This window comes from Grus americana, unplaced genomic scaffold (assembly GCF_028858705.1).
Source record: "Grus americana isolate bGruAme1 unplaced genomic scaffold, bGruAme1.mat scaffold_82, whole genome shotgun sequence".
In the NCBI taxonomy this organism is placed as follows: domain Eukaryota; kingdom Metazoa; phylum Chordata; class Aves; order Gruiformes; family Gruidae; genus Grus; species Grus americana.
The window spans coordinates 510,885-580,904 of record NW_026562023.1 but is presented as its reverse complement, the minus strand read 5'-3'; the positions used below and the strand labels follow the sequence as shown (position 1 = coordinate 580,904).

The 70,020-nt window shown below is 52.5% G+C and overlaps 4 protein-coding genes across 4 annotated transcripts; 3 read left to right on the top strand and 1 right to left on the bottom strand.

The window, feature by feature from the left end:
- The first annotated feature begins 13,381 nt into the window (after positions 1-13,381).
- Positions 13,382-21,696, top strand: LOC129201163 (olfactory receptor 5T3-like). The gene is made up of 2 exons (XM_054812316.1): positions 13,382-14,295; positions 20,679-21,696. The coding sequence occupies exons 1-2, from the start codon at positions 13,382-13,384 to the stop codon at positions 21,694-21,696; spliced, it is 1,932 nt and encodes a 643-aa protein (XP_054668291.1).
- A 10,692-nt stretch (positions 21,697-32,388) lies between these two features.
- LOC129201162 (olfactory receptor 14J1-like) lies at positions 32,389-33,105 on the top strand (the record flags this gene model as incomplete). The annotated part of the gene is made up of 2 exons (XM_054812314.1): positions 32,389-32,850; positions 33,070-33,105. Coding segments are annotated over 2 exons (498 nt in total), but the record flags the coding sequence as incomplete, so codon positions are not given.
- A 13,260-nt stretch (positions 33,106-46,365) lies between these two features.
- On the bottom strand, positions 46,366-47,361 carry LOC129201186 (olfactory receptor 14A16-like). The gene has a single exon (XM_054812336.1). The coding sequence runs from the start codon at positions 47,329-47,331 to the stop codon at positions 46,366-46,368; it is 966 nt and encodes a 321-aa protein (XP_054668311.1). The 5' UTR covers positions 47,332-47,361.
- A 12,377-nt stretch (positions 47,362-59,738) lies between these two features.
- On the top strand, positions 59,739-60,674 carry LOC129201185 (olfactory receptor 14J1-like). Its single transcript, XM_054812335.1, has one exon. It carries the CDS (start codon positions 59,739-59,741, stop codon positions 60,672-60,674), a length of 936 nt encoding a protein of 311 aa, XP_054668310.1.
- The last annotated feature ends 9,346 nt before the right edge of the window (positions 60,675-70,020 follow it).

Genomic DNA, 70,020 nt, shown 5'->3' with positions numbered 1-70,020 from the left:
TAGGGAAAGCAAAAGCTGCGCACAGAAGCAAAGCAAAACAAGGAATTAATTCAGTATATCTCATCGGCAGGCAGGTGTTCAGCTGTCTCCAGGAAAGCAGGGTTCCACCATGTGTAACAGATGCTTGGGAAGACAAACACCATAAATCCGAACGTCTCCCACATCTTTCTTCTTCCCCCAGCTTTCTGTTGCTAAGTATGATGTCATATGGTATGGAAGGTCATAGAATCAGAGAATGGTTTGGCTTGGAAGGGACCTTAAAGATCATCTATTTCTAACCCCCCCTACCATGGGCAGGGACACCCTCCACTAGACCAGGTAGCTCAAAGCCCCATCCAAACTGGCAAGAAACACTTTGGTCAGATGGGGTCAGCTATTGCAGCCATGTCTCCTCCAAACTTCTTTCCCCCCGCAGCCTCCTGCCTGGTGGGGTGGTGTGAGAAGCAGAAAAGGCCTTGACTCTGTGTAAGCACTGCTCAGCGATAACTAGAACATCCCTGTGTTATCAACATTGTTTTCAGCACACATCTAAAATATAGGCCCATACTAGTGACTATGAAGAAAATTAACTCTATCCCAGCCAACCCCAGCACATTCTCCAACCCTTATTCCATACTATTTATGTCAAACTCAGGTCCCACACATCCTCATTGACTACCCACCCCCTTCCCATCCTCTGATGTAATACGCAGTTGTCATTCCCTTTATCTATGGACCACCCCTGTAAAATGTCCACAAAATGTACATTGAGCTCATTTAATCCATGACTTTGGGCTCCATCTGTTGTGGTGGTCACTCAGGACAGGAGAGGTGTTGTGTTGTGTGGAGTTACTGGGCACCAAAGCCAGCTCAGTTCGGATCACTGCTGTGCTTGCACTGCTTCTTGCAAGGCTTGTCCTCCATTGGCTCAGGTGGTTCCTGCTACAGTAATTCCTCTAACAGGCAACTCAATTCACGGAGTAACACAATGTAAAGGCATTTTCATTACAACCTCCAGCCCTGTCCCTTTGGGCCAGACCATCGGGTTTAGCATTGCAATGAACTCCTCCCCTTGCCCCTGATCCGGCTTGGACTTATCCACAGGCTGCAGTCCCTTAGGGGTGTACCTGCTCCAAGTGGAGCCTCATCTATGAGCCGCAGTCTTTTCAGGGGTACACCTGCTGCAGTATAGACTTATCCACAGCCACCGATGCTTCGAGGTGCACCTGCTCTTGTGTGGACTTATCCATGGACACATACGCTTTAGGGTGTCCTGCTCCTACATGGACACATTCCCAGGTCACAGTCCCTTCGACTCGAGTTCACGCAGGAGGTCCAGCCTGTCCAGGACAGCAGCACAGAAACAGCAGCGATGCCCTGGCCATCTGCCAGCCCAGGCACATCGCCGTTGCTGTTATCAAAATGTTCCCAGGCACAGCACAGTAAGACGAGCAGCAGTACAGCAGTGCAGCGCGCAGCAAAAGCAAAAAGCAGCCACTAACGAGCACTAGACTCTACTCTACAGCCAGGCAAGCAAGCCCCATGGCAAGCACAGGAGCCTGCCAATCGCTAGCTAAACAGCAATAACAGCTATAAATTCAATCCAGCACATTCCCTTTAGCCTGTCGTCAACTCCAACCCTTTGAGCCCCACATTAGGCGCCAGGAAGGACTGTCGTGCCAGTGACACCAGGCAGCAACCAAGCCCCACACAGCTGTTCGCTCACTCGCCCCAGCTGGATAGGAGAGAGACTTTGTGTAAAAGTGAAAAAACTCGAGTGCTGAGATAGACAGTTTAATAGGTCTTAAAAAATAGGTCTTTTGCTTTAAAAGCAAAAGTCGCACACGCAAGCAAAGCAAAACAAGGAATTAATTCACCACTTCCCATGGGCAGGCAGGTGTTCGACTGTCTCCAGGAAAGCAGGGCTCTGTCACACGTAACGGTTCCTTGGGAAGACAAATGCCATCAGTCTGAAAGTCCCCCCTTTCCTTTCTTCTTCCCTCAGCTTTATATGCTGAGCACGATGTCATATGGTATGGAATATCCCTTTGGTCAGGTGGGGTCACCTTTCCAAGCTATGTCCCCTCCCAGCTTCTTGTGCACCCCCAGCCTCCTTGCTGGTGGGGTGGTGTGAGAAGCAGAAGAGGCCTTGACTCCATGTAAGCCCTGCTCAGCAATAACAAAACCATCTCTGTATCATCAACACTGTCTTCAGCACAAATCCAAAACACAGCCCCATCCAAGCTACTCTGAAGAAAATGAACTCTATCCCAGACAAAACCAGCACAGGCATGTTCTTGAGAGTGACTTTGGAAGAAGACCAAAGCCTTCATGCACTGCCCTGAGGAGATGCCCTTTCATGATGGAACCACTCCTACGGAGGCCAGCTCTGTCACAGAAGTGCCCGTTGCCTGTCCCTGCCTGCGGTCCCAGGACGACCATGCATCAGGACTGTGACCAAGCTGCAGAGCAATCAGGTCTTCCACCAAAGCCAAGGGATCAGAAAAAGAGTGTGGAAGTGAAAAGAGAACAGCTCTGGGAGATCAAGTGCTTCCTGGCAGTGCTGCCATGCCAGGACTCTCTTCCCTGCCACCTCTGCACACAGGAACTGTCCCTGCAGCTACACAAAGGAAGTATCTCAGAAAAAAGAAGTTGCTGCAGTGCCCTTTATTTTGTTTAAACACACAGAGATCACAGCTCCTCATTTACACAGCTACTTGGTCAGAAAAGAAAAGCAGACAGTGAATTAGAAAGGGGATGACAACATCATTACAAGGCTGGGCCTCTAATGAGTTAATTAATAGCTGTTATGCAGCAGAAGATGGGCAGTTTATTGATTCCAAATACCATCAAGTCCTCAGTTTCCACACTGCATCCTTGAGCTCCTGGTTCTTCATGCTGTAGATGAGGGGGTTTATGGCTGGAGGCACCACCGAGTACAGAAATGATATGACGAGATCCAGGGTTGCGAAGGAGACAGACAGGGGCTTCAGGTAGGCAACCATGTCAGTGCTGATAAACAGGGAGACCACGGCCAGGTGAGGGAGGCACGTGGAAAAGGCTTTGTGCCGTCCCTGCTCAGAGGGGATCCTCAGCACGGCCCTGAAGATCTGCACATAGGACACCACAATGAAAACAAAACACCCAAAAGCTAAACAGGCACTAACCACAATTAGCCCAACTTCCCTGAGGTAGGCATCTGAGCAGGAGAGCTTGAGGATCTGGGGGATTTCACAGAAGAACTGGTCTACAGCATTGCCATGGCAGAGGGGTAGGGAAAATGTATTGGCCGTGTGCAGCAGAGCAGTGAGAAACCCACTGCCCCAGGCAGCTGCTGCCATGTGGGCACAAGCTCTGCTGCCCAGGAGGGTCCCGTAGTGCAGGGGTTTGCAGATGGCAATGTAGCGGTCATAGGCCATGACAGTGAGAAGACAATACTCCCCTACAATAAAGAAGAGAAAGAAAAAGAGCTGGGCAGCACATCCAGGGTAGGAGATGGCCCTGGTGTCCCAGAGGGAATTGGCCATGGCTTTGGGGAGAGTGGTGGAGATGGATCCCAGGTCGAGGAGGGAGAGGTTGAGGAGGAAGAAGTACATGGGGCTGTGGAGGTGGTGGTCACAGGCTATGGCGGTGATGATGAGGCCGTTTCCCAGGAGGGCAGCCAGGTAGATGCCCAGGAAGAGCCAGAAGTGCAAGAGCTGCAGCTCCCGTGTGTTGCGAATGCCAGGAGGAGGAACCCGGTGATGGAGCTGTTGTTGAACATTTGTTCACTCTGGGCTTGGGGGGCTGTTGAAAGAAGACATGACATTGACAAGTTAGGGCAGAGTTCTTTGAGCCTGTCCTATGCTGTTTCTCAAAAAATCCCCTCAAAATTACTTTTCATTTTTGGGAGGGAACTTTGTTCAAATCCTTTTTGTTAGCTCATGTTTGTGCTGCTGAGTGAGGGCACCTTCCCTGAAGGGGCAGAAATCCTCATCTTTCACCTTGCTCTCAGCCTGGACACTGGTGAGCCCTGAGGGACAAAAGGGCTCCTTATGCCCTAATGCAGAGTCAGGAGAGCTGGTCTGTCTATGAGTGATCTGCTGCTCACCACGCAGGTGCCCTGTGGTTATTATGCTTTTATTCATCAGAGGTGATCTCACGCACTATATACTTGAAGAAGAAACTGGATGTATTTGAGCTCGGAAGAATTCAGTTTCAAAGTCCATTCCTCAAAACTCTTCTCTCTTTCTCTAAGCAGCTGAGCAGAGAGTGATGCCGAGGGGTGGCCTGGCTCTCTGCTCCCTGGAGTTGTCTCTGCCGGGAGCCGTTTCTCTGTCTCCAAGTCTCCTCCCTGTCAGTGCTCACAGACCCCATCCCACCTGCTCTGTGCTCAGCTCTGCCCTGAAGACACCTCCTGGCAGCAGGGCTCTGCCCAGGTCACCTCCCTGTTAGCAGCTCCGCAGGAGTAGGTCAGAGAAGCACTGATGCTGCAAGCAAAGGTGATGGTGGTGCTGTCTGCTGGTAGAGGAGTGGGTGAAGGCACTTAGGAGGCTTCTGGCAGCTGTGTTGATCCCTCAGTGTAAGGGTTCAGGAGTCTCAGTGACTTCTTCAAACTTGACAGCTCCTCTCCCCTCTCCCATAGAAGAAAGCTGAGAAGGTAGTCCCTGCCTTGACCTTCCTCTTGAAATGCTGCTTCTCCCAATGTCCAGAGTGTGATTTTGAACAGCCCTGACCCACACAGCACCGTCTCACCACCAAAAGGACCCTACCCTGCCCTGTCTTTCCACCCACAGCTTCTCCCCACAGCACCATGGGGATCTCCCCAGGCAGGCTGAGTGCTGACCTTGGCAAGGACTCTGCTCTGAAGGACAGCCCTGGGCACCCCTGGCTGCACACCCACCTGCACACCTCTGCCGCTCTCCCTCTCATGCCCTGACCCTCTGATGGTGCAGCAGGAAAACCCTGCTCTGGAGCACAGCCTCCTCCTCCTCTATCGAAGAGAGAGATCCCATAGGCTGTGGGTTATTTCAGCTTTAGGAGATCCCTCCATGAACTGCAGCTGCATTTCTCTGCACCCAGAGCCTTTCCTTGTCAAGGGCTGTGTTGATTTCTCCTCTTCTGAGCTCTCAGCATCCTCCCAGCCCCATCTGCCTTTAACCCCTCTCTCACTACACTTGACTGCCGTCACTGTCTGCAGGCAGTGCCCTCAATCCTGCTGCGCTTTGCAGAGGAGCTGCTCCTGAGCAGAGCTGTCTCTCTGCAGCACTGCCTGCTCACCATGAGCTCTCTCCGTCCCAGGAGCCCAGCCCAGCTCAGCAGCAGAGCATCAGCCCAAGGTGGCATGTTCTCTGCCCTCCCAGGCTCCCTGGAGGTGCCCCTGGGGCTCCCAGAGCTTACAGCTCTTGAAAGGCAGCAGGACCTCTCCTGGGGTAGACTCAGGCTGAAGTAATCACTATCTGGACTCTGAACACTGGAAAGACTGATTTTAGAAGTGGCATTTGTCCTGCCATGGATTTGACCTCTACGGCAGGTGTAAATGTTCCCCTCCCTTTACCCTTCTCCCTGTCCCATTGCCAGGCAGGACAGCGCAGCAGTGAAAGGCAGGGATCATTCCCCCCTTCCACGGAGGGCAGGGATTCAGCTGAGTACATCAGGCTTCTCCTCTCTGCTGAGTAGCCTGGAGAGCGGAGTGGGGTTGAGCTCTCCCTCATGCACCCCACAGACTCACAGGAGGTAGGATTCCTCTTGCTTCAGCTCCGTGGGCACAAAATAGGTGCCTGCAGGCCAGCTCCTTCCCTGAGCTCCCACGGGGATCCATGGCGATGAAGGGTGGCAGGCAGCTGGTCACACACAAACAGCTGGTGGCATTTGAGGTGCCAGGGGTACTCCAAGACTCGTGGATGTGTTTGTGGGCTCTGATGGAGCACACCTGGGACACCCACACCTGCCTGAGCATCAGCAGTGGGGTCTTGGGGACGGGTCCCTTGGTCACCTCAGAGTACACCAGATGTTTGGGGCATCTGAAAGCCTGTGTCATGGTTTAACCCACGCAGCTAAAGTAACCACACAGCTGGTTGCTCACTCTCCCCTAGTGGGATGGGGGAGAGAATCAAAAAGAGACAAAAAAAGGTAAAATATGGGCATTGAGAAAAAGACAGTTTTATAGGACAGAAAAGGAAGGAAAAAAAAATACAATAACAAACAAACCAAGTGATGCACAGCACAATTGCTCACCAACCGAAGCCGATATTCAGTTAGTCCTCAAGCCGAACTCCCTCCTGGCCCACTCCTCAGTTATACACGGAGCATGATGTCATAGGGTATGGAATATCGTTTGGGTCAGCTGTCCTGGCTCTGTCCCTTCCCAGCTTGTTGGGCACCCCTGCCTTCTCGTTGGCAGGCCAGCATGAGAAGCTGAAAAGTCCTTGACTGCCTGGCAACAACTAAAACCATCCGTGTGTTACCAACATTGTTCTCATCCTAAATCCCAAACACAGCACTATCCCAGCTGCTAGGAAGAAAATTAACTCTGTCTCAGCCAAAACCAGGACAGTCCGTGGGACTCACATTTCCGTGGTGGCTGCTGCACTTTCAGCTGACCAAATGGAGGAGTGCACCAGAAGGAGGGTCAGATCTTTCTCTAGGCGCTCTCCAGTGCACTCACTAGAGCTCAGCTCACTGCCAAACTCAGGCCCAAGCCCATCCCTGCGTTGCAGGCACCTACATGATTTCAAGGAAATAATTGCAGTGGGGGATGGGCAGACACAGCATGGCCTCCCAAAGGGGTCAGGTGTGCCAGAACCTCAATGCCAGCATCACAGCAAGATGGCAAGGTCCACCTTGTCTATGCGCCCAGGTGTGCCGCATGACTGGGAGGCACAACACACCAGGGTCTCCACTCATGTCGCTATGCTCTCAGCCCCTAATGGTCCTCCTCTCCATTGTCCTCTACCCACCTCCCTGATGATATGAAGAAAAGCCATGCCACTGATGTCCACGGTCTGGCTGGATTGCAAGCTGACCTCACCCAGGGCCTTTCTCAGTGGTACCTTGTGTTCCTGGAGATTGGCACAAGGTGCTGCAGAGTCATCTCAGTCAGCAAATTCACAGATTCACAGATTCACAGATTGGTTGGGGTTGGAAGGGACCTCTGGAGATCAGCTAGTCCAACCCAACGGCTAAAGCAGGATCACTTAGAGCAGGTTGCACAGGATTGCGTCCAGGTGGGTTTTGAATCTCTCCAGAGAAGGAGACTCCACAACCTCTCTGGGCAGCCTCTTCCAGTGCTCGGTCACTCTCAAAGTGAAGATGTTTTTCCTCATATTCAGGTGGAACTTGCTGTGTTCCAGTTTGTGCCCGTTGCCCCTTGACCTGGCACTGGGCACCATTGAAAAGAGACTGGCCCATCCTCTTGACATCCACCCTTTAGATATTTAGAAGTACTGATCAGATCCCCGGCAGCTCCCGGCAGCACCAGGCCGCACGCTGCTGCAGCGCCCCGGGGCAGCTCAGTCTGGGCAGTACAGGAGCAATTCCACCTCAAATGCACGACACGTTTTGCATTTGGGGTATCACCTGTATTCTATCTGTTTCAACATTGTGAAACTGTCTCAGTGAAAGGCCTTTGGGGGCTCCGACTAGCAAACGTTGACTCTGACATGTGGCTATATAGTTAATCCTTTAGACATAAACCGTTGGTCAAGTCTGGGCCTAAGACTGGACCCAGCTGAATAAGGGAAACTAATTAGTGTAGAACAATTTTAAAACAGAATATATAGTTTGGCAACACTTGAGTCAGGCCCCACAAACTCAGGCTTCGCCTGTCTCATGCTCCAGTACGAAAGAAAACAATTAGTAAAATAGTTGGAATGTAGAAACAGGATAAGAGAAGCCATAAATTAGGGAACAGTTCTTGGGTATGAACTAGAAAAAGACACAAAGTTTGAGGCATCCTGATAAAGGGGGTCCAATATGCCAACAAGCCTGGGACCATCTGGGCAGGACGGATAACAAGTTGCTGAGCTTGCAAAACAGAGAGAAAGAAGAGGTCACCCAACTGTGTACACTGAAGAAGAGGAGAAAAAGGGGACTATTGTCTCCTCACCATCATGGCCTACGACCGCTACGTTGCCATCTGCAAACTCCTGCACTACGGGACCCTCCTGGGCAGCAGAGCTTGTGCCCACATGGCAGCAGCTGCCTGGGGCAGTGGGTTTCTCACTGCTCTGCTGCACACGGCCAATACATTTTCCCTACCCCTCTGCCATGGCAATGCTGTGGACCAGTTCTTCTGTGAAATCCCCCAGATCCTCAAGCTCTCCTGCTCAGATGCCTACCTCAGGGAAGTTGGCCTTCTTGTGCTTAGTGCCTGTTTAGGATTTGGGTGTTTTTTGTTTTCATTGTGGTGTCCTATGTGCAGATCTTCAGGGCTGTGCTGAGGATCCCCTCTGAGCAGGGACGGCACAAAGTCTTTTCCACGTGCCTCCCTCACCTGGCCGTGGTCTCCTTGTTTATCAGCACTGTCATGTTTAACCTACCTGAAGACCCCCTCCATCTCCTCTCCATCCCTGGATCTGGTAATGGCAGTTCTGTACTCGGTGGTACCTCCATCCATGAACCCCCTCATCTACAGCATGAGGAACCAGGAGCTCAAGGATGCAGTGTGGCAACTAATGACTGGATGATTTTCAGAAGCAATAAACTCTTCATCATCCTCTGCATATCTCATAGAATCATAGAATCATAGAATGGTTAGGGTTCGAAGGGACCTTAAAGATCATCTAGTTCCAACCCCCCTGCCATGGGCAGGGACACCCTCCACTAGGCCACGTTGCCCAAAACCTCATCCAACCTGGCCTTAAACACTTCCAGGGATGGGGCATCCACAGCCTCTCTGGGCAACCTGTTCCAGTGCCTCACCACTCTAACAGGAAAGAATTTCCTTCTAACATCTAATTGTCCTGGTTCTGGCAAGGACAGAGTTAATTTCACAAGGAGCCAGGACAGGTGACCCAAGCTGGCCGGGGGCTATTCCATACCATGTGACATCATGCTCATCATAAAAGGGGGGCTAGTCGGGCAGGGGAGGGGTGGCGCGGTTTTCGGCGTGGTTCCGGGAGGGGCTGAGTGTCTGGTCGGTCGGTGGGTCGGTCGTCGGATCGGTAAATTGTTCACCCATTGTTAATATCTGTTATCAGTACTGTTGTTGATTGTTTCCCTCTCCCTTGCTGTCCCAGTAAACTGCCCTTTTCCCAACCCTCGAGGCTTTGCCGTTGTTTTTCCGTTCTCCTCCCCAGCCCGCCGGGGGAGGGGTGATTGAGCGGCGCGTGGCACTCAGCTGCCGGCTGGGGCCGAACCACGTCACCATATCTTCTTGGAGATCAGGAAGAAAATGGAGCCAGGTCCTTCACAGCTGTGTATGATGGGAGGATGAGGGACAATTGGCATCAGCTGAAACAAGAGAGGAAAAACTGTCTCCCCATCAAGACAGTCAAGCACTGGAGCACATTTCCCAGAGAGTTTCTCTCATCTGCATTCTTGCAGCTTTTCAAGCCCCACATGAAGAAAAGCCTGAGCAACCTGGTCTGACCCAATAGCTGACCCTGCTGTGATCAAGAGGTTGGCCTCCAGACCTCCTGAAGTCCTCTCCAGCATGAATGATTCTGCATTTCCATTCGCAACAGATCTTCCCTTCATGATGGAGGCAAAGCACTCAGGTTCCTGGTGACCACTCAAGTCAGACAGATAGAAGTTTGGTCAGATGGTCTGTGGCTTTCTTGTCCCACTCCAGGCATTGTTGCTCAGACACAGGACTGCTTGGCAGCTACCCCCAAACAGCCCTGATCCTTTCCTTTCCTTCACCTTTTCTTTCCTTTCCCCCTCTTTTCCCTCTCACAATTTCTTCCCCTTGACCATGCTTGTACCTTCCCATGCAAACAGCACATCTCTGTTGACCCTTTCCTCCCTGGCCCTACTTTGGCTTCCTTTGTACCTTCATTTGGTGTTTCTGAGCTTGTCACCATGGGAGTTCCTACCTTGGTCAGCAATTCCATGAAACTAGTACCTCCATCCGTTGTCTGTAGTGTCCTGCAATTTCTCATGCTGTTATGTTGGCAGAGGCACCACAAATCCAGTGGGCCATCTGTACGCACACACGAACAGCTGTCCAAACAGAGCTTCACTCCAGAGGGACCTTGAGCAACTCTGGGATTTGGCAAGAGAAACCTCATGAAGTTTTGCAAGGAGAAGTTGCATGTTCTTTTTGGGGGGGCACGATAACCCCAAACATGAGGGCAGGCTGGGACCTAAACAGCCCAGGAGTGACCCTGAGGAGAAAGGCCTGGATGTTCCAGGAAAAAGGCCTGGATGTTCCAGGATATGGTTGGCTTTCTGGGCCGCAAGTGCTCATTGCCAGCTCATGTCGAGCTCATCACTCAACAGCCCCAAGTCCTTCTCCTCAGGACTGCTTTCAGTCCATTCTCCACCCAGCCTGGAGTTGTGCTTGGGATTGCAGCACCTTGCACTTGGCCTTGTTGAACTTCATGTGGTTTGCATGGGCCCACCACTCAAGCCTGTCAAGATGGAGGAAAAGAGGACACAGAGGATCTCAGACCTGTCTACACCTGCTCTGACTAAATTCAGCAGTGGCCACCGAGTATCTTTGTTTCTTCTTTAACTGTTCCTGCAGTAGTAAACACTCACTATGGTGCCCTTGAATTGCCTTGCAGGTTTAGATTGCGTTTTGATCTGGACCACTGCTGAGCTTGGAGGATGCTGTCCTTGAACACCAGCAGTATCGAGCTCTTCCACCATGCTTTAGCAGTGTATCCCATCAGTGTCACGGCTTGTTCTTCAACCGTTCCTGCTCCAGATCATCCTTTCTGTGCCCCTGCCTGAGGACCTTACTGCACATTTGGGCTGAAACACCCCATCTGTGGCACCAGGCAAGCTCTGACTTGCCATTAGGAAACCTGGTACCAAGTGTCCAAGACCTCATGTGTGCAAAGGCTTTGCTTCAGAGCAGAGACATGGTATTTACAAAAGAGAGCTGGACGTCTTTCTAGCCCTAGGACTACACACCCAGAATGAAACGCCTGAATTCACTCAACTGAAGACATCCCTCCAGCTTGGAGAACTTGGATCCTTTGCTGTAACCTTCCTCGTGTCCTGTCTAGTGATGAGACAAGAAAATGGGATTGTCATGCCCAAATCTTTTTGAATAGGAGAAATGCTACTGCTGGAACTAAGTGTGTCTGCAGAGGTGAGGGAGGGAACATCAGTGATTGCTTCAGCCTGTTTCTCAGCAGGTTCCCCCAGAGCCCCAGGGACACCTGGAGGGAGCCCAGAGGGGGCAGAGAAAGTGCTGCCTTGGGCTGGTCCTCTGCTGCTGAGCTGGGCTGGGCTCCTGGGATGGAGGGAGCTCATGGCAAGCGGGCAGCGCTGCAGAGAGACAGCTCTGCCCAGGAGCAGCTCCTCTGCAAAGCGCAGCAGGGCTGAGGGCACTGCCTGCAGGCAGCGAGGGCAGAGGGGGAAACGGCAGAGATATTACAGGCACTGTGGAGTGGGCTAATGCTGAGAGTTCGCTGTTGGAGAAATCTACACAGGCCTTGACACGGTAAGTGTCTGGCTCCAGGTCGATACACAAATGTCCTGGAGGGGCTTCCTAGAGCTCACACATCTTGCTGCAGCTAAGATCTGGCAGGATGGCAATCAGGGTTTCTTTACTGTGGAGAAGGACATGCTCCAGAGCAGGGCTTCTGCGTAGCACCATCAGAGGGACAGCACACGAAGTTTCCCTTCTCCTGGGGCTGGCTGCAAGGGTGTGCAGCCAGGTGTACAGCCAGGGGTGCCCAGGGCTGTCCTTCAGAGTGGGGTCCCTGCACCCCAGGGGCTGTGTGCTGGAGCAGGGACTCTGCTGCCTGCCAGGGTCAGCACTCAGCCTGCCTGGGGAGCTCCCCACAGCACCTGGGGATAAGCTCTGGGTGGAAGGGGTGATGCCTGGCAGGGCAGAGGCCTTCTGGAGTCAAGAGGGTGTTGCATGGGTCAGAGGTGCTCACAGGTTCAGATCCCCCGCCAGGGCATTTGCAGAGGGTCCTTTTGAAGCAGGACATCAAGGCAACATGTACCTGAAAGTGCAGGAACCTGTGCTTTCAGTTTTGCGCTCTTCATTGGCTGGGGGGCAGTGGGAGATGGGAATTTATTTCTCTGCTCTGGTGAAGGCACGGAGACCCTAGTTCTAATTCAGACTTCTCTGAACTGCTGCTGAGCCCCCGCACACACAGAGATGTCCCTGCTTCCAGGAGGGGTCTGCAGGGCAGAGCTGAGCACACAGTGGGTGCGATGGGGTCTGTGAGCACTGACAGGGAGGAGATGTGGGGACAGAGAAACAAATCCCGGCAGGAACAGCTCCAGGCTGCAGAGATATGGGCAGGGAGTGAGAAGAAGCTGCTGCCAGAAATGCCAGGGGAGGGGGGGGAATTCAGGCACCTCTGTGCCATTTGCTACAGCGCCGACGCCTTCCCCAGAGCAAGCCCCTGATCTCTTCTGCCACACAGCAGAGCCTTCACCTTGAAGGCCATGTGCTCCACGGCATGAGTTACCTCCTCGGCAGATGGACCCCTGATGAGGGGAATCTCCCAAGTGCTCATCCGTTTGTCCCCGTACTGCCTCCATCAACAGGGGCATTGGGGAATTTCTCCAGTTCCCCCCTCCTCTTCATGCTGCCTTTCTTCCCACCTAAGGTGGGAGCTCCGGGCAATGCTGCTTGCAGGGCTCAGTGAGCCAACTCACTGTTCCGGACAGGTGATCTTGAGGACATTTGGTTATTTCCCTGGGGCACCCTGCTGTGCTGCAGGCTGTCTTCCAGAAGGGCACAGCCTTCCCGTTCCGTCTGTGTGTTACGTAGCAGCCCCTCAGTACTAAGGCCATGGAAATGCTGCTGGCAGGGTGTATGCAAGCACCTGTGATGAGCCCCCTGCGTCCCTGGCTGGGAGGGGAGGGCTGAGCTGAGACAATGTGAGGAGTTTGGAGATGGGCACTTGGGAACTGCATTCACCCCATTGTCCATTTTCTTCTCAGGGGGGTCTGGGTGCAATCGCCCTCCAGCTCAAGGAGGTGACAGCCTAGGGTAACTGAGACCGGGTCTGACGGACAGACTGTCCCTCGGCACAAAGGGACAGTCCCTTTGCCACACAGGACCCACAAGGTTTCTCTCAGCGACAAGCAGAAGTGCCACTTGGGGGATCCTCAGCCAGCTCCCACCCGAATTCACTAAATGGACCAGCAAAAGGTCTTTCTGAAAGGAAAGAGGCGGTTTGGGGGGTTTCCATGAGAACTGGAAGAAATACTTCTCTGAGATGTCTACCCTAACTTGTCACTACTTCTTCCTCCTTTGACAGGTCCCAATGCCCAGAGACAGCAAATGTCCAATGACAGCTCCATCACTGAGTTCCTCCTCCTGGCATTCGCAGACACACGGGAGCTGCAGCTCTTGCACTTCGGGCTCTTCCTGGGCATCTACCTGGCTGCCCTCCTGGGAAACGGCCTCATCATCACTGCCATAGCCTGTGACCACCACCTCCACACCCCCATGTACTTCTTCCTCCTCAACCTCTCCCTTCTAGACCTGGGCTTCATCTCCACCACTCTCCCCAAAGCCATGGCCAGCTCACTCTGGGACAACAGATCCATTTCCTACGCAGGATGTGCTGCCCAGCTCTTTTTCTTTCTCTTCTTTATTGTAGGGGAGTATTGTCTTCTCACCATCATGGCCTACGACCGCTACGTTGCCATCTGCAAACCCCTGCACTACGGGACCCTCCTGGGCAGCAGAGCTTGTGCCCACATGGCAGCAGCTGCCTGGGGCAGTGGGTTTCTCTATGCTCTGCTGCACATGGCCAATACATTTTCCCTACCCCTCTGCCATGGCAACGCTGTGGACCAGTTCTTCTGTGAAATCCCCCAGATCCTCAAGCTCTCCTGCTCAGACGCCTACCTCAGGGAAGTTGGGCTAATTGTGGTCAGTGCCTGTTTAGCCTTTGGGTGTTTTGTTTTCATTGTGGTGTCCTATGTGCAGATCTTCAGGGCCGTGCTGAGGATCCCCTCTGAGCAGGGACGGCACAAAGCCTTTTCCACGTGCCTCCCTCACCTGGCCGTGGTCTCTCTGTTTTTGAGCACTGCCACATTTGCCTACCTGAAGCCCCCCTCCATCTCCTCCCCATCCCTGGATCTGGTAATGGCAGTTCTTTACTCAGTGGTGCCTCCAGCCATGAATCCTCTCATCTACAGCATGAGGAACCAGGAGCTCAAGGATGCAGTGTGGAAATTGATGACTGGATGATTTTCAGAAGCAATAAACTGCTCATCATCATCTCCATATCACTCATAATATAACTCATTGCAGCCTCAACCTGTCTTCTGAAGTTTCTGTTGCTGTTGTTTTGGGGGGGATTTCGGTTTTTTTCTTTTGTTTTACTGATGATAATGTGGTCCACAAAGCAATGTCATTATTCATCCCTCTTCTGCATCAGGATCTACCTTTCCTGTGTGATCCAGAGAGTGTGTTAATGAGAAGCAAGACTGTCTGTACATTTAAAGAAATCAAAGGACCCTGCAGTGACTGGTTTGTTTGAGATCCTTCCTGAGAGACCTTTCTGGAGCTGCAGGGCAGTGCCTGTGTGCACAGGTGGAGGGGAAAAGAGTCCCAGCACAGGAGCACTGCCAAGCAGCACCAGCGCTTGGTCTTTCCTGAGCTGCTCTCTTTTCACTTCCACACTCTCTTTCTGAGCTCTTCTTTTGGTGCAAGGCCTGAGAGCACTGGCAGCTTGGTCAGAGTCCTGCTGCGTGGCAGTCCTGTGATCATAGGCAGGGACAGGCAATGGGCACTACTTTGACAGAGTTTGCCCCCATAACAGTGTTTCCGTCAGACAAGGGGACCTCCTGAGGCAGTGCCTGAAGGCGTAGGTCTTCCTTCAAAGTGGCTGTCCAGAACAAGCTCAAGAAAGTGCCCTGGTGAGGAAAACACCAGTGAACAGACCAAGTGTTTGAATGTGCAGGGTGGGGGAACGCACGCAGCAGTGTCCTCGCACAGCCAGTCCTCCTGGGATAGCCTTGAAGGACCAGCAGAGCAGGGTCTGGCCTGTGCCCGTGGTCACTGGACACCCCAAGGAAAGTGCCCCAGGGCAATCATCACAGGCCAGCCCCTTGCAACCACCATTCCCAACACTGGCTTCTCACTCCAGCTCAGAGAGGTGGTTTGTCCTTCCTGTTCAGAAGGAGGACACTGCATGACTAGGTCAGAAGTCCACGTCTGCATTTTACAGACGAGATAGAAGCATGCACATCATGTGCATGTGGGGAGATGAACCTGAGTGAGCATGAATGCTGTCAGCTCTCCCTTAGAGGTGCCATGAAGGCTCGAGGGACAGACAGTGTCTTGAGGTCACTTCACTGGGAGAGTAACTTCCCCTGGGAAACCACCTGAATGCAGCACTGGGATGGGCTTCCTTGGACCTAAGTCCCGGTGTCCATTCCTCATGCCGTGGGGCATCTCAGATGAGTGCAGGGCAGGGCGACACACTGCAGGGCTGAGGTGCCTCCCAGCCTCCTCCGGGAGTGGCAACAAGAGGCCAGAGAGACACTGTGACTGCTGCGATGCACTGCCTCTGTGTCTGCAAGGGAAGGACTCGTGGCTCTGAACACCCCTGTGTATATGAGGAGTCAATGAGGCCAGCTCAGGTGCGGACATCTCACAGGGCCTCGATGTTTCTATTTGTGACTCCAGGAACAACCCCCAACTTCCCCTTGAGATTCCTCTCAGCCGCCTTGGACAGGCTCATTGCAAATACTCCTGTCTGCTCGCGTCACCCTTTCTGGATTGTGCCCTCAAACGTGTCAGAGCAATCAGAGAGGTTTTGGGATCCTCAGAAAAGGCAGACATCAAACATTTCTTCAAGAAGGGCAAGGAGGAGGATTGGGAGAATTACAGGCTGGTCAACCTCACCTTAGTCCCTGAGAAGGTGATGGGCCAAATACACCTGCAGGGATTCACAGGCACTTGAAGGAGAAGGAAGGGACTGCCGAACCCACATGGGTAGGGGCAAGAAGGGCATGTTTCGTACCTGGACCTTAGCAAGGGCTTTGACATGGTCTCCATAGTCTCTATACAGTCGGATTGGGCCAACCCTGTTGAATGTCTTTATTAACTCCCTGTACAATGTGACAGAGGGCATTTTCAGCTCCTTTGTGGATGATGCCAAACTGGGCAGAGCCTCTGAGCGACCTCATCAGGTTAACCCTGCCTTGAGCAGGATAGCCGGACAAGATGAACTTCAGGGCTCTCTTCCAACCTGAGTTATTTGATGATTCCATGAGTCTCTCCCTTGGAGAGCTTTTGGAGACAGAATCGACAGAGGAAGAAGACAAAACAAAGAGGCCGAAGTAGAGATAGAAAATGCAGCAGTAGAAATACAGCAGTTCCTCTGAGGAACATTTCTCCACTCAAATTGTTGGTAGGAAATCTACTGGATAAATTTGATGAAAGCAGCTTACTTTTACCTGCTCAGGTACTGGGCCACAAAGAGGGTGATGGTTGGGCATGGTATGATGTGGTCAATTGTGTATAAGTACCTCATAATCCAGTAGGAAGCAAATGGGGAGGTGAGGTCAGTTCTGCCTCTGGAGGTGATAGGCCAGCAGCAGGAACATGGCTGAGAAAGGGACTCTGAGGTCACTTCATTCTGAAATAGCTGATAGGCCAGACCTTGGCCCATGGCTGGGATACGTGCTTTAAAGCTCACATCTGCCAGTGTCTCTGACAGGCCAGCAGAAGGCACCTGGTTGGCACATTGTCTGTGAGATCCCATCTGAAGAAGGACCTAGGCTTAGTCCAGGAAGGGGGCTTATATCTTGGTGGTCATGCCTGTTCTGCCTGAGAACATGATGGGACAGCAGCAGGCACACGGCTTGGTCGTGTCTATCTGAGAAGCTGAAAGGCTAGTAGCCTTGGGAGATCATGGTGAGGTTACTTCTGTCTGCTCAGCTGAAAGGCCTCAAGAAGACTGGTGGGTTGGGATGCCTGCCTGAAGGGTTGTTTCTCAGATGGTGGACTTTCCTTGGAGGTAGGAAACAACAGGAGAGAGAAACGCTGCCACACAGTGCAGCGTGGAAGAAGGAGACTGGACATGAGGAGGAAGAACTGTCACTCCAAGGGTAGTGCTGTGGTACAAGAAGTCATCCAGAAGGAGTGTGAGATCAGTCCATCTCTTTGTGTTTCAAGGAACAGAGCGTGAGGGTGGACAGATGTCCATGAATGTATGGAAATGCCAGGGTGAGAGCAAGGTGAGGAAGTGAGATGGGTGTCTACAGTGTGCAGGGAAAAGAAGCAGCTGTGGGACAGCGTAGGACAACGTGTGGTGGAGATGGCAAAGGGTGCTGGCAAGGCTGGAAGTCGCCAAGAGAACCCAAGTCTGTGTCCCCTTGGCAATCGTCTCTGCCACCAAGGCCTGTGAGGAGACATGTTGTCCTAAGGCACTGGGGGGGCCTCGTTGCCTCCTTGCACACCCCCAGTAAGGCTGGGAACTGCCATCCCGTTGTCCTTCACTCAGCACGACACCCCCCACATCCCACTGCCCCAGGAAGAGCCCTGAGCAAGGCGTGAAGGACAGGATCTGCCTTCCCAGGGGCTGGGGGTCAGGCCTTGGCCCTTCTGCTTCATCAAACAAAAGCAGGGCTTTCTCTGCATCTCAGCTGCCTGCACATTACCTTTGCCTGCCTGCAATCATGGCCTCCAATTATCCCTTCTAACGAGTCCTCGGGGAGCCTTTGCTGGTCATGACAGAGAAGACAGACAAAGGCCAGGTCCTGCACCTGGGACAGACTGACACCAGCAGTGGCCGGGGCTGAGGAATGCCTGGCTGGGGATCAGCCCTGCCTCAAAGGCCCTGGTGGTGCTGGGGGACAAACGACAACGATCGATCCCACCGTGCGACCTGCTAGCAAAGGCCACCAGCGGTGTCCTGGAGTGTGTGAACTGGAGTGTCAGCAGGAGAGTGAGGGAAGCGACTGTGTCCCCCTGCTTATCGCTCTGTAGACCACCTGTACACTGCTGTGTCAAGTTTGGGGCCCCCGCTGGGGAGGGGGAGGAGGAGGAGGGAGTGAGCAGCTGTGTGCCTGCTGGGCTGTTGGCCAGTCAAGCCACCCCATGGAGGAAGATGTTGATAACTGGGAGCGAGCGCAGTGGGAGGCCTCCGAGATGCTCAGGGGCTGGAGCACTTGCCTGGGAGGAGAAACTGAGGGGAAGAACCTTGTTCAGCCTGCAGAAGAGGCGGCCTCAGGAACCTCGTAGCAGCCTGCCAGTCCCTACGGAGACTTCTTCGGGAAGATGGAGCCAGTCTGGTCACCATGGTGCTCGGCAGGGGGAAAACAGACAAGAGTTAGATGATGGAATAAGGCAGGTTCAGCGCAGAGATAAGGAAAATCTTTTTCTCCACGAGGGTATCCAAGCATTGGAACTGGTTTCACACCTTGGGTGTTTTCCAGCCCCAACTGGATAAAGCCTTGAGCAACGCTGTCTGACTCCATACCTGATTCTGTTGTGAGCAGGACGCCAGAGCAGAGACCTCCTGAAATCCCAGGTGGTTTCCAGGGCAATGACGGAGAGAAAAAGAGGTCACCGCTGCCTCCTGCAGCATCAGGGACTGAGGAGTGTGCTCCTGCCTCTTGGCTCCTGACAACGGTAAGTGCCTTTTGGCCTGCCCTGAAATGCGGAGATAGTGTGGCAGCACAGACACCGCCAGCAGCAGCTGCAGGCATCTGTCCAGCTTGGCCGGGCTCACTGGAACGGGCTTCCTTCAGCTCTGAGAAATGCCGCCTGTGAGACAGTCACCGTATGAGAAGTTCTCTGGCAGTTTCCCGTCAGCAAAGCTGGCCGGAACTCTGCTCTACCTGTGATCTTGCGAAGCGCTGAGACATCGGAGAGTTACAAAGAATAGGCTGTATGTCTGAGGGCATTTTGAAATGACCAGGAAATGCTGGCATGTGGATAACCTGCATACAAATGGGTGCTTTGAGTTAAAGCCTTAATTTAACATACATGTGGGTATCTCACAGTTTTTTCAGAAAACAAAGGTATTTCTTTTTTTCGGTACACTTACATGAATCAGTAGGTAGATTAGAAAACAATCATGGTGACTTTTCCCTCACACCAACCCCAATGTTGTCTTGGAAACAAAGGTAACAAAGGAACAAACCTCTGTGAGATACATAAAACTCACAGGAAAAAGGCAGGAATGCCTTGGAAAAAGAATCAAACTACTAGGACCACATGTTTTTGTGAATCCAGATTTTTCTCTTGAGAAAACCCTTCTGTGTTTTTCATTTGGCTAATCTGAATGCTTTAATTACATGTTTTATGACCTGCTGTTCTCCTCAGTAATGCATCAGAGTTTAAGAAGACTTTTCAAAGGGAGTTAGCGATGGCTGGGGAGACACCGCCAGCATCCTCAGTCCTCTGCCTGGAAGAGCATATTCCTTCCCCATGTCAAACTGAGCTTCTTAAACATCTTTCAGCTGAGTCTCTTCTTCATAGGAAGACACCTGCTACTGCAGTGCTGCTTGCTTGGAGCTCACATCCTGCAAATGCGCCCCGCAAGAAGTCTTGATGCTCTGGGAAGGTGGGAAATGCAAAGGGAAGGCTCAGTTCCCCAGGCAGCAAGAGCATTGCTCTGCTTCTGCGAGGGCTTGCAGGGGAGAGGGAAGCATTGCAGGGCTGGGATCAGAGCGAATGGGCCCTCGGCTGGATTTGTAAGCTGTCAGAAATCCAAGTGACAGAGCAGGAAACTTAGGAAAGCTGAATAATTCAGGACTCATGGAGAAGTTACAGAAGTCTGACCTGTTCAGAAAAAGTGGGTATCGTCAGGACATGACCCAATTTTAATCACCTTCTTCTCTGTATGACTGAAAACTGCATGAAGCCGTTTGATTGCTTGCATAAACGTGTCTTTTAGCACCCTGAAATCTTGTGGTTGATGCAGAGACTGCTGCTCATCTGTCTTGTTAAGAAGTCCCATGGATGCATCAGTATTACTCGATTCCTTGACGGACAGAAGCCTGTTTTAATTTTGATGGGATTCACCCTTCGTCATGTAAAAATGAATGATTCGGATCTAAATATATTCTCCCAGATCTTTTGTGTGGACACAGTATCAAGAGATGAGCTCTTACACATGAGGAAAGCTGGGATTAATGTCTCTCACTAAGGTCTAAGAATCAAGCCATGCCTTGCCTTGCTTTGTTTTGATTGCCTCTCCGTGCCCAGCCCAGCCTTGCTTTCTCTTCCCCTTTTTCGTCCCTCTCCTCCTTTTCACCCTATGTCTTCTTAATGTTCTTACATTCAGTGCAGCTCTTACAAGGTCTGGACAAGGAACGTAAGCAAGACTGTTCTTAAAGGGGCTAGTATTGATCCATTCTCTTCCTTTTCTCTCATCTCTCACCAGATATTCTAGGTAATAAAATCACCTCTAAAAAAAGAAAGTCAAGTTTCTGTTATCCATGTGACAAAACCCAGACATTCAGGCTCAAGGATTCTGTTCTCTCCTCCCTTTACAAACCTCCCTGCAGCAAGCAACCCATGTTAGATTGCCAAACGTTCATGCATATCTTGGTCAAGCTTGCCTAACCCTGCAATCACGTGTCTGCTGATGTTTGTAATCTTTCTCCAGGCTTGGAGTGTATGTGATGGTGGACAAGCCATCAGCATCCTCTAAGAGCCTGTGGTTTGGCTTGCTCTGCATAGGGAAAATGCCCCAAAGAAAAGGCTTGGAGAACCACACCGTTGGATCTGGATTCATTCTCCTGGGATTTTCTGAGCACTCCAGCCTGCAGGGCCTGTGCTTCACCATATTCCTGCTCATCTACCTCGTGGCTCTCACAGGGAACAGCCTGATTGCACTCATCACAGTGCTGGACTCAAGCCTCCACAGCCCCATGTATTTCTTCCTGAGGAACCTGTCCTTCCTGGAGATCTGCTCCACGTCAGTCACTCTGCCAAAAATGCTGGTGGGTTTCCTGATGGAAGACGGCAGGATCTCCTTGCTTGGCTGTGCTGCCCAGCTCTATTTCCTGGTTTTGTTGGGCAGCATCGAATGCCTTCTCCTGGCTGCCATGGCCTACGACCGCTACATAGCCATCTGTGACCCCCTGCACTACACCTTCATCATGAGCAGGGGTGTCTGCATCAGACTGCTGGTGGGGTCGTGGGTGGTCGTCGTACCAGTGCAAGTAGGACAGACCTACCAGGTGTTCACTTTGCCCTTCTGTGCATCCCGGGACCTTCGCCACTTTTTCTGGGATGTCCCCCCTCTGCTGGAACTGGCCTGTGCAGACACTTTCTGGAACCAAGTGATGCTGTACACCATCATCCTGGTCTTTGCGATCCTTCCCTTCTCCTTCATAGTTATTTCTTACATTAAAATTATCAGGGCAATTCTGAGAATACCTTCAGTTCTGGGCAGACACAAAGCCTTTTCCACCTGCTCTTCACACCTCGGGGTGGTGACACTCTTCTATGGCTCAGCCACAATCGTCTGCTTAAAGCGACGGTCAAGGGATTCTGTAGACCCTGACAAGTACCTTGCCCTGTTCTACACAATTGTGACCCCCATGTTTAACCCTGTCATCTATAGCCTGAGGAACAAGGAAGTGAGAATTGCCTTGAAGAGACTCCTATGGACAAAGTGATACTACAGAGTATGTAAAATAGCCCCAAATAGTCCCAAATGCCCCACTGGGGTACGTGGTTGTCTGAGAAAAGGCATCCCACATTTGCCCCAAAAAACCCCACATGTCCAGCCTGGCTTCCATCCTCCTCAAGAAGGGGGAAGGTGGCCTGAGCCATTCCTGGTATGTCATGCCCCACCATGATTAATGCAAACAGCTCCTTCAAGCTCTGTCTGACCAATGTAAAGTTAAAGGGAAATAGTCGAATCGTGGTCAGCAGTCAAGGAGGCCCAAAGGTGACACAACCGATGAAGAGATGACTACCCTCAGGTTTGAGAAATCACTTGCTAGACCCCATGGACTGTCTGGAGTGTCACTGCATGGAATCAACCTAAAAACATTAAAAGACATGAAGGTCATCTTCCCCTGCTATGATGTCTTGCACTGAGTTGTGTAATGTTTCACTAACTTGACAGAAAGAATAAACAAAAAAAGTCACCGGGGGGAAAGTCCAGCACTGGGATAGAGTCCCAGGGACCCATGGAGTGTCTTTTTGCCATGGTTTAATACCAGTCGGCAACTAAGCACCACACAGCAGCTTGCTCACTCCCCACCCTGGTGGGAAAGGAGAGACTCGGAAGGGTAAAAGTGAGAAAACTGGGGGGCTGAGATAAAGGCAGTTTATTAGGTAAAGCAAAAGCCGTGCACACAAGCAAAGCAAAACAAGGAATTCCTCCATCACTTCCCATCAGCAGGCAGGTGTTCAGCCATCTCCAGGAAAGCAGGGCTCCATCACGCGCAATGGTTACTTGGGAAGACACACACCGTCACTCCCAATGCCCTCTCCTTCCTTCTTTTTCCACCAGCTTTTATGGCTCAACACGATGTCATATGGTATGGAATATCCCTTGGTCAGGTGAGGTCAGCTGTCCCAGCTGTGTCCCCTCCAAACTTCTCGCTGGTGGGGTGGTGCGAGGAGCAGAAAAGGCCTTGACATCGTGCAAGCACTGCTCAGCAGTAACTAAACCATCCCTGTGTTATCAACACTGTTTTCAGCACACATCCAAAACACAGCCCCATGCAAGCTACTATGGAGAAAATTAACTCCGTCCCAGCCAAAACCAGCACACGCATTTATGTACTGAATCTGCTTTGCCAGTCTGAAACTGTCTCTTTAAAAAATGAGCCAGTGGGGGGTTGTAGCCCAAATGCCTGTGCAGCATGAAGTGGGTTTCCCCAAACGGAGCAGCTTTGCACAATGTCTGCTCCACGAGGGGAAATATCTCAGCCTGCAATTGCAAATGGCTGATGCTGTGGAGAACAAATGTGTTTCCTGAGACAATATTCGATATGCAAACAATACAAAAAGATTGGGAAGGTGAATGGGTAGGACAGAAACAGGAAAATTGCCCATCCACTGGAGCTCTGCAGAAGGAGGCTGGAGTGGTGCCCAGCATGAGGTGCTACAGTGGGATCAGCACCTAGACAAGACTTTTGTAGGGAAGGCTTTGCAAAGGAATAGCCTGACCTCACCCACCTGAAAAATAGACCCCGGGCAGCGTATTGAAGTGATGGTGAGATATGTCCCGGGGTAAAAGACCTTTGATGAGAGAAGGCTGGAGAGCTTTGGGTTGCAGAGATTGGAGGTAGTCCTCTGGCAATCTGAGTAGACTAAGCTTTGGAAAGGAGGAAAATAAAGACGCTCTCAAGGACGTTTAAGGAATTAGTGGTCCTGTCACTAATAACACGAACAGCACAGTGCTGTAAGGGAATTCCTTCTTTTTCTTCATTAGGATTAATCAAAGCACTTCAATTTCATTCCCAACATTCATTTCTACTTTACAAAAGAGCCATAAGTTCTCAGCAGTTAGCCTCTGGCATGAAGTTCTTAAAACGCAGTGCTGCTTCTCTCACTGTTACCATTTCAATATTACACTTCTTAGACAGTATTGCCCTTAAATTATCCCTGCTTCATCTCTCTCCTCCCTGTTGTGTGGAGGAGAGGGAGGTGGAAGAGGGGAGCTGTTGCTTTTTTAGCCACAGGCGGCCAAGGGACAGACCCCAGCTTATGCAAAAGCACAAAGGAAGACAACATTTCCACGTGGTGTACGCTAACACAACACCGCTACCTGCATTTCCAGTCTCTGATGTGCTAACTGTGCGGCAGGGAGCCTGGAAGCTCTGAGCTCCCTTCATCTGCCCTGCAATTCAGCATGTAAATTGAAACTAACCTCCTCAAAGAGATTCTTCTGGTTCTCTTCAGAACCTACAGCACCACATTTGCCAGGAGACTGGCCAGGACAGGGAAAGTGGACTCGCATTCCTCTGCACAGAAAGCTTAGGTGTTCCTGGGAATCTCGGGAGGCATGGCATACCGATTCCTGGGTTCAAGGAGCCGCTCAAAGGCTTTGTGTCCATTTCCATAACGGTGGATTCAATGCCTGGCACACGTGCAGCCTCTGTACTGGGATGCTGATGTCTATGGAGCAACCTGCTCCGACCTCCGAGCTGGCCCTGCTTGGAACCAAAGGTAGAACTAGAGACCTCCTGAGTACAGGAGCATTCCACCCTGAATCGTCCTATGACCCCCTGCTGCAGACACCCCCACCTCCAGCTGAATCCTTTCTCCTGGGGCACACTGCAAGGCACAGGCTTATGGAAAGGTTGTTGGGAAAGGGAGCGCTGGGATCTCTGGTCCAGCCTCCCAGCAAAGGGTGGGGTATCGCCAGTCCCACAGTCAGCTTGGCTGGAAACTGAAGACCTCCAAAGATGGAGATAACAGAGAGTTCTGGGTATCCTGCTGCCGTCAGCAGCACCCTCTGTTCACTTTTTCTGAAGGCCCAGTGTGAAGGTCCCAGGAGGAAACTTGTGGCTGTTGCCTCTGCCAGGATTCAGCTGCCTTTGAGTGCCCTGCTCCTCACCTTCAGCAGACTAAAGAGACCCAGTTCCTTCTGCCTCTCCACACGGCTCGTGCTTTAGGCCCCAAATCTCATCATGACAAACTGCCTCTGGACATTCTCCAGTTTCTCCATCCACCTTTCAAAACGGGAAACCCACTGGCTCATATGGCATCCATCATAACCCCATGCCCTTCTCCTCAGGACACTCCTCAGCCAGGCACGTCATGGTCCTCATGCATGCGGTTTATTCTGCTCAAGATGCAGACCTTGCCTTTCTGTTGGCCAAAGGCACAAGGGTTTGAAGGTCCTGGACCTGTTCCGACATGAAATCACCCAGATCCTCACGCTCCCCTGCTCAGATGTCCACCTCAGTGAGGCTGGGTTTATTGTGGTTAGTGCCTGTTTAGGATTTGGGTGTTTTGTTTTCATTGTGGTGTCCTATGTGCAGATCTTCAGGGCCGTGCTGAGGATCCCCTCTGAGCAGGGACGGCACAAAGCCTTTTCCACGTGCCTCCCTCACCTGGCCGTGGTCTCCCTGTTTAGCAGCAGTACCGTGTTTGCCCACCTGAAGTCCCCCCAATCTCCTCCCCATCTCTGGATCTGGTGGTAGCTGTTCTGTACTCTGTGGTACCTCCAGTAGTGACACACTATTTACAGCATGAGGAACCAGGAGCTCAAGGATGCCCTTGAGAAAATGATTCCAAGGACATTTTGCTACACTGACAGAATTACCACCTCTGTCCACAAATGATTCCCAGTGTATCTGATTCCAGCTTTTGTTTGTTTGTTTGTTGTGAGGTTGGGTTTTTTTGGTTTGGTTTCCTTTGGTTTAAACTGTAATTATCATTATTGCTGTTGATATTTTTCATTCATGGTTTTTATGTTTCTTTCTTCACAAATATTTGCATTTACGTCACTGTATCTGAGTCATGTACCAACTTTGCATGTATAAGTGAGCCTGGCTGCCTTTATAAAAGTATGTTTAACACTGCTCAGAGTTAGCGTGACTCGTAGCATCTCGATAATACCGTGGGATCTCCCCGGTGCAGTGCTTTCTGTCTGGGCTCTTTCTCCAAAGAGGCATGAGGAACTGCCCCACTGAAATTCCTCTTCCTCCATGTGTTTGGGAGCAAAAAGCCCAGTGTCTCTTTGTGACCTTTTAGAGACGAGATGTCGGACTGGATTTATGCGTCACCAGTCGGTGTCTGATGACAGGTAAGATGGTGAGTGTAACTGAGGGGTGTGCCCAGGGCTCTCACACAGGTGACATTAAGGACACCCATCGTCTAGGAGAGGAATCTGGAGCTGCCTGGAGGGCGCAGTGGTTCTCCAGGAGCAGCATGTTCCCAGGGTTGAGTGGGTATGGAAGAGGTCGGCAAAGATGGGGTTGAGGCCTAAAGTACAGGACATGTGCAGACCTCCTCGGGGCACTCTCCAGTTCCTCCCCACCTCTCTACAGCAGCAATTCCCACAGAGGGACACACCGGTCCAGATGTCACCACACCACGGCTCACTGCAGGGGGATGAAAACTCAAGATGTCTGGGGTGGCAGAGCTTCTCCTACCACGGCCTCAGATGCAGTTGACCTTGTTCACGCTGAGCACGCACCACTGCCTTGTATGGTGTCCCTTGTAGTGCCTACAGCACAGAGGACCCAAATCCTTGCCTGCTAGCCAAATCATTGTATTCCCTTCCCTGCATGCAGTAGTCATGCCACTCTCCTCGAGCTGCCTTTCCCTCTGGACACCTATCAGACAACTTAATGCAATTTCTGGTGCAATGATTGTGAGGCTTTTGGGGAGTCAGCAGTCCTAGGATGAAAGCAAGCACACATTCAAAATTCACCAGGATTCACACGATTTTGAAGGCTTTTGGAAGATGCTGGTATGAACATGTATCACAGTTTCTGCAGGGGCTATGGGAAAGCCCATACGTACAGTAGTGATGTCTCCAGGAGCTGATCTTAAACTCTCCATCTATCCAGGAGCTGGCCCTGGGATTCCCTCATCCTTCCAGTTACCCCATGGAGAAACACATACACACAGACAAACACACACACACACAAACACACACACACAGACAAACACACACACACACACACAGAGTCATGTATTTGGTAGCGGGAGGGCTACAGGGGGTGGCTTCTGCAAGAAGCTGCTAGAAGCTTCCCCTGTGTCCAATAGAGCTGATGCCAGCCGGCTCCAAGACGGACCCAATGCTGGCCAAGGCCAAGCCTATCAGCAACTGTGGCAGCGCCTCTGTGATAACATATTTAAGAAGGAAGAAAAAGAGAGCGACTGAGACTATTTGAGAGGAACAACTCTGCAGACACCAAGGTCAGTGCAGAAGGAGGGGGAGGAGGTGCTCCAGGCGCCAGAGCAGATTCCTTTGCAGCCCATGGAGGTTGATGGTGGAGCAGATATCCACCTGCAGCCCACGGACGACCCCACGCCGGAGCAGGTGGAGACACCTGAAGGAGGCTGTGACCCTGTGGGAAGCCAGCGCTGGAGCAGGCTCCTGGCAGGACCTGTGGACCCATGAAGAGAGGAGCCAACGCTGGAGCAGTTTTTCTGTCAGGACTTGTGACTCCGCTGGGGGACCCATGCTGGAGCAGTCTGTTCCTGAAGGATTGTACCTTGTGGAAGGGACACACGCTGGAGCAGGTCATGAAGAAATGTAGCCTGTGGAAAGGACTCAAGATGGAGAAGTTCATGGAGGATTGTCTCCTGGGAGAGGGACCCCACGCTGGAGCGGGGGAAGCATGAGGAGTCCTCCGTGAGGAGAAAGGAGGGGCAGAGACAATGTGTGATGAACTGACCACAACCCCCATTCTCTGTCCCCCTGTTCCGCTGAGGGGGAGGAGGTAGAGAAATCGGGAGTGAAGTTGAGCCCGGCAAGAAGGGAGGTGTGGGGGAAAGGTGTTTTGAGATTTGGTTTTATTTCTTATTACTCTGTTTCGCTTAGTAAGAATTTGGATTATTTTTTTCTAAGTTGAGTCTGTTTTGCCCGTGATGGTAAATGGTGAACGATCTCTCCCTGTCCTTATCTCAACCCACAAGCCTTTTGTTATCTTTTCTCTCCCCTGTCCAGCTGAGGAGGGGGAGTGATAGAGAGGCTTTGGTGGGAACTCGGCATCCAGCTGGGGTCAACCCACCACAACGGCTCTCTCCATCGCCAAATCACAGAACCATTGAGGCTGGAAGGCAGCCAGCTTCCACCTTCTCTGGGCTTCCTCTTCATGCTTGATTTTTGTCAGGGGCTTCTTTCTCACCCAGTCCAGCCTCCTGCAATGTTGCTTGACTTCCTGCATGTCTGGGTGTACTGTTCCGAAGCTTGAAGAGGAGATCCTTGTCTAGCAAACAGCTCTTCCCTCTTCTCTGCAGGACCCTAAACCATGGGATTCTTCCAAGCAGGTTCCTCAGCACGCCAAAGCTGTCTCTCCTGAAGTCCTGCTCTTTGCCTTGTTCCCTTCTTTCAGGAACCTCAACTCTACTTTCTCGCGCCCGATATTCCATCCCTGACCAGCTCTTCCTTGTTTCGACGGATGACGTCCCGAAGGACAGCGCCCTCTCACTGGCTCCTCAGTCACCATTCTCAGGAAGGTGTTGTCAGTGAACTCCAGAAACCTCCTGGATGGCTTTCACCTTGCTGTGTTGCCCCTTCAGTCAATACTGGGATAGTGCAGGTCTGCCATGAGGATCAGGGCCTGCAAACATGGGGCTTCTTCCAGGTGTCTGAAGAAGGCCTCATCTACTTCCTCTGCCTCATCAGGAGGTCCACAGCAGACACTCACCAACCACAGTGTTGCATTAGGGGCATTGCTGCGTCACGGGGCTGCATTAGGAGGAACATGGGCCCCTCAAACAACCTGCCTTATCATCCCCCTCAACTCACATTGGTGTGGCCTACACACATGGGTGTGTCCCAGGGTGTGGCTCCCTGTTTTGGAGAAGTAGGGAGGAAGTGGGGAGTGTCAAGTGGAGGTCTGCCAAAGTGAGGCTTGGGACCTAGTGCACATGACCTGTGTAGGGTGGTCAAGGGACTGCGCGTTCTTTGGCCCAGCAGTGTGGAGGCTCCAGGCAGTACAGGAGTGGCCTGAGAGTGCTTGAAGAGTTGCTTCAGAGATGATAGAGCTTCCCTTTGCAGTGAGATAGAGCATGAGAAAGAAGTAATGCCACAAAGTGCAGCTGAGGAGGCCTAGACTGGACATGAAGAAATGTCACTCAAAGGGCAGTGCCATGGTGTATGAAGTCACCCAGAGGGAAACTGGATCAGCCCAAGGCTTTGTGTTTCAAGGAACAGCCAGGGAGGGTGGAGAGATATCAGTAAAGGAAGGGAGATGCTGAGGTGAGAGCAAGGTGTGGTAGCAGGGTGGATGTCTACAGCCTGCAGAGAAAGAGGCACCAGGCACCTCCGTGCCTGGCAAGATCATGGAGCAGATCCTCCTGGATGGATGCCCCATCCCTGGAAGTGTTTAAGACCAGGTTGGATGAGGCTTTGGGCAATGTGGTCTAGTGGAGGGTGTCCCTGCCCGCAGCAGGGCAGGTTGTAACTAGATGATCTTTGAGCTCCCTCCCAACCCAAACCATTCTATGATGATTCAATGAGGAGGAGGAGGTACAGGTGTGGGACACCATAGGACAATGGCCTGCAGTGGAGAGGAGAGAGGGATGAAGAAAGTCTGAAAAGCCCCTGTCCTGGTTTTAGCTGAGAGGGTTGATTTTCTTCATAGTAGCTAGTGTGAGGATATGTTTTGGATTTGTGTGAGACAGTGTTGATAATATGGGGATGTTTTTGTTCTATGGGCTTATTGTTGAGCAGTGTTTACACGGGGCCAAGGCCTTTTCTGCTTCTTGCACTGCCCTGCCAGCGGGATGGCTGGGGGTGCACAAGAAGTTGGGAGGAGACACAGACAGGACAGGTGACCCAAACTGACCAAAGGGATATTCCATACCATATGACGTCATGCTCAGTTTATAAGGAGCTTGGGGGGAAGAGAAGGGGGGGGGGGGGCGGCGTTCGGAGTGATGGTGTTTGTCTTCCCAAGTAACTGTTACGCGTGACAGAGCCCTGCTTCCCTGGAGATGGCTGAACACCTGCCTGCCCGTGGGGAGTGGTGAATGAATTCCTTGCTTTGCTTTGCTTGTGCGCGCGGCTTTTGCTTTACCTATTAAAATGTCTTTATCTCAACCCACGAGTTTTCTCACTTTAACTTTTCCAGTTCTCTCCCCCATCCCGATGGGGGGAGCGAGTGAGCGGCTGCGTGGTGCTTAGCTGCCGGCTGGGGTAAAACCACGACAGCCCCCAACAGAGATGAACTCTTTCTCCCCTTGGCAGTGGCTGTTGTCTCTGCCACTGATGCCTATGAGGGAGCACCTTATCCTTACAGCACTACAAGTCTCATGGCCTCCCCTTCCCCACCCGGGAGACTGGGAGGTGTTGGACCCTGGTCCTGCCCTTGACATTGCCCATCCTCACATCACACTGCCCCAGGAAGAGCCCTGAGCAATGTGTGAGGGACAGGATCTCCCTTCCCAGGGGCTGGGGGTCACAGCTTGTCCCTTTGACTTGATACAAGACATCCAGGATTACTCAGAATCTGTTCCACCTTTACATTGCCTTTGTCTACCTGTCATCTCTGCCTCCAGCTTTCTGCTCTAACCAGCCCCTAGGGAGGCTTCGTCAGTAATGGTCCTCGGTGGGACCTGTTAACACTCCAAGAAACTTTGGAGTTTGCATCTGACTTGGACTTCTTCAAAGGTTTCTTCAATTTCCTCTCAGTGTCTGAGGTTCAGGGACCAATCCCACCAGAGGGGTCATTAAAATGCCTTGGGCTGGTCCTCTGCTGCTGATCTGAGCTGGGCTCCTGGGATGGAGGGAGCTCATGGCAAGCGGGCAGCGCTGCAGAGAGACAGCTCTGCCCAGGAGCAGCTCCTCTGCAAAGCGCAGCAGGGCTGAGGGCACTGCCTGCAGGCAGCGAGGGGAAGAGAAAGGCCAACGGCAGATGGGCCTGGGAGGATGCTGAGAGCTCAGAAGAGGAGAAATCTTCACGGCCCTTGACACAGTAAGTCTCTGGGTGCAGGCCAATGCAGCTGCAGTTCATGGAGGGATCTCCTAAAGCTGGCATAACCCACAGCCTATGGGATCTCTCTCTTCTATAGAGGAGGAGGACGTGCTCCAGAGCAGGGTTTTCCTGCTGCACCATCAGAGGGACAGGGCATGAGAGGGACAGGGACGGCTGCAGGGTGTGAAGGTGGGTGTACAGCCCAGGGGTGCCCAGGACTGTTCTTCAGAGCAGGGTCTCTATGCCCCAGGGGTCTCATGTGCCATGACAGGGACTCTGCCGCCTGCCAGGGTCAGCACTCAGCCTGACCAGGGAGCTCCCCACGGCATTACACACCATGGAGAAGGAGTGGGTGGAAGAAGTGACCCCCAGCAGGGTAGGAGCCTTCTGATATTGAGAGGGTGCTGTGTAGGCAGGGCTGGTTAGTGCTCCAGATCACCACGAGGAAAATGGCGGAGGCAGCATTTCAAGAGGAAGGTCAAGGCAGGGACTACCTTCTCAGCTTTCTTCTAAGGGACAGGGGAGAGGAGCTGTCAAGTTTGAAGAAGTCACCGAGACTCCTGAACCCTTACACTGAGGGATCAACACAGCTGCCAGAAGCCTCCTAAGTGCCTTCACCCACTCCTCTACCAGCAGACAGCACCACCATCACCTTTGCTTGCAGCATCAGTGCTTCTCTGACCTACTCCTGCGGAGCTGCTAACAGGGAGATGCCCTGGGCAGAGCCCTGCTGCCAGGAGGTGTCTTCAGGGCAGAGCTGAGCACAGAGCAGGTGGGATGGGGTCTGTGAGCACTGACAGGGAGGAGACTTGGAGACAGAGAAACGGCTCCCGGCAGGGACAACTCCAGGGAACAGAGAGCCAGGCCACCCCTCGGCATCACTCTCTGCTCAGCTGCTTAGAGAAAGAGAAAAGAGTTGTGAGGAATGGACTTTGAAACGGGACTCTTCTGAGCTCACAAAAGTTGAGTTTCTTCTTCAAGTCCATTGTGTGTGAGATCATCCTCCAACGGAGAGAGGTGTAATTAGCACAGGGCACCTGCATGGTGACCAGCAGGTCACTCGTGGGCAGACCAGCTCTCCTGACTCTGCATTAGGGCATAAGGAGCCCTTTTGTCCCTCAGGACTCACCAGTGTCCAGGCTGAGAGCAAGGTGAAAGATGAGGATTTCTGCCCCTTAAAAGTGCCCTCACTCAGAAGCACAAAGGTGAGCTAACACAAAGGATTTGAACAAAGTTCCCTCCCAAAAATGAAAAGTAATTTTGAGGGGATTTTTTTGAGAAACAGCATAGGACAGGCTCAGAGAAGTCTGCCCTGACTTGTCAATGTATTCTCTTCTTTCAACAGTTCCCCAAGCCCAGACTGAACAAATGTCCAATGACAGCTCCATCACTGAGTTCCTCCTCCTGGCATTCGCAGACACACGGGAGCTGCAGCTCTTGCACTTCGGGCTCTTCCTGGGCATCTACCTGGCTGCCCTCCTGGGAAACGGCCTCATCATCACTGCCATAGCCTGTGACCACCACCTCCACACCCCCATGTACTTCTTCCTCCTCAACCTCTCCCTCCTTGACTTGTGCTGCATCTCCACCACTCTCCCCAAAGCCATGGCCAATTCCCTCTGGGACTCCAGGGTCATTTCCTACCGAGGATGTGCTGCACAGGTCTTCCTGTTTGCCTTCTTGCTTGGAGCAGAGTATTGTCTTCTCACTGTCATGGCCTATGACCGCTACGTTGCCATCTGCAAACCCCTGCACTACGGGACCCTCCTGGGCAGCAGAGCTTGTGCCCACATGGCAGCAGCTGCCTGGGGCAGTGGGTTTCTCACTGCTCTGCTGCACACGGCCAATACATTTTCCCTACCCCTCTGCCATGGCAACGCTGTGGACCAGTTCTTCTGTGAAATCCCCCAGATCCTCAAGCTCTCCTGCTCAGATGCCTACCTCAGGGAAGTTGGCCTTCTTGTGGTTAGTGTCTGTTTAGCCTTTGGGTGTTTTGTTTTCATTGTGGTGTCCTATGTGCAGATCTTCAGGGCCGTGCTGAGGATCCCCTCTGAGCAGGGACGGCACAAAGCCTTCTCCATGTGCCTCCCTCACCTGGCCGTGGTCTCCCTGTTTATTAGCTCTGGCACGTTTGCTGACCTGAAGCCCCCCTCCATCTCCTCCCCATCTCTGGACCTGGTGGTGGCTGTTCTGTACTCAGTGGTGCCTCCAGCCATGAACCCCCTCATCTACAGCATGAGGAACCAGGAGCTCAAGGATGCAGTGTGGAAACTGAGGCCTGGATGGTATTTGGCAGCAATAAACTGCCCATCTTCTGCTGCATAACAGCTATTAATTAACTCATTACAGGCCCAGCCTGTCATCTGTAATTTATATTGTTGATGATGGTGTTTTACTCGCAGTGATGTTGTCATCCCCTCTCTAATTCAGTCTCTGCTTTGCTTTTCTGACCGAGTGGCTGTGTAAACGAGGAGCCATGCTCTCTGTGTGTTTAAGTAAAATAAAGGACCTTGCAGCAAGGTCGGGTTTTTTCTGAGATCCTTCCTCCAAGAGCTTTATTGAGGTGCAGGGACAGTTCCTGTGTGCAGAGGTGGCAGGGAAGAGACTCCTGGCATGGCAGCACTGCCAGGAGGCACTTGATCTCCCAGAGCTGTTCTCTTTTCACTTCCACACTCTCTTTCTGATCCCTTGGTGTGTTGGGTTTGCGTGGCAAGGTTTTGGTAGCGGGGGGGCTACAGGGGTGGCTTCTGTTAGAAGCTGCCAGAAGCTTCCCCTGTGTCTGACAGAGCCAATGCCAGCCGGCTCCAAGATGGACCCGCCCCTGGCCAAGGCCGAGCCAATCAGCGCCTCTGTGAGAACATATTTAAGAAGAAGAAAAACACTTAGAGAGAGAGCTTTTGCAGCCGGAGAGAGGAGTGAGAAGCTGTAAGAAACTCTGCAGACACCCAGGTCAGTGCAGAAGGAGGGGCAGGAGGTGCTCCAGGCGCCGGAGCAGAGATCCCCCTGCAGCCCGTGGTGAAGGCCATGGTGAAGCAGGCTGTCCCCCTGCAGCCCATGGAGGAAGGATGAGGGGGTGTAGAGATTCCACCTGCAGCCCATGGAGGAAGGATGAGGGGGTGTAGAGATTCCACCTGCAGCCCGTGGAGGACCCCACGCCGGAGCAGGTGGAGGCACCTGAAGGAGGCTGCGGCCTGTGGGAAGCCCACGCTGGAGCAAGCTCCTGGCAGGACCGGTGGACCCGTCAAGAGGGGAGCCCATGCCAGGGCAGGTTTGCTGGCAGGACTTGTGACCCCGTGGGGGACCCCACGCTGGAGCAGTTTGCTCCTGAAGGTCTGCACCCTGTGAGAGGGACTCCATGCTGGAGCAGGGGAACGATGAGAGGAGTCCTCCCCCTGAGGATGAAGAAGCGGCAGAAACACTGTGAGATGAACTGACCGTAACCCCCATTCCCCGTCCCCCTGTGCCTCTGAGGGGGAGGGAAGGTTGAAGCTGGGAGTGAAGTCGAGCCCGGGAAGATGGGAGGGGTGGGGGGAGGTGTTTTAAGAGTTGATTTTATTTTCTCATTCCTCTACTCTGTTTTGCCTAGTAATAAATTAGATGAATTCCCTCTCTAAGTTCAGTCTGTTTTGCTCGTGACGATAATTAGTGAGTGATCTCTCCCTGTCCTTATCTCGACCTACAAGCATTTCGTTATGCCTTTTCTCCCCTGTTTAGTGAATGAGGGGAGTGAGAGAGCGGCTCTGGTGGGCACCTGGCTTCCAGCCAGGGTCAACCCACCACACTTGGCTTTGGTGTAAGGCCTGATTGCTCTGCAGCTTGGTCACAGTCCTGATGCATGGTCGTCCTGGGACCGCAGGCAGGGACAGGCAACGGGCACTTCTGTGACAGAGCTGGCCTCCGTAGGAGTGGTTCCATCATGAAAGGGGATCTCCTCAGGGCAGTGCATGAAGCCTTAAGCCTTCCTCCAAAGTCACTCTCAAGAACATGCCTGTGCTGGTTTTGGCTGGGATAGAGTTCATTTTCTTCAGAGTAGCTAGGATGGGGCTGTGTTTTGGATTTGTGCTGAAGACAGTCTTGATAATACAGAGATGGATTTGTTATTGCTGAGCAGGGCTTCCATGGAGTAAAGGACTTTCCTAATCCTGACACCACCCCACCAGCAAGGAGGCTGGGGGTGAACAACAAGCTGGGACAGCTGACGCCACCTGACCAAATGGATATTCCATGTCATATGACATCGTGCTTAACGTTATAAAGCTGGGGAAGAAGAAGGAAGAGGGGGATGTTTGGAGTTACGGCATTTGTCTTCCCAAGTAACCATTACATGTGATGGAGCCCTGCTTTCCTGGAGACAGTCGAACACCTGCCTGCTGATGGGAAGTGGTGAATTAATTCCTTGTCTTACTTTGTTTGTTTGCGCAGCTTTTGTGTTAGCTATTGAAATGCCTTTACCTCAACCCACCACTTTTCTCACTTTTACCCTTCCGAGTGTCTCCCCCATCCCACTGGAGCAGGGAGTGAGCAAGCAGCTGGTGGTGCTTAGTTGGCAGCTGGGGTTAAACCACAACACTCCTGTGATCACTGTCAGTGTTTTCTCATAAGCAACAAAATTCAAGTCATCATTTCTACCACCCCCAAAAGAGGCTCTTCACATGTGAAATCATTGTTGCAGTTTTAGATAAAGGTAAGGACATGCAGAAGGTCTAATCACCGCTACCAGGTGGGAGCTTCCTGCACGCTTCTCATTACAATGAAATTAATTCTGCATCCCAGGGATAAGCTCAGCACAACACGGCCTGAAGGCCAAGCTGTACGTAGAGCATAGTAGAGGCCTGGGTCTGCTCAGGTTTTCTGTGACACTGATCACTAACTCCTGGATGTACCATGGTCTGTACCATTTACCAGTACTCCTCTCTGCTCACGTCACCCTTTCTGGATTGTGCCCTCAAATGTGTCAGAGCAATCAGAGAGGGTTTGGGATCCTCAGAAAAGGCAGACATCAAACATTTCTTCAAGAAGGGCAAGGAGGAGGATTGGGAGAATTACAGGCTGGTCAACCTCACCTTAGTCCCTCAGAAGGTGATGGGCCAAATACACCTGCAGGGAGTTACAGGCACTTGAAGGAGAAGGAAGGGACTGCCGAACCCACATGGGTAGGGGCAAGAAGGGCATGTTTCGTACCTGGACCTTAGCAAGGGCTTTGACATGGTCTCCATAGTCTCTATACAGTCGGATTGGGCCAACCCTGTTGAATGTCTTTATTAACTCCCTGTATAATGTGACAGAGGGCATTTTCAGCTCCTTTGTGGATGATGCCAAACTGGGCAGAGCCTCTGAGCGACCTCATCAGGTTAACCCTGCCTTGAGCAGGATAGCCGGACAAGATGAACTTCAGGGCTCTCTTCCAACCTGAGTTATTTGATGATTCCATGAGTCTCTCCCTTGGAGAGCTTTTGGAGACAGAATCGACAGAGGAAGAAGACAAAACAAAGAGGCCGAAGTAGAGATAGAAAATGCAGCAGTAGAAAAACAGCAGTTCCTCTGAGGAACATTTCTCCACTCAAATTGTTGGTAGGAAATCTACTGGATAAATTTGATGAAAGCAGCTTACTTTTACCTGCTCAGGTACTGGGCCACAAAGAGGGTGATGGTTGGGCATGGTATGATGTGGTCAATTGTGTATAAGTACCTCATAATCCAGTAGGAAGCAAATGGGGAGGTGAGGTCAGTTCTGCCTCTGGAGGTGATAGGCCAGCAGCAGGAACGTGGCTGAGAAAGGGACTCTGAGGTCACTTCATTCTGAAATAGCTGATAGGCCAGACCTTGGCCCATGGCTGGGACATGCGCTTTAAAGCTCACATCTGCCAGCATCTCTGACAGGCCAGCAGAAGTCACCTGGTTGGCACATTGTCTGTGAGATCCCATCTGCCAAAGGACCTAGGCTCCCTCCAGGAAGGGGGCTTATATCTTGGTGGTCAGGTCTGTTCTGCCTGAGACCATGATGGGACAGCAGCAGGCACACGGCTTGGTCGTGTCTATTCAAGAACCTGAAAGGCTAGCAGCCTTGGGAGATCATGGTGAGGTTACTTCTGTCTGTTCAGGTGAAAGGCCTCAAGAAGACTGGTGGGTTGGGATGCCTGCCTGAAGGGTTGTTTCTCAGATGGTGGAGCTTTCCTTGGAGGTAGGAAACAACAGGAGAGAGAAACGCTGCCACACAGTGCAGCGTGGAAGGTGGAGACTGGACATGAGGAGGAAGAACTGTCACTCCAAGGGTAGTGCTGTGGTACAAGAAGTCATCCTGAAGGAGTATGAGATCAGTCCATCTTTGTGTTTCAAGGAACAGAGCGTGAGGGTGGACAGATGTCCGTGAATGTATGGAAATGCCAGGGTGAGAGCAAGGTGAGGAAGTGAGATGGGTGTCTACGGTGTGGAGGGAAAAGAAGCAGCTGTGGGACAGCGTAGGACGATGTGTGGTGGAGATGGCAAAGGGCGCTGGCAAGGCTGGAAGTCGCCAAGAGAACCCAAGTCCATGTCCCCTTGGCAATCATCTCTGCCACCAAGGCCTGTGAGGAGACATGTTGTCCTAAGGCACTGGGGGGGCCTCGTTGCCTCCTTGCACACCCCCAGTAAGGCTGGGAACTGCCATCCCGTTGTCCTTCACTCAGCACGACACCCCCCACATCCCACTGCCCCAGGAAGAGCCCTGAGCAAGGCGTGAAGGACAGGATCTGCCTTCCCAGGGGCTGGGGGTCAGGCCTTGGCCCTTCTGCTTCATCAAACAAAAGCAGGGCTTTCTCTGCATCTCAGCTGCCTGCACATTACCTTTGCCTGCCTACCTGCAATCATGGCCTCCAATTATCCCTTCTAACGAGTCCTCAGGGAGCCTTTGCTGGTCATGGTGCTCAGTGGGACTCAATGCTTCAAGGTACTCTGGGTTTTTTCCTTTTACACTGAGTCTTTGAGAGGTTTGTGCAATCTCCTCTCAGTACCTGAGGTTCGTTACTCAGCACCAAATACACCATGGGACTCATTAAAATCAAGTAAGCCCTAACGAGCCATCTCTCTCCCTGTGATTTTCTTCAAGTCTTCAAGAGTTGTACAGATAATTGGAGCTGTTTCCTAGTGTAGTTGTGGAGAAAGATTTCAAAGAACTTCTAATAAAGAGGAGCTTTTATTTCCAAGGGTGTATTTTACTACTTTTCAGTTTAGAGAAGAGGTGATGGCAGCATTCCCCAGTAGATCTTGCTCCAGGGTCTCTCCTAAGGACGCCTGGACAGGAGGAAAAGCAGTCCCTTGAGGTCTGACACAGCATGGACAACCTCCACCTCAGCTCCCCAGCCCCACCATTTCTCTCATTGGCCACCGGGGACTTTCCCTTACATCAGACTTCTCCACTGAATTCTGCAGCTGGATGTTACAGCTCCTTTGTACCAACCCGCACTTGCTTTCCTTAGAGAAATGGCTGCACACAGGCACAGATTTTTTTTGCCTATTTGCAAGCAAAGAAAAGTCAAGCACGATAAAGTTTCATCAACAATAAAACACACTCTGCAGCATATGCTTACTACAAGCTGCCTCTAATGACGTTGCATTTCTACAAGGGATAATCTTATGAGAAATGTTTTAGATAGGTAGGTAGGTAGGTCAGTAGATATATAGATATATAGATATAAACATAACTAAAGAGTTGGCTAAAGAGACAATTAGACTACTTAATGACAGGGCAAGCTTTTAACTCCCTGATGTCAAAGCAGCAGCTTGGGGTGGGTGACAGGAATGTGAGTGAACAAAGAGCAGGGAGAGGAGAAAACTGGAGCACAATGGAAAGGGCCTTTGTCTAGACAGTCTGCTGAAAAGGTGACTTTACAAAGGGTCATTGTATAATAGACAATAGTTAGATGATGAAATAAGGAAGGTTCAACACAGGGATAAGGAAAATCTTTTTCTCCATGAGGACATCCAAGCATTGGAACAGGTTTCACACAGACGTTGTGCCGTCTCTGCCCTTGGGTGTTTTCCAGCCCCCAATGGATAAAGCCTCGAGCAATGTGGCCTGACTCCACATCTGATTCTGCTGCGAGCAGAAGGCCAGAACAGACACCTCCTGAAATCCCATTTAAGAAAGTCGAAACCAAAATGATGCAGCAGTTTCTTGTCCTCAAGGTCTGCATTTGATGACAGCAGGGAATGTTCTCAGGTTCCCTGTGACCATGGAAGTAAGTCAGGTTCTTAGTTTAGTCAGAGCAGCTGCAGCTCTCATGCCTTGCTCCAGGCACTGCTGCTCAGGTGCAGGCCTGCTTGACAGGTATCCCCAAACTGTCCTGACCATTTCCTTTGCTTCACCATTCATTCCCTTGTCACTCCCTTCCCACCTCTCCAGTCCTACTCCTTATCCCCTCCCATGCAAAAAGACAACCCCTTTTATCCATTTCCTCACAGGCCCTGCACGTGCTCCCTTTGAACCCTTATTTGGTGTTTCTGAGGTGGTTAAACGTTGCTTTCTGCCTTGATTAGCAACTACACTACACTAGTACTCTTTTTCTCATCTGTAGTGTCCTGTAGCTACCTGAGTTATCACCTTGTTAGAGGCACCATGGCTCAGGATGAACATCAGCACAGGTACTTTCAGTGTTGGAGGTTCATTCCAGAGGGACCTTGACACACCTGGGGATTTGGCCAGCCGAAACTTGAAGATTTAGAAGGAAAAGCTGCAGAACAACTCCGTGCAGCAGCATGGGCAGTGACCACGCAGGCTAAGGGGTGCTTGGAGGAGAAGGGCCTGTGAGTCATGATGGCTGCCGTAGGAGCCAGTGGGCTTTGCATTCCAAAAGGAAAATGGAGAAAATGGAGAGTGTCCGGGGGAGGTCTGCCAAAATGGAGTGAGGAGCCTAAAGCCTGAGCTGTAGGAGAGTCTGAGGGAACTGGGCCTCTCTAGCTGGCTGAAGGGAAGGCATTGGGCAACCTCGTAAGAGCCTGCACCTACCTACCTTGAGAGATGAGGGAGCCGAGCTCTCTTCTGCAGTGGCCAATGAACTGACAGAGGAAACAGCCACAAAGTGCCTCTTGGGAGTTTTGGGCTGAGCCTTAGAAAAAATAACATGGACTAGAAGGAGCACTGCTGTGACCTCCACCTTTGGAGCTCTTCAGGTTTCAGCTCTGCAAAGTCACAGCTACGTGGAGGATGGACTAGAGTCCCCCAGCAGTCTCCTCCTGCCAAGCCTTCCAAGAGCTTGTTCCTTGGCACGTGCTGTACAGGAAGAGATTAAGCTGGAGGTGAGGCTCTCTACATCATAGGATAATTCAGGGTGGAAGGGAGCTCTGGAGGTCTCAAGTGCAATGCCCAGCTCAAAGCAGGGCCAGCTCTGAGATCAGACCGGGTTGTTCAGGAAATGTCAGCATGCACAGAGAGAATTTACACACAAACCAGGTCACCATCACAGAACTGGAGACGAGGCATTTGACCAGTTCCCTGAACACCGCTATCGGTAGGCCATGCCTCCTGAGATTCCTGGGAACATGCACCTTCTTTTCCAAGGAGTGGGTTCCTTATGCAAGTTCCCTGGCATATCTCCAGACCATGGAGTGCTTTAGACTATAAACAGAATTGAAAGAAAGCCTCTGACTTGGGTACTATCAACCTCATTGCTCAAAGAGAGGGATATGGAGGCATCTCAGAGCTTCCATGTTCCTGCTACAGATTCAATGCCTCATAGGAAGGAGCTGAAGAAAACACTTTTGAACTGGTATAGCCTTTAGATCATTTCACATGTGAAGGCTCTGCTCTCTGCTTTCAATCGTTGGCACCCTGCTTTTCCTCACCTGCTTTTCCTTGCTCTCCTGCCAAAACCTGACCAAGTGATGAGAAGAAAGGCAGCAGAAAGGCCCTAGGCCTCCATGAATCAGCTGTGGTGTGGCAGCTGGAGGGCGCTGGTGTCATTTCATTGTACACCCCACAAAGAATCCAGCTAGGAAGTGAATCTGCAAGTCTGAATCGACAAGGTCCATGGACAGCCCAGGCTGTGTCTATGGCTGTGACTGGAGACCCATACACCTGCAGTGCAGATCAAGCTGGGGCTGAAAGTGGGCTTCAATGGGCTCCTGGGCCCATGGACAGGGATGCAGGTGGAGGCTGCAGGTTATGCTGGTCAGGGCCATGAAGGCCGATGGATGCTCTCAGGGCCCTGACACTGCCCCCATGGCATCCCACCTGCCAGTGCCCGCAGGAGGCCAAAGTCTCATTCCCTCATGTGCAGGGTCTGTGCTCTGCTAATCTCCTTCCCCTCGTCCCTGGGGATGTGGGAGACCACATGGTCACTGCAGACCAGGCTGACACTGGTCTTCACAGCCCTGACCAGTTCTTCCTCTTTTGGGAGTACCCCATCCAGGTGAGCAGAAGACTGGATGGCCCATTTAGAAGCTGACGCACACACACCCCCACGCCTCCATTTAACCTGTTGCGTGTTCCATAGAGAATGTCCATTTATCTGAGCTGCCCTGACATCCCACAGGGCATCCCCCACTTCTCATCTTCCCTGCTGGTCTCTCCTAAATATGTTCTATCTCCACCTACCACAAAAGCCCTGGGAGCTGTCCATCCCCACCTTGGCTCTTCTTCCATTGACATCACATCTCTGTGAAAAAGTGTGACGAAGAAGGAGTGGCAGAGAGGTTCTGTGCTGACTGTAACCCCTCATTCACCATCCCCCTTCACCTCTCAGGGTTGGGGCAGGTAGTAGAATTGGGAATGAAGGGGGAATGGTCTTTCATATTTTTGTCATATCAAAAGTCTGTTTTAATTAACAATAAATTAAATTGATTTTCCCCAAGTCAGCTCTTCTTTGCCAATGACAGTAATTAGTAAGTGATCTTCCGGTCTTTATCTTGACCTGTGAGCTAATCTATCTTATTGTCTCCCTTTGTCTTTTTGAGTTGGGGCTGTGAATGAGCATCTGAGTGGGTGTCTGGCTGCTGGCCAAGGCTAAGCCACTGCAGAACCACCACATCAGGAGTGCTGTGTCCAGTTTGCAGCTCCCCAGCACAAGAAAGACCCTGACAGATTGGAGCAAGTCCTGCAAAGGCAAGAAGGATGGTTGGGGCCTGGAGACCATCATGGACAAGGAAAAGTGGAAAGAGTTGGGGTTTTTTTTTGAGAAATCCCTCGGAGTCAAACACTAGAAGAAAGACCCAGGCCAGTTGGTGGGATCTCAAACAATGGATTTTTTCAATATCTCTTGAGACAAGACCATGAACCCCTGATCTAGCTGGACCTGCCTGAGAATGGGCTTGGCTGAGAGACCAGCTGTGGCAAGAGCTATGGGACTTGGATTGTAATGAGTGTCAGTAGGAAACTCGTTTTCTTTTTATTAATAATGGCAGTGGAGTTGGGTATCATGAAGGCCCGGAGGAGGACAGAGGTGGCCATGCAGCAAAGGTCCCTCCTCAGGACTGAGGTGTATGGCCAGAGATGGAAATGGCCAGTGTGTGGGGCAGCCAGGGAAAATTGCCCTGCCGGGGCAGCGTCCCTAGGGCGTCCAGGGAAAAAGGCACAGACTGGGCCCCTCTCTTCTGCACCTTTGCTCCTTGCTTCCTTCACCATGACCCTTGGCTCTGCACCGTGATCTGCACCCTGCCGCGTGCCCCCACCCTGCACACTCACACAGCTTAGCTCTACACTGTGTTTGTTCTCTCCTGGGCACATTTCGACCCAGCCCGACCCCTCCCCAGCAATCCCTAATTCTCCTCGCCTCTTCCCAGTACAGTGGCCAAGTCTGGGCTGGCCCACGGCAGTGCCCACGGCAGGGTGCTGCAGAGCTCTGGGCACTCAGCCCACAGCCCCAGCCCCTCTGAAGGGCACAGCAGGTCCTGGGGGGCAGAGCAGGGGGTTCCGGCTCCCCATCGGTCCCAGGGCTTGACCTGGCCGCAAGGGCATGAGGAAACAGAGGCCACTCACCCTCTGGCTCTCCTCTGTTCCTACTGTAGGTGACCCTCCATGCTGACTGCATTTGCCCCCTTCTCTGCCCCCACCAGCCCCACTCTCCAGGACAGCATGGCAATCCTGGTGCTGGAGCTCCTCAGCTAACAGCTCTCCAGTCTCCCTTCCCTGTGCCAGCGGGGCTCCCGCTGCCTCTCCTGTGATCGCAGAGTCCTCATTTTCCTGTGAATGCCTGGAATTAACACTTTACTTTAAAAGGTAGAAGGGGACGTTCAGATTGATGGCATTTGTCTTCCCAAGTAACCGTTACACGTGATGGAGCCCTGCTTTCCTGGAGATGGCTGAACACCTGCCTGCTGATGGGAAATGGTGAAGGAGTTCCTTATTTTACTTTGCTTGCATGCACGACTTTTACCTATTAAACTGTCTTTATCTCAACCCACAAGTCTTTGCACTTTTACCCTTATGATTTTCTCCCCCATGCTGCCGTGGTTGGAGTGAGCGAACAGCTGTGTAGGGCTTGGTTGCTGCTTGGGATTAAACCCCGGCACAAAAGTGCTTTGATTTCTCATTCATTCCTGCCCCCCTAAGGGTTGACTTCAGACAAAAAGATGCTGCTGGTTAATTTATTTTGCTTAAATGCAGAGAGAGTCTGGCTCCTCATTTACACAGACACTGTGGGTCACACAAGACAGGTGGATACCTAGGACAGAGGGGATGAATAAAGACATTTCTTTGCAGACAGCATCATCAAAAGTGGAAAAGGAAAAAAAAAGAGAAAATAAAAAAGAATAAACAAAGAGAAGGAAAGACAGGCTTAGACTGTCAAGGTATATATTGGGAGTGATTTGCAGAGGAAGGTACACAGTCTCTGGCTGTTAAATACCATCTAATCAGTTTCCTCAGGGCATCCTTGAGCTCCAGGTTCCTCATGCTGTAGATGAGGGGGTTCACTGTTGGGTGTAGAACCATGAACAGAACTGCCATCGCCAGATACAGGAATGGGGAGGAGATGGAATGGGACTTCAGGTAGGCCATCATCATAGTGTTGATAAACAGGGAGACCACGGCCAGGTGAGGGAGGCACGTGGAAAAGGCTTTGTGCCGTCCCTGCTCAGAGGGGATCCTCAGCACGGCCCTGAAGATCTGCACATAGGACACCACAATGAAAACAAAACATCCCCAAACAAGAAAACCACTAACCACAAGAAGGCCAGCTTCCCTGAGGTAGGCATCTGAGCAGGAGAGCTTGAGGATCTGGGGGATTTCACAGAAGAACTGGTCCAGGGTATATCCTTGGCAGAGAGGTATTAAAAATGTATTGGCCGTGTGCACACTGGCATAGAGAAACCCACTGCCCCAGGCAGCTGCTGCCATGTGGGCACAAGCTCTGCTGCCCAGGAGGGTCCCGTAGTGCAGGGGTTTGCAGATGGCAATGTAGCGGTCATAGGCCATGACAGTGAGAAGAAAACACTGCTACAACTAAAAAGAGAAACCAAAATATTTGAGCAGCGCATCCCAAGAAAGAAATTGCACTCTTGTCTCAGAGGTAATTGGCCATGGATCGATGATGCCATGATGGAAGAGCAGTGGAGACAGAGCCCAGGTCGAGGAGGAAGAAGTACATGGGGGTCTGAAGGCACTGGTTGCAGGCTATGGTGGTGATGGTGAGGCCATTGGAATAGCTGATGGCATTTGTGGGTTCATCTCCCCACACACACACACTGTGCATGCTTATGTCTCGTCTGAAGCATGCAAACTTGGACTTCTGACCTTGTCATTCAATGTCCCTCTGGGGAGGGAAGAACAGCCTCTCTGAGCTGGGCTGAGAGGCCAGTGCTGGAAATGGTGCTTGTTATTGGCTGCTCTGTGATGGCTGCCCTGGGGCAACTTCCCCGGCATGTCCAGCGAATAAGGGCCCAGAGCAGACTCTGCTCTGCCGGTCCTCCTTCTCTCTCTCAGGAGGCCTGGCTGTGCAAGGACACTGCCGTGTGCCCCCAACCTCCGCACTCACGCACTGTAGCTGATCACTGGTGTTTTCCTCTCCCTGGCACTTCCCATCCCAGCCCCTCCCCAGCTCTCCCCATCTGCCTGCCCTTGCCCCAGCACAGCCCAGCACAGCAGCCCAGGTTGGGACTGGCCCCACAGCAGGAAATGGAGGTCGGTGACTGTGTCTCTGGCTGGCATGCTGACAAGATCCCCACCCCAGACAGCCTGCAGCCCCCCGTGCCAGTCCCACTCCCCAGGACAGCACAGAGTCCTGGCCCTGCGGCTCCTCAGGCAGCTCCTGCGGCCCTAAGGATAGGGCAGCCTGCCCGGTCGAAGGATTTCTCTTGCCTTGCACACACGTGGTGCCCTGCTCTTCTCCCAGGACATTCCATTTCCCCACAGAGCCTTTCCCCAGGTGAGCATGTCTGTGTTGGCCTGGCCGGCCATTCCCGCACCCTCTCCTCATGCTCCCCGCAGCCCCTGAGCTGGTGGTGCTGCTCTGCAGAGCGCGTGGGCTGCGGTGCCCGGCGCCACGGGCTGACTCTGCAGGGCCGGTGCCGGTCGGGCTGCGTGGCAGACCTAGCTCAGGGCTGTCACTGCCATTGACTGCCTCCCACACAAGTTCTTCTGAGGCCGTGGAGGGTGCGCAGAGGTACCCTGCCTCACTTCCAAGGCCATGAGATGCATTTTGGTGCTGCAATGCATCCAGCCTATGACATTTCACTGAGGGTGATAACGCATCACTCACCAGACTGCTTTCCTTGTGCCCGTTGTGTCTCCTGCGTTGCAGAGCTCGGACTTTCCTGTTCACACCCAGATTTGGCACTTTACCTCTGGTCTCCACCTTGGACAGGCTCACGCTCAGTGGGGCTCCATCCACCGCTGACTCCCCGGCACACGCTGTCCCTGCAGATCCCCTGTGCTCTTCTGGCAGCTCCTGAGTCCCTCCAGAAAAACATTCACTTGCCAGCAGCCCTGTGAACTGCTGTAGAGCCCCAGGCAGGTGAGTTGGGAACCATTCCCCATCTGCATGGGTGTTGGCCACCAACAAGCAACACCGGTACCAGACCTCAGTCCCTAGCAGACCACACTGGGAACTTGATCTCATCCTACTGAGCCCACAGAGAAACAAGCAAAGCAACAAGCCTCTCTGCAGAGTCTATTCTTTGGGCATGTTCTTGAGACCCGCTTCTGAACACCTAAGCCTTCGGGCACTGCCCTGAGAAGACCCCCTTGTATGATGGAAATGCTGCTATGGAGGCCAGCTCTGTATCAGAAGTGCCCGTTGCCTGTCCCTGCCTGCGGTCACAGGACCGCCACACAGCAGGACTGTAACCAAGCTTCATGAGCACCCAGGCCTTCCACCAAAAAAGGGCTCAGGAGAGCATGGAAATGGAAGGAGAACAGCTTGGGAAAGACCAAGTGCTGGTGCTCCCTGGCAGTGCGGCTGTGCTGACGCTCTTTTCTTCTTCCCCTCTGGACACAGGCTCCCTGCAGCTGCAGAGCAGGTCTTGGAGGAAGGACCTCAGAAAAAAGAGTCAATGCAGGGCACATTATTTTGTTTAAACACCCAGAGGGTATGACTCCTCATTTGCACAGCCTCCAGGTCACACAAAAGCTGGATAGATTGTGAATTAGAAATGGGTCAAATAAAGACATTTCTTTGTGGAAAGCATTCAGATAAGTAAAACAAAGAAACAAATAACCCAAACTTCACACGCCCCCCCACAAACCCCCTTCCCCCAAGACCAAAATGATCATTAAAAAAACTTCCAGAAGACTGGCTGGGCCTGTAATGAGATATATTATGAATATTCTGAAGAAGAAAACAGGCAGTTTGTTGTTTCTGGAAAGCATCCAGTCATTAGTTTCCTGAGGGCATCCTTGATCTCATGGTTCCTCATGCTGTAGATGAGGGGGTTCACTGCTGGAGGCACCACTGAGTACAGAACTGACACCACCAGGTCGAGAGATGGGGAGGAGATGGAGGGGGGCTTCAGGTTGGTGAACATGGCAGTGCTGATAAACAGGGAGACCACGGCCAGGTGAGGGAGGCACGTGGAAAAGGCTTTGTGCCGTCCCTGCTCAGAGGGGATCCTCAGCACGGCCCTGAAGATCTGCACATAGGACACCACAATGAAAACAAAACACCCAAATGCTAAACAGGCACTAACCACAAGAAGGCCAACTTCCCTGAGGTAGGCATCTGAGCAGGAGAGCTTGAGGATCTGGGGGATTTCACAGAAGAACTGGTCCACAGCATTGCCGTGGCAGAGGGGTAGGGAAAATGTATTGGCCATGTGCAGCAGAGCATAGAGAAACCCACTGCCCCAGGCAGCTGCTGCCATGTGGGCACAAGCTCTGCTGCCCAGGAGGGTCCCGTAGTGCAGGGGTTTGCAGATGGCAACGTAGCGGTCGTAGGCCATGACGGTGAGGAGAAAATACTCTGCTGAGATCAAGAAGACTAACAGAAAGAGCTGTGCAGCACATCCTGCATAGGAGATGCTTTTGCTGTCCCAGAGGGAATTGGCCATGGCTTTGGGGAGAGTGGTGGAGATGGATCCCAGGTCGAGGAGGGAGAGGTTGAGGAGGAAGAAGTACATGGGGGTGTGGAGGTGGTGGTCACAGGCTATGGCAGTGATGATGAGGCCGTTTCCCAGGAGGGCAGCCAGGTAGATGCCCAGGAAGAGCCCGAAGTGCAAGAGCTGCAGCTCCCGTGTGTCTGCGAATGCCAGGAGGAGGAACTGGGTGATGGAGCTGCCGTTGGCCATCTGCAGCTGCTGCTCACAGAGGTCTGTGCATGGAGGAAAAGACAGTGAAGAGTTAGAGTAGAGCTTAACCTACTCCATTTCTCATAGAAACCTCCCAAAGCGCTTTTCCCCTTTCAGGAAGACCTTTGGCAGGTGTCTTTGCTACATTCAGGCTGGTGCTGCTTGTGGGTGCCATAGGAGCAGGGAGCTCTTCTGGGGGCTCTGGAGGACTTTGTCCCAGCAAGAGCTAAACAGGAACATAGGGTGATATCAGGTTAAGTCCTCTCATAATTGATTGTTGGTCCCACTACACCCGACTGCAGAGTAGAGCTGTGGGCATTTCGGTTTGCTTACTTTGTTCTGTTTGCCTATCCACACCCGAGGGATTTTTTAAAGGCATAAACCCTTGGCATTTCTTCTGCGCTCCAGGGGAAACCTTGTGGGTTCTGAGAGACAAAGGAACTGCTCCTCAATACAGAGTGAAGAGAGTCGATCTGTCCATCAGCCCTGGTCTCGGCTGGCCTGCGCTGGCACCTCTTTGAGCTGGAGGACGATTGCACCCAGATGTTCCTCTGAGAAGAAACTGGACACTGGAGGATCTCAGCTCTCCCCTCCTAGGCAGGGATACAGAGGGCTCATTGCAGCTGCCTGTCTTCTCCATGGGACTGCTAGGTGACACAGAGATGCCATGGGAGAGCTAGGCCCTTTTGGAGGGCAGCCTGCAGCCAAGCAGGACCCACTCCCACCCATTCCCCCCAAGAAAATACCTGAATGTCATAAATATGAGGGGTCCTGCAGGAAGAGTAAGCTCACTCCCAGCCCCATACACTGCAGTGCCCAGAGCCCCAAACATTAGGAGAGGACGCGGATGCTTTTCCTCCATGGATCCATCTGCATGAGACAACATGCAGCACTGGTGTCTGAGCTGCACCCTAGTCCTCGCCCCTCACACCAGCGATTAACGGGGAAGAACAAGGGCAGCAGGGACAAGAGGGGAAAATGCCAAAGTACTCCTGCCAAGGGAGTCAGGAGAGGGAGACACAGCTGGACGCTTGAGTGTTTCTCCTCTTCGGTGGTTGGGCCGCTGGGAAGGAAACGCATGATCAAGTCCCTGTGACATTAAGGGTGGGAATATCTGCTGGGTGGGAGAGGAGACCAGGGAGTTGCTCTGGGGAAAGTGTCTGCACTGCAGGGCATGGCAGGGAGATGCCAAATGCCCCCTCCGTGGCATTTCTGGGAGCAGCTCCCTCTCACTCCCTGCCCATGTCACCACTGCCTGGAGCTGTCCCTGCTGGGACCCGTTTCTCTGCCCCCAAGTCTCCTCCCTGCCAGTGCTCACAGCTCTCATCCCACCCGCTGTGTGCTCGGCTCTTCCCTACAGACCCCTCCTGGCAGCAGGGCACCGGCCAGAGAAATCTCTGTGTGTGCAGGGGCTAAGGAGCAGCTCAGACAAGTGCTGAAGTGATCCCGGAGTCGCTCTGGGGGACGCATCTGCCCCCGTGGGTTCGAAGGGGGCTGGGGCACCTCACTCCCATGCAGACCCCTGCCTAGCAGGGCTTCAAGGGTCACTGTCTGAAACTCCCCCAACCCCACAGAGCCCACGAGCAGGAGCAGGAGCAGCACAGACAGGCGGGAAGAGGAGGAGCAGCACCACAAACAGAAGGAAAGGCACTTAAGACAGTCGTCACCTTCACCAGCCGTGCAGGCAGCCTCCCAGACAGCGATGCTGCAAGGCAGTCACGCTCAGCCCCTGTGCTGCACAGAGAAAAATGGGCGCAGGGCTGGAGAGAGGCACCGCTGCTCTGCTGGAGCTCTGGCTGCACAGGGGGCAGCTGATGCCTTGTGCCCCATGGCCACGAGGGCAGAGACTTTGCTGGGTCAGACAGGAGGCAAGGGGGCTTGCTCAGAGGAAGGGGTCTGCACTGGAGGGGGTGACAGGGAACTTTCCCAATTCTCCTTCCCATGACATTGCCTTCTCAGTTTCATCTTCTTCCCTGCCCACCCCTCGGCTTCCCGGTCCTTTTCAACCTGCTGCTTTGCCCCACAATGTTTTCCTCACAGGAAATTCTGAGAGACCCCATCCCACCGTTGGTGCACTCAGTGTTGCCCTACAGAAAACTCTCCCCGGGAGGGCACCGCCTAGAGACATCTCCCTGCTTCCGACGGGTAAAGAGCAGGTCAGACGAACCGTGATGTTGCCAGCCAAGGTGATGCTGGTGATGCCTGCAGGCTGAGGGGTAGGCGAAGGCATTTTCTGAGGTTCCTAGAAGACCTTCTGATCATGCCACGTAATGGTTAAGAATCTCAGTCACTTCTCAAATGTGAGCAGCTCCGTTTCCCTTCACACCCCCAAAGCATGAAATTGAAGCCTGAGGGAAGCACCTTTGTTTCCAGATAGCCCCTGCCTGGACCCTCCAGCCCTGGGAGGATCTGGAGCTGTGAGCAGCCCTGATCCATGCAGCAGCCTCTGAACAGCAGAAGGACCCTGCCCTGTCATGCCCTGCCGGGTGTCGCTCCTTGCACCCAGACCTTCTCCCCACAGCACCGTGGGGAGCTCCCCAGAAAACCTGAGTGCTGCTCCTCGCAGGCAGCACAGTCCCTGTCCTGGCACAGAGCCCACCTGGGCTGCAAGGACCCTGCCTGGAGCCCAGGGCAGCCCCACACCCAGCCTGGCACCCCTGCAGCCATCGCTGGGAGGAGGGACCCATCATGCCCTGTCCCTCTGAGGATGCAGCAGGGAAGCCCTGCTCTGGAGCAGATCCTTCTCCTCCACACCTGAAAAGCCAGGAGAGCCATCCTGACAGGTCCTATCAGTTGTGGCATGGGCCAGGTCTAGGAGACACTTCCAGGCACTCGTCTGCATTGCCCTGCAGCCAGAGACTTACCGTGTCAAGGGCTGGGAAGATTTCTTTCCCCGGTGAGCTCCCACACCAGAAGTCTTTCACCTTCTCTCACTCCTCTTGTCTGCCCTCGCTGCCTGCAGGCAGTGCCCTCAGCCCTGCTGCGCTTTGCAGAGGAGCTGCTCCTGGGCAGAGCTGTCTCTCTGCAGCGCTGCCCGCTTGCCATGAACTCCCTCCATCCCAGGAGCCCAGCCCAGCTCAGCAGCAGAGGACCAGCCCAAGGCAGCACTTTCTCTGTCCCCCCACGCCCCCCGGGCTCTCTTAAGGTGTCGCTGGGTCTCCAGAGGAACCTGCTGTGAAACAGGCTGAAGGAATCACTGACGTTCCCTCCCACAGCTGGGGAGAAACACTTTCTGGCAGAGTCATTCCTCCTAATAAAAAAAAGCGTTGGGCATAAGAATCTCCTTTCCTTGTGTCGGCATTAGACAGGACACCCAGGTAGGGACAGCGAGGGCTCTCCTTTACCCCTGCTGAGGGAAGGGACTCAGCTGACTCAGTTGAGGCATCTCATCCTTGGTTTGCAGTCCTGGGGCTGGAAGGGGACTCAGCTCTCACCTATGGCTCCCACAAAGCCTCAGGAGGTGGGATTCTTCTTGCCTCAGGTCAGGTGGGCACCAAATAGGCACCTGCTGCCTGGGAGCTGCTTGTCTCAGTTCCCATGGGAATTACTGGAGATGGAGGCCAGGAGTCACCTGTTCAGACTCAAACACCTGGTGACATCTGAGGTGTCAGGCGTGGTCCAAGATATGTGCAGGGAACTGCAAGCTCCAATGGAGCCGTTCATAGAGACAGGGCAGTATCTGGAGGCATGGTCTTGGAGCTTAGAGGGGAATACCTTTGGCCAACAGCAGATGCCCACATTTTGGACAACTGAACTTTTCCCTACTCCTTACGTCCAGGGCAGCCTACTGAGGTAGTCAGGGGGCCAGAAGGAGTCTTTGCCATAGCCATCAGCCATCTTCTGCATCAGCTGTAGATACTAGATCACCTTTGACTGTAATGGCAGATGTCTCATGGACATCCCTACGTTGCCCAAGCCAATTCAGGGCAGCTACTCAACAGCCAAACACAGGCCTGCAGTGCTATGATGTGAGATGCCGGGGCCCTCCAGCACAAGTGCATGTGGCTGGCAGGGACCGCACAGGACCTACAGGAAAGGCATCTGCGTCCAGAGTGGGTGTGAGACAGACACTCCAGATGGCATGTCCGATTGCATTAGTTTCTGTTGGCCATCTACTGAATCCCACCACTGCAATGAGACGGGGTCTGACCCAGCTCCATCCAGTTGATGCAGAAGTTCATGCACAGGAAGCACATCCCACTGGGATCTCCACTCATTTGCCTATTCCCAAAGTCTGCTGGTTCTTCTTAAAGACAACCTCTTATTCACTCACTTGATGATACAAGCAAGGAACCGCCCAAGGATTTTCAGAGTTTTCCTGGGTCACAGGATGTCCACACCCAACGACATTTTCAGCAGCATCTGTCCTTCCTTGAGATCAGCTTCACCTCCACCACAGGCTCTCAGGGGCTGCAGAGACACCACGGAGAGCAAAGCCCTCTCCTGCCAGGACAGCAGAGACCAGCCCTGCTTGCCTCTGGCCTCGGGGAGAGAAGAGTTGCCTCTTTCTATGCCTTCACACTGACATCTGCCATCTCCTCCAGCATGTCTCTGGTCTCATGCAAAGCATGGGTCTTGGGTACTTGGTCCTGGTTTGCCTGTGACAAGTCTGAGCTTCTCCCTGGTGCCACGGCTGAGGTGCTGCAGCCCAAACGTGCATCAATGGCCTCAGCCTGGGGCACAGACCGCTGGAGAGCCGGAGTCCCAAGTGCCACTATAGACTCTTGGCATTGATGGAGTAAATGGTGAGGGGCGGTGGGACAGCTCACAGTGGTGCTGCCATGGTGCGTATGGGCTTTTCAGGAGAGGCAGGCCGGGAAGATGGGGTGGGGGATGACCTCCGTCTGAAGGAGCTTGTTGTACGTATGGTGCTCCTCTACGGGATGTGCAACAGGTTGTGTGAGCCTTGTGGGTGAGGGTGAGAGGACAGGCCACTTAGTGTGGCATCCTGGTGGGAGATGAAGAACCTGCAACCGGGGTAAGGAAGTGGACTACGCCTTCATTAATTAAGCAACCCAAGGAAGTCTCCAGATGAATGACCCCAGGTCTTACTGGGGACTTGAATGACTCTGGCGCTCACTGGAAGGGGTGCACAGCAGGGTGCATATTGTCCAGCAGGCTTCTGGGTCTCTTGGGACAACTTCTTTATACAGGTGCAAGGTGGGCCAACCAAGGTGATGCTGACCCGAATCCAGTCCCTGCAGAGGGAGGGCTGATCAGGGCTGTGAAAATGAGTGTGAGCCTGGGCTGTAGTGACCATGAAATCTCAGCTCACAAGGGGAATGAGAAAGGACTGCAGCAAAGTAGAGATGCTGGGTCTCTAGAGGAGACGATTTTAGCCTCCTCAGGGGACTTTTGTGGGCAATCCCACAGTAGCAGCAGCAGCACTCAAGGGCAGCAGAGCTGCACTGAACTTCTGGTCTTTCAGGACACCACATTCCACACAAAACAACTGTCCGCATTAACACACAGGAAAACAACCGGGTATCTCAGGACAGAAACTTGGCTAAAAAGGGACCTCATGAAGAAGCTCCATAGAAAAAAGAAAGCATCCAAGAGGTGGATGCTGGGACTCAAGGAGGGATTTAGAAGTAGGGATGGTTTCCTGGAAGCTAAAGCTTCCCAGTGTAGACCCTTGCAAGGGCTACAGGGACACCAAAAGGAGCTGCTGCTGCTGCTGCTGCTTCAGGAACAGTTAAGAAACAAAGAGAATGAGTGGCCACTGCTGAATTTAGTAAGAGCAGGTGTTGATAGGTCTGAGTTCTCTGTGTCCTTCTTGCCTTCGTCTCCTCCAGAAAGGTCTCTGAGGCTTTTCTACCTGGAGCAGGACTCTGGAGGAGAACAACCGTTGGCGAATTTGGATTAAGTCAGGAGTTACCTGAGGAAGCTCAATCCTTACCAGTCTGTGGGAGTGAAGGGGCAGCATCCCAGGGAGCTGAGAGAGCAGGCCGATGCCACAGGGAGGCCACTCTCCATCATCTTGGAAAGGACATGGAGACTGGGGGAAGTCCCTGCCAACCGGCAGCACCCAAACGCTGCATGTACTTTCTGAAAAAGACCCAAAGGATGAGCAGGGGAACTAAAGGCTGTCCCCAGAGCACGTGCACTTGGATCCCATTTCTGGGGAGCATTAAGAGAAGGTGACTGGATTTACCCATGGTAGACTGTGCCTGCCCATCTTTTTTGCTTTCTGTGATGGAAGGACAGGATTGGTGGATGCGGGGAGAGCAGCGGTTGCCCCTTACCTCAAAGTCAGCAAGGCTTTCAGCATCATTCCCCACACTGTTCTGGTGTCCCAGTAAGGTCATTATGGTCTACATAGATGAACAGGTAGATGGTCAAAAAGACAATTGGACTTTCAGGCTTGGATGGGTGTGGTCAATGTGTGCTACTGTGCCTGGATGTGTCTATCTAACAGGGTCCTGCAATCTGTCCCATTTAATGCCTTTTTAATGATGCAGAGAAGATGAGAGAGTATTTTTTCATATGATTTCTAGATGACAGAGCACTTTGAGGAGAGCAGACACTACACTGGGGGACAGGGCTGCCGTCCCAAGGGACCTAGACAGGCTGGAGGCACAGAGGTAACCTCGCGATATGCAGTCAGGACAAATCCAAAGTCCTGCTCGTGAGGTGGACTGAGCCCCTGCAAAGCCAGAGGCCTGTGACTGCCGAGGTATAGGAAGCAGCTCTGCAGGAAAGGCTGTGGTGGTCTTTGGGTTACAGTAGGCAAACCATGAGCCGTTCAGCAAAGGCCAACAGCACCCTGGGCTGTATGAGCAGGAGCACAGTCAGTGGCAGTGATTATCATCTTCCTCTACTCAGCACACGTTAGACCGCATCCAGAACACTTTAGCATGTTTTGATGCACTGTAATGCCAGAGAGACATTGGCCAACTGGAGCCAGTTCAGTGGAGGGCCAGAAAGATGGTCATGGCTAGAGCACCTGCCCTGTTAGGAGGGGCTGAGGGAGCTGGACTTGTTCAGACTGGAGAACGGAGGGCTTTTGGGGGAGGATGGAACAGCCTTGCACTGCCTCGGTGCAGTTTCCAAGAAGACATTGCGGTGCGAGGCACAAGGACAAGAGGCAATGGGCAACAAGAGAGGCTCAGGCTTGATATAGGGAGAAATTTTTGACACATGAGGCAAATCAGACCTGGGAAGACCTTTTGAAGAGAGTTTAGACTGCCTCCATCCCTGGAAGTTTCAAAGAGACATCTGGATAAAGCCACGAGCAACCTGGTGTGACCCTGCTTTGAGCACAATGTTGGTCTATAGACATCTTGCAAGGCCACTTCCAGCCTGAATGGAACTTTTGTCCCTTCCCCTTCATGTTGTCAACATTAGGGAAAGCACTCCGTACAGCTATTTATGTTTGACGGTGCTTTTCTAGACAGTCTTTAGCACCTAAAAAGGGAATCACACAATATCAGAACACTTTCAAAAACCACACTTGGTAGCAAAAATAACCTGAATTAAACCTTATCTATGAAGACAAAATCCAGCTGTGTATGGACTGAAAAAACAGTGAGTATCCTCTCTCATTTCATCTTTCTCTTCTGACCACTTGTTCAGGCTTTTAGAAGACAGGAAGTTAATAAAGTTGAAATTCCTGGGTGCCCATGAGTGAATTCTCACCCTCAGCTTCAGCTGAATCCTTTCTACTTGGGCAACAGTGAAAGGCACAAGCTGTTTTGGTACGTGGGCAGATGCCCGATCCTCGACCCACCACAGGAGGGTCCAAAATAAGAAAATCACGGCCAATGGGGAAAGGATTAGCAGGTGTGCTGAGGAAAAGGATGTCATCAGGGCTGTGTGGGGTTCCTGTGATGCAGCCCTTTGCTTATTTTGTACTCTCTGTGGAGTTCCTGAGATGGTTGCTGGGGTATTTTCTTCCTTGGGCAGCAAATCCATGAAATAAGTGCCCCCTTTCATCACCTGTAGTGTCATGCAATTGCTCACATTGCTGTTTTGATAGAGGATCGGGCAATCAGAAATGTCCTAACATGGAGACAAGGATATGGTGGGAAATGGTGTTGAAAGCCCTAAGGAACTCCAGGTAAATGAACCCCGCTGCTGCTCCCGTATCAAGAAATGCAGTCCTTTCATCTTAGCAAGGAATGAGGACAGTCAAGCGTGATCTGCCCTGGGTTCATCCAGTCACCCTCTCTTTCAGATACACAGAAACCAAATCCAAAGGCACGCTCTGTGCCACACAGACAACACAGGCTGACCTCACTATGATATCAGCTGGCTCCCTCAACACCCTTGGATACAGCCCTGCCAGTTCTGTGGACTGTTAATACTTGATCAAGTAACCCCTGGCTTGGTCCACATCCACTGCTGGTCTTTCTCCTCCAGAGTCCTGCTTCAAGGCACAAAGTCCTTGGAGACCTTGTTGGTGAAGACAGAGGCAAAGAGGACAAAGAGCACCTCAGACAGTTCTGCATCTTCTCTGGCAAAATTCAGCAGTGCCCACACATTAATTTTGTTGATTCTCCTTGAACTGTAACTTCAATACTAACAGCTCATCTTGACGCCCTTGGACATCCAAGCAAGTATCAACTCCACAGGAGCCTTGTCTTTCCTAAAGCCCTCCCTGTTTCTAAATTCCTCCTTTGAAGTGAGGTCCTCTATCCACACCCTCTGTGCTTCCCTTTTTCGATGGAGCATCCCGACAAGGTGCCTGTTTAGCCAAGCTGCTGTCCTGAGACGTCCACTTGTTTGCTGGACTATCGGCATGGACACTTTATGTGCTTAGAGGATGCTGCCCCTGAAAAGCCGTTGCACTGAATGCTGCTCCCCTTGAGTGATACTGCCCACTGAACGTTCCCGGAACGGGCCAAACTCTGCCACTCTGTGACCTGGCATCTGCGCTCTGCTCCTCTCCTTCCTCACTCCCCTTGGGAGCTGAGACTCCAGCATTTCTTAGCTATGAGTGCCAAGGCTGACAAGGATGACACAGCTTTTCAGATCCAGGTGAGCATCACGTTTCTTGGCACATCTGGCAGCTGTGCTGAAAAGCTGATGAAAAGAACCTCCAGACACCAAAAGCAGCATTTGCACAGTGCTGTCCTGTGAATGTCAGGGGGTGGTGGGTTGACTTTTGGCCACCAGGTGCCCACCCAGCCTCTCTCTCTCATCCCCACCTCATTCTTCACTCTCCTTGGTGCCTCCAGGGTTCTTTCTCTCTTACAGCTGCTGCACACTGGGTTTTACCCTTTCTGAAAGAGGTTATCACAGAGATGCCACTGCAACGGCTTATTGGCTCAGCTTTGGGCAGTGGCTGGTCCATTTTGGGGAAGCTGAGAGTGGCTCTCTCCAACATGGAGTCAGCTCTTGATCGCTCCTCACCTAAGCCTGCCATAACTGTCAATGAAGGTCTGGTGGAGAAGGGAGAGAGCCTTAGCTCTCCCAATGGCAATGACTCCGTTTGCTCAGAGGAATACCTCTATAAGCTGTCCTGGCCATACTGAGCAGGGACAGGCTTCATTATTCTAAATGTGGGCATCTACTGTCACTTCAGCTGGCCAAAGGAAAGTCCCACCAGCCTCCAAACAATGAACCAAGATGCCGCCCTGTCCTTCTGAATCGCTCCATCATAGCTCAGAGTTACCTGCACATGTCTTGCACACCCTCTGGTACCCCAGATGTCACCTCTGGTTTCCATGGGTACAGGAGGGACAGGAAATGTCTCCCTTTGAGTGTCTGGGTATTCTGTCCATAGTGGGACAAGAAGAGGGGATTCTTTGACCTAACTCTGCCTCTTCCCCAGCTCAGAGCAGAAATATCGGTAATGACTTCAGGTTTTTTCACAGCAGGTTCCTCTGGAGCCCCAGGGACATTCTCTGAGGGAGCCGGGGAGGGGGTAGAGAAAGTGCTGCCTTGGGCTGGTCCTCTGCTGCTGAGCTGGGCTGGGCTCCTGGGATGGAGGGAGCTCATGGCAAGCGGGCAGCACTGCAGAGAGACAGCTCTGCCCAGGAGCAGGGCTGAGGGCACTGCCTGCAGGCACTGAGAGCAGACAAGAGGAACAAGAGAAGGTGAAAGACTTCTGGTGTGGGAGCTCACCAAGGGGGGAAATCTTCCCAGCCCTTGACATGGTAAGTCTCTGGCTGCAGGGCAATGCAGATGAGTGCCTGGAAGCCTGTACCAGACCTGGCCCATGCCACCTCTCATAGGATCTGTCAGGATGGCTCTCCTTGCTTTTCTCAGGTGTGGAGGAAAAGGAGGACGTGCTCCAGAGCAGGGCTTCCCTGCTGCACCATCAGAGGCACAAGGCAAGACAGCTCCCTTGTCTTGACGATGGCTGCAGGGCTGTGAAGGTGGCTGTGCAACCAGGGTTGTCCAGGTCTGTCCTTCCGAGCAGGGTCCCTGCACCCCCGGGGACTGTGTGCTGGCGCAGGGACTCTGCTGCCTGCCAGGGAAAGGGAAAGGGAAAGGGAAAGGGAAAGGGAAAGGGAAAGGGAAAGGGAAAGGGAAAGGGAAAGGGAAAGGGAAAGGGAAAGGGAAAGCTGTGGGTGGAAGGAGAAAGCCCCAGCATGGCAGGGCAGGGTACGGTCCTTCTGCTGTCGAGAGAGTGCTGCATGGGTCAGGGCTTCTCACAGCTTCAGCTCTCCCTCGGGACATTTCTAAGGGGACTTCTCAAGAAGCCCACCAGGTTAGTGGCTCCTGGAAAGAGAAGGGCTTTCCTGAATCTTTGTCTGGTTGTCTGGGGTTGGCACTGGAGATCAAACTTCCTGTTTCTGCTTAGAAGAAGGCTTTGCGACTCCTAGACTCTTAGCCTGAGAGACAAGTAAGTCTGGGAGAAGCACCTCAAAGCGCTGTTCCCAGCTGCCTCCAGCCAACGCAGCAGCAACAACTTGCCCTTCGCAGCCCCATCAGGTTTCTGAGATCTGGTCTTTAGCCCCTGCAGAGGCAGAGAGGCCCCTGGGCAGTGCCCTGCCCCTGGGAGGTGTTTGCAGGCAGAGGTGAGCACACAGCAGGAGGGATGGGGTTTGTGAGCACTGACAGGGAGTTGGGCTGGGGACAGGGAGGTGACGGCTCCTGGCAGGAGCAGCTCCAAGCAGCAGAGACACGGGCAGGGAGTGAGAGGGAGCTGCTGCCCGAAACGCTGGGGAGGGGGATGTGGGCACCTCCCTGCTGTCCCTGCACTGCAGACACCTTCCCCTGAGCAACTCCTCCCTGGTCTCCTTTCCCAGCCTCAGCAGAGCCTCTGCCCTCAAGCCCATGGGCTCTCGGGCGTGCATTGCCTCTGGAGCAGCCAGAGCCCAGAGAAGGACAAACCCCTGATGTCCAGCAGTCTTGGTGTGTCCCTCCTCCCTTGGCAGCAGCATGGTGGCATTTCACTGCCCACCCCTCCTGCCTGTGCTGCCCTTCTGCTCACCCTTGGATTTGCCTTCTCAGTGCGGAAGGGGGTGGGGGCTGCAGTGGCAGGTTCATCTCCTCTTGGGACACCGACCCTTTGGGTCCTGCTATGCAGATGTGTCTATGGGAGCAAAGTGCCCAAGTCTCCTCCGGGCAACCTCAGGACCTTCAGCTGTTTCCCTGGGGTGTCCTGCTGGGCTGCAGGGTGCCCTCCAGAAGGGCACAGCTCTCCCATAGTATCTCTGTGCTCGCAAGGATCCCCATGGAGAAGATACATCAGTGCTAAGGCTGTAGAAATGCTTCTGGGCAGCTGAACGTGGGCAGATGGAATGATCTCTGTGTGTTCCTGTTTGGAAGGGGAGAGATGAGATCCTCCTCAGGTACCCTGAGAAGAGGTGAGGACTCTCTCAATCTGCTTGGTGAACCTGGATTTCTTTGCTCTCAGCAGCACCCTGTTTCTTTTCAGAGGAACACCTGGGGTGATCATCCTCCAGCTCCAAGCTGCCAGCACAGGGCAGCTGAGAACAGGGCTGATGGGCAGAGCAGCTCTCCTCTCTCAGCACTGTGGGGGAAAGTCCCTTTGCCTCGCAGGACCCACAAGATTTCACTTGGAGTGCCTTAGAAATGTCAGGGATTTCCTCCATCCCAAACCACTCCACTTGCAACTAGAAGAAGAGAAACAACCCCAAATCCCCTCAGCCCTCTTCTGCACTTGGGCAAATTGCAAACCACAATGCTGAAAAGCTTTTTGATATATCATGAGTGCATTTAATTGGACATCCCCCTGCATTCCTAGTTCCCTCTCGCTGCACGGCAGGAAGGACTCCTCGGGAGCCCATTGCAGAGTCCTTGCTCCCAATGGCACCCTCAGCCAGCAAAAGCCAGAGCTCAAGTAAGAGAGCTGCAGAGAGGTCTTCCAGAAAAAGAAAGAGTCATAATGTGGGGTTGCAATGAGACTTGTAATATCTATTGCTTGGAGCAGTCCAGCCTACCTCACTACTGCCTTCTCCTCCTCTACAGGTAATGACACCCAGAGGAAGCAAATGTTCAACCATAGCTCCATCTCTGAGTTCCTCCTCCTGGCATTCGCAGACACACGGGAGCTGCAGCTCTTGCACTTCGGGCTCTTCCTGGGCATCTACCTGGCTGCCCTCCTGGGAAACGGCCTCATCATCACTGCCATAGCCTGCGACCACCACCTCCACACCCCCATGTACTTCTTCCTCCTCAACCTCTCCCTCCTCGACCTGGGATCCATCTCCACCACTCTCCCCAAAGCCATGGCCAACTCCCTCTGGGACACCAGGGCCATCTCCTACACAGGATGTGCTGCACAGCTCTTTTTCTTTCTCTTCTTTATTATAGGGGAGTATTGTCTTCTCACCATCATGGCCTACGACCGCTACGTTGCCATCTGCAAACCCCTGCACTACGGGACCCTCCTGGGCAGCAGAGCTTGTGCCCACATGGCAGCAGCTGCCTGGGGCAGTGGGTTTCTCTATGCTCTGCTGCACACGGCCAATACATTTTCCCTACCCCTCTGCCACGGCAATGCTGTGGACCAGTTCTTCTGTGAAATCCCCCAGATCCTCAAGCTCTCCTGCTCAGATGCCTACCTCAGGGAAGTTGGCCTTCTTGTGGTTAGTGCCTGTTTAGCATTTGGGTGTTTTGTTTTCATTGTGGTGTCCTATGTGCAGATCTTCAGGGCTGTGCTGAGGATCCCCTCTGAGCAGGGACGGCACAAAGCCTTTTCCACGTGCCTCCCTCACCTGGCCGTGGTCTCTCTGTTTTTGAGCACTGCCACATTTGCCTACCTGAAGCCCCATTCCATCTCCTCCCCATCCCTTGATCTGGTGGTGGCAGTTCTGTACTCAGTGGTGTCTCCAACCGTGAACCCCCTCATCTACAGCATGAGGAACCAGGAGCTCAAGAATGCCCTGAGGAGAGTGATTCAATGGGTTCACCTTCAGACGCAGTAAGCTGACCAAATTTCCTCACAGGCTGTTCCTAGCTTTTCTCAGGGAAGGCTCGTGGTTTATTTGCTTTTCATCTGTGATGTTCATGTTCATACAAGATATTTAAGTATCCACAATTGAACAAGGGCTCTGCCAACCCAGGGGAGGCTGTGGGGACACAGCAAGTCATGAAAAGGAGACTGGAAGGTGATTCACATCTCCTTCAGTAAAAGCCCATGGATGGTTCAACGTGCACACTGGAAAACATCTTGAGCCATGAGAAATGCCATGAGCTCCTTCCACAGCCTTCAACCCCTGGGAAGGAGCTCCGGGGCAGTGCTGCCCATCCAGCTGTATCTGCTTTCCCTCCTGACCAGCACAGACAGGGTGGAGTCACACCATGATCCCAGAGCTGACTTGCTCTGCAGAGCATCACTGCCAGCTTGGGGCCCTGTGAGGAGCACATGGAAGGGGTCAGGAGCACCAGGCCGTCTCAGAGGAGAGAGGATGGAGAGAAATCAGACAGGAGCTAACCAGGGCTGCAACTTGCCTTTGGAGAGAAAAATGCCAGCGTTCAGCTAATTCAAGACAATTCCCAGACTGAGGGTACTCTAAAGCATGCTCATGGTGCAGAGGCATGAGTCTTCCTGTGTTGGTGCTCCACCAAGCCTGGGAAGTTTTTGGAGAAGGATTGCTGTCCACCACTTGCCATCTCCTAGTGCCATCGTCCCTCCTGAAGGTTGGCACCCAGTGCTCCTGGCAGCTCCCCTGCAGCCAGAACAGCTCTCCACAGTCAGGGCAACACTCACTGCTTCTCAGGGGGTCAGGGGTCTCTTCAGGGCTGCAGCCACTGGCACTGCCTGTTGGCAACTCCCAGACTGAGGGCTGAGCTTCCCGAAGTGCCATAGTTCGTGGTACCTCCTGCTGGGCTTTGTGCCACTGGTCACAACCCCCTGAGCTTGGCTGTTCAATCAGTTCTCAATCCACTTCTCTTTCCACTTATCTAACCTATACTTCATCGGCGTGTTTAGGAGGATGCTAGAGGAGACAGGCTGAAAGCACCCCAGATCCTCCTTCTTGCCCTTCTTTGAGATAGGACTGACATTGGCTTCCTTCCAGTCCTCAGAAACCTCTCCCAGTAACCATGACCTTTACAAGACAATCCAGAGTGGCCTTGCAGTGACATCAGCCAGCTCCCTCAGCTCTCGTGGGTGCAAGCCCTCAGTTCCCATAGACTTAGCTATGTCCCGCTTGTTTAAATGTTTCCTAACTTGAGACTCCTGCATCAAGGGTAGGTCCTCCATGCTCCTGCCTTCCCTCTGGTCTCAGGGTCCTGAGGTGCCTGAAGCCAGTCCTAGCAGTAAGGACTGAGCTGAGGAAGACATTGACTAGCTCAGGCTTTTCCATATCCCGGAATATATACCATGTACATTTTCCTTAGTCTTCCTTTTGCTCTTTATGCAGATGTAGACACAATTTTTGTTGTCCTTCAAGTCACTAGCCAGATTCAAACTGGGCTTTGGCTTTCCTAACCCCATCTCTGCATGCTTGGGAAGTCCTCATTGATGTCCTCCAGAAGCCTTCTGGATGGTTTGTGCCCTGCTATATTGCCCCTCAGGCAGCTACCATGGTGGTTCAATTCCAAGACCAGGAGGACCAGGGTGTGAGAACATGAGACTTCTTCCAGTGGCCTGAAGAAGGTCTCATCCACAGCTTCCTGATCAAGCAGTCAATAACAGATATGCACAAAAAGATCATCCATGTCGGTGTTGTGGTTTAACGCGGACGGCAGCTAAAACAACCACACACTCCGTCGCCCTCCCCGAGTAGGATGGGGAACAGAATTGAAAAGGAAAGAAAAGTAGAGCTTGTGGATTGAGATAAAGACAGTTTAATAGGACAGAAAAGGAAAATAATAGTAGTAGTAGTAGTAGTAATAGTAGTAGTAGTAGTAGTAATAATAATAATAAAGAATATAAAAAACAAGTGATGAACAGCACAATTTCTCACCAGCTGAAGCAGATGTTCAGCAAGTTCCCCACCTCCCGGACAACCCTCCAGTTTGATACGGAGCATGATGTCATAGGGTACGGAATACCCCTTTGGTCAGTTTGGGTCAGCTGTCCTGGCTGTGTCCCCCCCCACCTTCTCGTTGTCAGGCCAGTATAAGAAGCTGAGAAGTCCTTGACTGCTTGGCGGCAACTAAAACCATCCGTGTGTTACCAACATTGTTCTCATCCTAAATCCATAACACAGCACTATCCCAGCTGCTAGGAAGAAAATTAACTCCATCCCTGCCAAAACCAGGGCAGTTGGTCTGCCTGGCTAATCCTCACCCACAAACTCTCAACAGGCTCATCATCAATCCCAAGGCAGAGCTCCAAGCTTTCCCACTGCAATTGCATATAATTAGTGTCTCCTCTTTATTCATTATCTGTCATGTCCTTTAATTCTTCTTGCTGTGATCTTCTCAGAGGTACCACAAGTCAGGTGAGCCATCTGCACGCACACAGTAACTGCAGAAACAATGAAGCTTCACTCCAAATGGACCTTGAGAAACTCTGGGATTTGACTAACAAAAACCTCAAGAACTTTTCCAAAGAGAAGGGATCTTCTCCTTCTGATCAGGTTGAGGGAGGTGATTGTCCCCCGTTACTCAGCTCTGGTGAGACCCCACCTGGAGTACTGTGTCCAGCTCTGGGGTCCCAAGTACAGGAAAGACACGGAGCTGTTGGAGCAAGTCCAGAGGAGGGCCACAAAGATGATCAGAGGGCTGAAGCACCTCTCCTGTGAAGACAGGCTGAGAGAAGACCTCAAAGGTCATCTAGTTCCAACCACCCTGCCATAAGCAGGGACACCCTCCACTAGACCACGCTGCCCAAACCCCCATCCAGCCTGGCCTTGAACACTTCCAGGGAGGGGGCCTCCACAACTTTTCTGGGCAGCCTGTTCCAGTGCCTCACTACCTTCACAGTAAAGAGTTTCTTCCTAATATCTAATCTAAATCTCCCCTCTTTTAGTTTAAACCCATTGCCCCTTGTCCTGTCACTACACTCCCTGATAAACAGTCCCTCTCCAGCTTTCCTGTAGGCTCCTTTGGGTACTGAAAGGCCACAATTAGGTCTCCTTGGAGCCTTCTCTTCTCCAGGCTGAACAATCCCAACTCTCTCAGCCTGTCCTCATAGGAAAGGTGCTCCAGCCCTCTGATCATCTTCATGGACCTCCTCTGGACTCTCTCCAACAGCTCAATGTCTTTCTTGTCCTGAGGACCCCAGAGCTGGATGCGGTACTCCAGGTGGGGTCTCACAAGAGCGGAGTAGAAGGGCAGAATCACCTCCTGCTGGCCACGCTATATTTTGATGCAGCCTAGGACACGGTTGCTTTCTCTGTCGCAAGCGCACATTGCCAGCTCATGTTGAGCTTCTCATCAATCAACACTCCCAAGTCCTTCTCCTCAGGGCTGCTCTCAACCCATTCTCTGCCCAGCCTGCAGTTGTGGTTGGGATTGCACTGACCCACGTGCAGGACCTTGCACTTGGCCTTGTTGAACGTCATGCGGTTCACATGGGCCCATCTCTCCTGCCTGTCAAGGTCCCTCTGGATGGCATCCCTTCCCTCCAGTGTGTCGACCACACCACACAGCTTGGTGTCATCGGCAAACTTGCTGAGGCTACACTCGATCCCGCTGTCCATGTCGCCAACAAAGATGTTAAACAGTGCTGGTCCCAGTACCGACCCCTGAGGAACGCCACTTGTCACTGATCTCCACTTGGATATCGACCCATTGACCACAACTCTTTGAGTGTGATCGTCCAGCCAATTCCTTATCCACCGAGTAGTCCATCCATCGAATCCACGTCTCTCCAATTTAGAGACAAGGATGTCGTGCAGGACAGTGTCAAATGCTTTGCACATATCCACGTAGATGACGTCACTCTCTCTTCCCTTATCCACCAATGCTGTAACCCCATCATAGAAGGTCACCAAGTTTGTCAGGCACGATTCGCCCTTAGTAAAGCCATGTTGGCTGTCACCAATCACCTCCTTATTTTCCATGTGCCTGAGCACAGTCTCCAGGAGGATCTGCTCCATGATCTTGCTAGGCACAGAGATGAGACTGACTGGCCTGTAGTTCCCTGGGTCTTCCTTTTTTGCCTTTTTAAAAACGGGGGTTATGGTTCCCCTTTTCCCCTTTTCCAGCCAGTGGGAACTGCACCGGACTTCTCAAATATGATGGAGAGTGGCTTAGCCATTTAATCTGCCAGTTTCCTCAGGACCCATGGATGCATCTCATCAGGTCCTATGGACTTGTGCACCTTCATGTTCCTTAGATATTCTCGAACCTGATGTTCTCCTACAGTGGGCGGTTCTTCATTCTCCCAGTCCCTGCCTTTGCCTTGTGTGACCTGGCCAGCATGGCTCGAGCCCTTGCTGGTGAAGACTGAGGCAAAAAATTTGTTGAGTACCTCAGCCTTCTCCATATCCTGGCTAACCAGGCCTCCTGTTTCATTCTGGAAGGGGCCCACATTTTCCCTCGTCTTCCTTTTATCGCTAATGTACCTACAGCAACTTTTCTTGTTGTCCTTGATGTCCTTGGCCAGATTTAATTCTACCAGGGCTTTATGTTTCCTAAGCTGTTCCCTGGCTGCTTAGTTTCTCTGTATTCCTCCCAGGCTACCTGCCCTTGCTTCCACCCTCTGTAGGCTTCCTTTTTGTGTTTCACTTTGCCCAGGAGCTCCATGTTCCTCCATGCAGACCTCTTGGGCTTTTTTGCCTGACTTCCTCTTTGTTGGGATGCATCGCTCCTGAGCTTGGAGGAGGTGACCCTTGAATACTAGCCAGCTCTCCTGGGCCCCTCTTCCCTCCAGGGCTTTGTCCCATGGCACTCTACCAAGCAGGTCCCTGAAGAGCCCAAAGTCTGCTCTCCTGAAGTCCAGGGGAGTGAGCTGGCTGTGCGCCCTCCTCGCCGCCCTGAGGATCTTGAACTCCACCATTTCATGGTCACGATTGGCTGTTCCCTTTGCAGCGCCTCTCTGCCTGCAGTCATTTGCGCAGTGGGAAGGGGGGACGGGGGGTTAATGCAGCCCCTGCCCACCCCACGGGTACCTGAGTTGGGCTGGGGATGGCCACCAAGAAGATGGGGAGATGGGGCATCCCTCCAGCTGGTGAGTGCCTGTGGGAGATACCACCTTGATTAGCATGTAGATTTTATTCCATCACTGCCATCAGAAATTGTACTACTTGAGGCACTTTTCATGTAAAACCAAGGAAGCTCCACTCAGAAGGCAAAGACCCCTCTTCATGGAACTGAGCATCTGTGACTACAATACACCTTCCCCCTCATGTAAACACAACAACAGAGTAAAAACAGCGTTTAATATCCAAGCGGAGAGATTCAAAGTTTCCGAACTACAGGACATTCTCATTTTAGCACCAAATCATCAATTTCTCTTCACTTCTCTGCCAAACTTACCCCGGTGTTTCTTACTTGTCATGCTGCAGCACAGAAAGCCCGTGGAGTGGGTGGGGGGTCTCAGTGCAGCTACCGGAGCGAGTAGGGGTCTCGGCCCCCAGGCACTGGGGCGGGAATGGTGGGTGTCCTGAAAACAACCTGCTGGGGGGACCAGCAGCTTCTCGGGGGTGGTGGCATCCCTCTTGCAGGATGCCAAGGGGAAGCAGGGCAGGGTGGCAGCGATCCTCCCCACCTGGCTGCCAGTGAGTCCCATGGAGACTGCTGTGGAGAGTGCCTTGAAGGGTCATCCAGAGGGTCTTCCAGGGAGTGCCCTCAAGGGTCTTCTGGAGGTCATCTGCTAAGCCCCCCCGGCTCCCTCCAGCCTCATCCACCCCACATAGCCCCACTGGGCATCTGATGATGACAATGTGCCCACCAAGCGAGCCAGAACCCTGGGGGATGCTGCGGGTCAAAGTGCCCTATGCACCCCCGACTGCTGTCAATAGGTTACAGAGAAGGTGTGGAGCACGGATCCCTGCGACATGCGACCTGCACCTGCCCACTGCAGCCCCAGCCCTCTCCCATCTCTCTGTTTCTTAATTCATTAAAGGTTTGGTGTTCATTTCACAGCACCTCTGCCTGCCGTCATTTGTGCAGCGAGAGGCAGGGGCATTAACACAGCCCCTGCCGCATGTGTATATCTGACCCTCCACCTCTTCCCCAGTCCATGAGGAACCCCCCATGATTCTGGATGGAGACATTTAATCAGAACCTTAATTCCCAGATTCAGGGTAAACGAACTAGAAAGAGCTCGGTTGTGATTAACGGCTGCATGTGCACGGATCCTGGGGTAAGATCGGAATCTGCCACCAATTCATGACTGGGGAGAAATTGGAAAGGTAAAAGTGAGAAACCTCTGGATCGAGATAAAGACAGTTTAACAGGTAAAGCAAAATCTGTGCATGCAAATAAAGCAAACCAAGGAATTCATTCACCACTTCCCATCAGCAGGCAGGTGTTCAGCCATCTCCAGGAAAGCAGGGCTCCATCATATGTAATGGTTACTTGGGAAGACAAACACCATCTCTCCAAAAGTCTCTCCCTTCCTTTTTCTTCCCCTAGCTTTATGTGCTGTGTATGATGTCATATGGTATGGAATATCCCTTTGGTCAGGTGGGGTCAGCTGTCCCAGCCACGTCCCCTCCCAACTTGTTGTTCACACGCAACCTACTCGCTGGTGGGGTGGTGTGAGAAGCAGAAGAGGCCTTGACTCCATGTAAGCCCTGCTCAGCAATAACAAATCCATCTCTGTATCATCAACACTGTCTTCAGCACAAATCCAAAACACAGCCCCATCCTAGCTACTCTGAAGAAAATGAACTCTATCCCAGCCAAGACCAGCACAGGCAGCTTCCCCAGGCTGTCCAGTGACCACGGGCACAGGCCAGACCCTGCTCTGCTGGGCCTTCACGTCTGTCCCAGGAGGACTGGCTGTGCGAGGACACTGCTGTGTGCCCCCACCCTGCACACTCACACACTTTAGCTGCTCACTGGTGTTTTCATCTGTGGGCCACATTCCTGGGCATGTTCTTGAGAGTGACTTTGAAAGAAGACCAAAGCCTTCATGCACTGCCCTGAGGAGATCCCCTTTCATGATGGAACCACTCCTACGGAGGCCAGCTCTGTCACAGAAGTGCCCGTTGCCTGTCCCTGCCTGCGGTCACAGGACGACCACGCAGCAGGACTGTGACCGAGCTGCAGAGCAATCAGGCCTTCCACCAAAGCCAAGGGATCAGAAAGAGTGTGTGGAAGTGAAAAGAGAACAGCTCTGGGAGATCAAGTGCTTCCTGGCAGTGCTGCCACGCCAGGACTCTCTTCCCTGCCACCTCTGCACACAGAAACTGTCCCTGCACCTCAATAAAGCTCTTGGAGGAAGGATCTCAGAAAAAAACCCCACCTTGCTGCAAGGCCCTTTATTTTACTTAAACACACAGAGAGCATGGCTCCTCGTTTACACAGCCACTCGGTCAGAAAAGAAAAGCAGAGACTGAATTAGAGAGGGGATGACAACATCATTACAAGTAAAGTGCAACAACCACCAACAAAAAAATCCAGACAGGCTGGGCCTGTAATGAGTTAATTAATAGCTGTTATGCAGCAGAAGATGGGCAGTTTAGTGCTTCCGAATATCATGCAGTGATCAGTTTCCACACTGCATCCTTGAGCTCATGCTGTAGATGAGGGGGTTCATGGCTGGAGGTACCACCGAGTACAGAACTGACACCACGAGATCCAGGGTTGCAGAGGAGACAGAGGGGGGCTTCAGGTCAGCAAACATGGCAGTGCTGATAAACAAGGAGACCACGGCCAGGTGAGGGAGGCACGTGGAAAAGGCTTTGTGCCATCCCTGCTCAGAGGGGATCCTCAGCACGGCCCTGAAGATCTGCACATAGGACACCACAATGAAAACAAAACACCCAAATGCTAAACAGGCACTAACCACAAGAAGCCCAACTTCCCTGAGGTAGGCATCTGAGCAGGAGAGCTTGAGGATCTGGGGGATTTCACAGAAGAACTGGTCCAGGATATATCCTTGGCAGAGAGGTATTAAAAATGTATTGGCCGTGTGCACACTGGCATAGAGAAACCCACTGCCCCAGGCAGCTGCTGCCATGTGGGCACAAGCTCTGCTGCCCAGGAGGGTCCCGTAGTGCAGGGGTTTGCAGATGGCAACGTAGCGGTCGTAGGCCATGATGGTGAGAAGACAATACTCCCCTATAATAAAGAAGAGAAAGAAAAAGAGCTGTGCAGCACATCCTGTGTAGGAGATGGCCCTGGTGTCCCAGAGGGAGTTGGCCATGGCTTTGGGGAGAGTGGTGGAGATGGATCCCAGGTCGAGGAGGGAGAGGTTGAGGAGGAAGAAGTACATGGGGGTGTGGAGGTGGTGGTCACAGGCTACGGCGGTGATGATGAGGCCGTTTCCCAGGAGGGCAGCCAGGTAGATGCCCAGGAAGAGCCAGAAGTGCAAGAGCTGCAGCTCCCGTGTGTCTGCGAATGCCAGGAGGAGGAACTCAGTGATGATGGAGCTGCTGTTGGACATTTCCTTCCTCTGGGCATGGGGACCTTTTCAAGGAGGAAAAGGCAGTGACAAGTTAGAGCACTCTTCTCTAGGAAAAATCCAAGCCATTTGTCATACACCCTTCCCCTTCTAGACAAACACACAGTCTTGTTGTGTTCTAGGAGGTACTTCTGCAGCTCTATTGGTGGAACTCTGCTTGCTGCTGGCTGAATGTGCTGTGGGAGAAGGGCCTCTGCTTGCTGGCTGCCCAGGAGTCAGCCCTGCTCTGCAGCAGTGGGTTCATGGGAGCCATGGGGCCAGACCAGGTGTTTGTCAGATGAAACCTCTCCTCATGCAGAAGTGCTTGTCAGCATCTACACTCTCAGTGCTAAGGAACAGGGAAGGCAGATGGCAGTGTGAGAGGTCTGGGTTTTTTCATGGCACCCCTTATCTCCCCCGGGCAGCGTTCTTTGATGTCAGAAACCCTCAGCATTTCTGCTGCACTCAGGGAGAACAGAGTGAGACCTGCAAGGCAAGGGAATTGCCTGAGGCACAGTGCAGAGTGAGGGGAGCTGGTCTGTCCCTCCATCTTGTTCCCAGCTGCCCTGGGCTGGCACCTGTGTTGGGTTTGCGTGGCAAGGTTTTGGTAGCGGGGGGGGCTACAGGGGTGGCTTCTGTGAGAAGCTGCTAGAAGCTCCCCCTGTGTCTGATAGAGCCAATGCCAGCCGGCTCCAAGACGGACCCGCCGCTGGCCAAGGCCAAGCCAATCAGCGCCTCTGTGATAACATATTTAAGAAGTAGAAAAACACTTGGAGAGAGAGCTTTTGCAGCGGGAGAGAGGAGTGAGAAGCTGTAAGAAA

Coding starts and splice junctions, on each gene's coding strand:
- LOC129201185 (XM_054812335.1), top strand. CDS start 59,739: ATGTTCAACCATAGCTCCATCTCTGAGTTCCTCCTCCTGGCATTCGCA.
- LOC129201186 (XM_054812336.1), bottom strand. CDS start 47,331: ATGGCCAACGGCAGCTCCATCACCCAGTTCCTCCTCCTGGCATTCGCA.
- LOC129201163 (XM_054812316.1), top strand. CDS start 13,382: ATGTCCAATGACAGCTCCATCACTGAGTTCCTCCTCCTGGCATTCGCA. Junction 14,296..20,678: donor GTGTGGAAATTGATGACTGG/ATGATTTTCAGA, acceptor ATCTTTCTCCAG/GCTTGGAGTGTATGTGATGG.